Below are 72089 nucleotides of genomic sequence, written 5' to 3'. Positions count from 1 at the left end.
TTGGCGGGGCAGAGGAAGCAAAGACACAACACGAACAGAGCAAACGCCAAGACCAGAAACACAAAAAGCAGAGGGGCAAGGTGAACTCCCCCGGCAAGGCCCTTGCCGGGGCGGCCTCCACAGCCCCGGCAAGAACCTTGCCGGGGCAACTTGCCCAACACCAGCAGAGCTGCCACCCTTGAGCCTATGAGTTCCGACGCCATAACCCACATTGGAACCAAGGCTCGGGAGGCGCCTCCATGGTGGCATGCAAATCTTTGTGAAGACCAAGAACATGCAATACTAGATGAGAACCAGAAGACGGAGACCCCCGGCAAAAGCCTTGCCGGGGACGCCTACGAGACCCCGGCAAGGCCCTTGCCGGGGACATCTGCGGGGCCGTGGTCCAACCCGCTCCTACCGAGGCTCCACCGCCACTCCCACACAGCTGCCAGCCCACCAACTAGGCAGGCACCTGTGTGGCGACGTACGGCTTCTAGGCCAACTCAGCAAGCACCTGCGTGGTGGCATGCAGATCTTCGTGAAGACTCTGCCATCGCACCAACTCAGCAGCCAGCCAGCCAGCGTGGCACTACACGCCTCCTCAGCTCGGACGCGCATCGAAGCCAGGCGAGGCGGCGACAGCTGGGACGAGCTTCCTCGCCGTCCCAGATAAAGCAAGAAGGGCACGTCGTTAGCGCATTAAATGCGTTTGCCCTACGGTGCCAGGAGATAGACTCGACTACTGTATAAACTTTTCACCTCCTGTGTGCCACTGTGGCAGCCCCTTTATCTATAAAGGGAGGTCTGCGGCGTACTGGGAGGGGATTCAGACTTTTTGGACCCTACACGCTTTGTAGCCAGTCCAAGAACACCAGAGAAACATAAACCAGCAGGAGTAGGGTATTACACATCACTTGCGGCCCGAACCTGGATAATCCCCCTACGTTGATCTTCTAATCCCGCTCTTTCCACAGCTCCGCGCCCGCCAACCGTAGCAAAAGGGATTCTTCATGATCCCGTAGGTGTCGTTTCCCCCGACATGTATCCACCATCTCTTATCAATTCAATGTAAATGGTGAGATATCTGATGTGGTTATCCCTGTGAGAGGGCTAAGGCAAGGCGACCCCATTTCTCCTTACCTTTTCCTCTTATGTGCATAAGGTTTTTCAGTTATGCTCAATAAGGCGGATGAAGAAAATCAAATCAGATGGATCAAGCTAGCTCCTACTACCCCATGTGTAAATCACCTCTTGTTTGCGGACGACTCATTGCTGGTTGTTGAAGCTAGTGTACAATCCATCAATGCCATCCTTCAGACTTATGAGGAGAGCTCGGGTCAAGTGATAAATCGAGAGAAGTCTTTAGTTATGTTTAGTGCTAATGCAAGCTAGAGTTTCAAAAATCTAATCCTACAGGAACTCCAGCTTGCATCAGAGGCAAAATATGGAAAGTACACGAGGCTGCCATCTTATGTTGGAAAGCCGAAGAAAGAGTGCTTCTCATATATAAGGGACCTGATAGTTGGGTGGCTCCATGGGGGGCTGACACGTCTCGAACGTATCTATAATTTTTTATTGTTCCATGCTGTTATATTATCAATCTTGAATGTTTTATATTCATTTTATAGCAATTTTATATCATTTCTTGGGCTAACCTATTGACATAGTGGCAAGTGCCAGTTGATGTTTTTTGCTTGTTTTTACTTCGCGGAATATCCCTACCAAACCGAGTCCAAATGCAGCAAAACTTTTTGAAGATTTTTTGGACCAGAAGATAACTTGGGATCCAAGGAAGCACCTAGGGGGAGGCCCGGGGGCCCACAAGACACCAGGGAGCGCCAGAGGCCCCTAGCGCACCCTGATTGGTTGTGGGGCCCACGGGGGTCTCCTCCACTGCCTCTCAGCTCTATAAATACCGAAACATTCCAGAAACCCTAGGGGAGTAAAAAAATCAATCTAGTTGGGATTTTTTTTTGCAACTAGATCTAGAACAACCCATCACAGCCTCCACTGCCTCTCAGCAGTGTAGGGCGGTGGGTAGACAAATTACTGTTGGGAGTTTTTTTGCAACTAGATCGAACCCATCACAAGGGTTAGGCCAACATGATCATAATTATTTGTTCTTCTATCAATTTCCCAAGAGTAATTTGTCTACCCACCGTGTGCTATTTTCTCAAGAGAAGCCACTAGTGAAATCTACGGCCCGGGGTCTATCTTTTATCATATTTGCCTCCCGATCTATCTTTTGCCATATTTGTTTTTAGATCTATATATCCAAAAACCCAAAAATACCTTGCTGCACTTTTTCTTTATTTATTTCATTCCATGGTTTATCGAGATCTATTTACCCAAACTACCACAAATCAATCTATCTTTTTACCGTGGAGGGATTGACAACCCCTCTTACGCGTCGGGTTGCAAGAATTTGTTCTTTGTGTGCAGGTACTGTTTACATAGTGTTGCTTGGTTCTCCTACTGGATTGATACCTTGGTTTCACAACTGAGGGAAATACCTACCGTAGTTGTACTGCATCATCCCTTCATCTTTGGGGAAATACCGATGCAGTTTCAAGCCGCATCAGGGGCTCAATCAGTGTCTTCCCATGGCAGGCAAGGAAAACTATGTCAATGTTGTTGCTAAGGCGATCTCAACGTATGCCATGGCCTGCTTGAACCTTACCAAAACCCTGTGTAATGAGATCAGTCAGCTCATTTGTCATTATTGGTGGAACCAATAGAGCCATGGAAACAAAGTGCATTGGGTAGGATGCAAAAAAAGAAGCTTTCGATTAAGGAAGGAGGGCTGGGATTCCGTGATTTACACTCTTTAAATATGGCAATGTTGGCAAATCAAGGATGGCAGCTAATCCAAAACCCCGAGTCCTTGTGTGCGCAAGTACTTTGGACAAAATACTTCCCCGATGGCGATGTCCTTCAAGCTGACCGAAGAGTGGTATGAGCTATGTATGGAGAAGCATTTTGAAGGGGTTGGAAGTCTTGAAAGTTGGCTTAATATGGAGGATTGGGGATGACTCGAAGGTGAGAATATGGGATGACCCATGGATCCCTCGTGGCGACACTCGCATGCCATCGTCTCATCAAGGGAGAGCATCCTGACCCGCATGTTGGAGCTGATCGACCGTAGTACCGGGAGGTGGGATGATGAACTGGTGAGAAACTATTTTCAGTCGGATGATGTGCAGGTCATTTTGAGTATTCCAATATGTGAGCAGCCAATGGATTTTTTTTGTCTTGGAACTATGACACCAAAGGGGTTTTCTCAGTGAAATCTACGTGCAAGGTACACATCAATATGATAAAAAAATGAAGCCACAAAGCAGATTGGGGAGGGGTCTGAACCTAATGTGCAAGCTTTTGAACTTTTCGAATCAATCTGGAAGGTTGACTGCCCCCTAGAGTGCACGACTTCGCTTGGAGGCTTGCTCAGAATAGCCACCCAATGTACATGAACATGAGCAAACAAGGTGTTGAGCTAGATACGAGATGTGCAGTCTGCGGACGTTTGTTCAAGGATGGTGGCCACCTGTTTTCCAATTGCAAGCTCGTCATACAAAGATGGAGGGCGTTGCTTCTTGAGGAGGAGCGGAGCCAACTCTCTATGCTCAATTCGGTGAAAGAAGTTGTTCAGGCAATCGTGAAATACCCAGATGATAAGAAACTCCCAATCATCGCCTTGCTCTAGCTTTGGTGGACAGACTGAAACCGTGGTAGAGAGAGGGGGCAAAGTGTTGAAGAGTTTCAGTTCTCCGTTAGGCACCATGTCAACAGTGAAAGAATTTCTTGAGCTCAAAGGGAGTGAAGCTAGCCAGGGATCAATGCGAGTGGGTTCCATCGCCCAAGGACATAACAAAGGTCAACGTGGATGGCGCTTTCGATACGAGGACTGGGCACTGAGGATGGGGATGATCTGTAGGAATACTTCTTCAGATATTTAGCTTGACACAGCGGGGTCAGTGGATCATACGACGAGCGCGCTGCATGCCGAAACTCTGGCCCTACTAGAAGTTGTAAACTTGGCAGATCAGCTCGGAATTGGCAAGGCACACTTTGAAACAGAAAGCCTCACGCTCAAGCAGGCCATTAGGTCTAGCTCCTTTGACCTCAGCCCACTTAGTCATCTGTTCAGAGAGATCGAGTTTAAAATGCTTGCGTAGTTCATTCTAGCTGAGATTTCTCATGTTTCTCGAGATTGTAACAAGCCAGCGCGTGCTGGCGGCGTTGGATGCAGGGCTAGATCATGTTTCTTGTGGAGTTTGATATGATGACTACCTGTTTTTTCTTTCGAGAGGTGATGACTATTTTGTCGATGTAACCCGTGATGTAAGGCGCGATTCTGCTCTTTTTGTTTCGACACAGTATAAACGCGAGCGCTCATATACACGCGCATACACTCACCCCTATGAACGCACACACACATCCTACCCCTATGAGTACCTTCAAAAGACTGAGCCGGCATATCATCTTGAAATTTATGAAGTCATCGTAGGCACCTCGTCGTCGACGGGAACATCTCCTCCCACTGAATGCGCGTCACCGGAAATCCTGAAATAAATATAGGAATAAATGCGAGCACAGAATTTGAACCCTGGTGGGCTGTGGATACCACAGTCCCTCTAAGCATCCAACCACAGGTTGGTTCACTCAATCGTAAAGGGAACACAAGTGTTTCTTGTAAAATTACCAAAAAAAAAGTGTTTCATTGCTACATGTAAAGGGAACACAAGTGTTTCTTGTAAAATTACCGGAAAAAAAGTGTTTCATTGCTACATGTACGATGAAATTCATCCGAAGTTGTGTATGATAAGACTGATCTAGGCTTGTGGGCCACATCAGATAGAACCAAGCCCCTCTCTTGTCCTATAGAATCGAATGAGAAAAGATCGTATGTAAGGGACGCGGAGGAATTGATCCCGAGCTCATATGCTCCCGCATGAACAGTAAAATCGAAAAAAATCCAAAAATTTCCAAATTTTTTTGGGAGAAACATTGACAAAAGTTCTAAGTGCCTGCAAAAATTCGTCGTGAAATCACATTCCTAAAAGGCATGGCAAAAAAAACAAAAACAGTACTCTGAAAAAGCTACTTTCAAAAGCATTTTGAAGCACTGAATTTGTTTTTTTTTTGCCACGCCTTACAGGAATGTGATTTCATGATGAATTTTTGCAGGCACTTAGAACTTTTGTCAATGTTTCTCTTTAAAAAATTAGATTTTTTTGATTTTTTTAAAAAAATTTCGATTTTACTGTTCATGCAGGAGCATATGAGCTCGGGATCAAAAGATGACTTTCGGTATGTAAGGCCATTCCGTTCATGTAAAAGAAGAAGAAAGTATTCCATGGAGCCTCGAATCCTGTGATTTGTCCATCGGAGCCGCCTCCACAACCATTTTGGAAGGTAGCCGACGCACGCCCACGCCGCCGACGTTGATACGATACGATACCCCACCTCGCTTGTCGGCATCTCCCTCCTTCCCCACCTAATCTCGCGGGCGGCCACACAAGAGCTACCCCCTCCCCACCTTCCCCACCCCCATCCCCACCTGAGGCCGCCGAGCAGCCCAATTCCCCTGGAGGGAAAATTTTACCTAGGCACGCCGTGCCGATGAGCTGAGGCGTGGCCGCGCCCTCCCCCCCTGGCTACGGCGCCAATAAGCCCCCGACGCGGCGGCGGAGGCGGGGCATGCGGCGACGTGGACGCCGCGCTCTGCGACGACCTGCTGCAGGAGGTGTTCCGCCTGCTCCCGCCCGCCGCCGGGCCGGCCGTCTCCCTCGTCTCCCGCCGCTGGGTCGCGCTCCTCCGAGCCTCCACGTCCCGCCTCACCCTCCGCCTGCCGCCGGCCTTCACCGGAGCATCGGCCTCCGCGGCTGCGGGTCCTCTGGCTGACCTGCTCTCGCGCTACCCGTATCTATCCGCGCTGGCCGTCGTCTCCGCGTCCTCGGCCGCCGCTCACGACGCCGACGCGCTCCTGCTCGCGGTGTCCGCCTCGCCGTCGGCCACCAGGCTCACAGCGCTGCGGTTCTCGGTCGGTTCGCCCGTCTCGCCCGCTGCGCTGCGCGACGTCTCCGTCACCCTCTCCGGCCTCACCTCGCTCCACCTCACCGCCGTCAGCCCCCTGTCGTTCCGTTGGCTCGCGTGCTTGCCCTGCCTCAAATCCTTTGCCTTTGTCAACTCCGCCGTTGCTGCCGTTGACTCTGCCGGTTCCAGCTCCGATGAAGACTCCGGCGGCGAGGGCGACGCCGTAGGGGCGTTGCCTCTGGAGAGGCTGTCGCTGTGCGGCATCCGCTCCGGCGACCACGGGCTCAGGTGGCTATGGCAGCGCTGTGTGAGCCTACGGTGGCTGCAGCTGCGCGCTTGCGACGGCATCGGAGAAGGCACCTCCTCGGCTGCCTTCTCAGGATGCCTAGCCGGCCTGCTCGAGCTTGAGCTCCGCGCTTGCCGAACCGTCGCCGACCGCGTCCTCCTCATCGCCGCTGACCGGTGCTGTGCTCTCAAGTCTCTCCTGGTGTATGACGGCGGCAGCAGGGAGGCCCTCCTCCAGTTCATCCGTCGGCGCGGCGCCGCACTGCACACCTTGGACCTCCGCCTGCCTCTCGACCTGCACAACGACCACCTCCTTGCAATCGGCGCAGAGCAAGGCCACGACACCCGGGGCAGTCTTGCCGTGCTTCGCCTTCAAAGCTGTGTCCTCGTCACGGGGGACGGGCTTCGTTCTCTCGCGCGCACGGCCATTGGGGCGGGCATCAAAGATGTCGCCCTGGTGAGCTGCGATGTAGTTGAACGGGAGCCTGGGCTGCTCACGTTCCTCAGCCAGAGCATGCGTCACCTCCGCCGGCTTGATCTGTCTTACAACGAGACCCTGAAGGACAAGGAGATTGGAGCCATGCTATCGTCTTGCCGGAATCTGATTGACATCAGGTTTAGGGGTTGCCGCGGCATTACCGGTGAATCTTTACTCTCGCTGCTTAGGCACTGTGGGCAGACAGTGGAGGTCGTGGACATCTCCCGCTGCCCTGCCATTAAAGTGGCCAGTGTCGAACTCTTTGCACAGCGAGCCACCCGTTTGAATCATTTGGTCATCGAGGTGAGCTCGGTGTCGGAGGAACTGAAGGCGATTGCACGGACGAAAGGCATGAAGGTTGGCCCATTGCCTTGTGAAGGATCATTCTGACGTATGGTAAATCTTCTTCAGATGAAACTCATCGAAGCTGGAATTTAAGAATCTTATACTGCATGTTCAATAAGGAAAGTGCTTTCCTTGTGTATAATACCCTGGTGGGAATGTGTGTATGTATGTCTTGTTAACTGTGAACTTGTCATGAAAAAGCTCCTCTTGCTGCCTGGCATGTAAATTGAGCAGCAAGAATTGTGCTATTGTACATGTTTCAAGAAATAAAATTGGAATTATTACATGAGTTTCCCTTTATTGTTAGTGAGTAAGGTATAATGATGCAAGAGCTGCATGATTCTTTTTAGATAAAGCTGCAACCAAATAATTTGGTTCCACTACTGCTCTGCAAGTCCTTTTTAAGGTGAGAATTCTGGTATGTGAGTTCGGTGGAGTGGTAAAAACAGATCAGATGCTGAACATGTTTTCAAACTACATTCATACTCGCATTCATTCAGATATTGATGTTCTCAAAGTACATTACGTGTATGGCTTCAGAATATTGATTCAAAGATGTAGGTACTCAGGATAGGCATAAGTTCAGATATGGATGGTAAGAACCTGCTTTGCTGTTGATCAATAAATCCCTTGGAAGGACAACCTGTTAAATCTGTTAACAGTTATATTGATGATGATTTTTGGTCTTTTGCATTCTAGCCTTTTGGCATCCTCTTGTACATGTATACTGTATATGTTGGCTTTGGCCTCCTAGTAATACAAGTTGCTATTCTTCTAACGAAATCATCTAAACATCCCAGATGTATGTTGAACTCATCGCGAGATCAGCATGTCTCGGCTAAATGAGGTAAGTCAGATTTCTTGCTGCGGTCTTAACCTCTTCTGTTCTACATGATGATAACCTCCTCGGTAAAAGAACCACCCAAGAAGCATCAGTTCAGCAATGCTCAGCTAGCTTTACATTGGCTTCTGCATTAATGGGATGAAATGGTTACAGACTTACAGCTAATTGAACTAAACTGCAATCTCGCTGCTGTGTTATTGATGACATGTTCTCTAGCTACAGAGGTCAATGTTGAGTTCAGTTATTTACGTACACATCTGGCATATATTCAATTATTTGGCCTATGCTTGATGTTGAAATACTTTTGGAAATCATGCATCATTTTGCTAAAGCTTCTTTTGGTACTCTATTTGAACTGTGGGATGTCTTGCTTGAATGTCCTCAAAATAATGTTACGGTTATGGATATGCGATGATGGAACAGTTCAAAGTGTTCCCTTCTGTTGAGAAAATTATTTTGAATTAATTTCACAGATTAAGCCATTTCAGTTACTATCTTATTCTATGCAGGAACATTTATGCTGATTTATTAGATCTGGTGCTCTTTATATAAACCAAGAAGATGGCAATGGTCAAAGTGATTTATTTTCAACAATTCAATGTTCGAAGTGTTAGTGTTACTGAAGACCAAGTTGAGATAGTATAAAGGTTTGATTTTTACCACTATTTTTGGCGCTGACTCAACAGCGACAACAACTCCATTGACTTGATTAATTTGTATTGTTCTTGGTGAGTTTGATTGTCGCCATCCTATTATCCTTCCAAGAGATAGAACACCAAATGGTCCAAGCTGGGCTTGCTGAGTGTAGATGTGCTAATGTAGGACGTTTTGGCAGTTCAAACTGAACTGCCAAAACGTCCTACATTAGTGAACAGAGGGTGTACTGTCGATTTCATCAACTTTTCTTTATCATAGGTAGGAGTATAATTTATTTGAAAAGCATCTTTACAAACCGCATGTCTTGGGTTGTTTTGAGCTTAATCGTCCCAGGTGGAAGCACATGATTATCTGGATTGTGCAGATTGAGTTCTGTGTTTCTTGTGCTTGAGGCTCATAATGATTTGATTTTTGTTGTTTGCTCTGCGGGCGTAATTGAGGCCTAATTGAGCTGGACGACTGCTAAGTATGTTCTCTGTCAGATGACTTTTACTTATGTACTACCTCCGTCAAAAAATATAAGACGTTTTGTAGGCTAAACTAGCCTTAAAAAGCGTCTATATTTTGGGACGGAGGTAGTAGCTGAGTGGCCTAAAATGTTGTTTTGCACCTTGAGAGACCGGATTTTAATTTTAGGTAGCATTAACTATGATATGGAACTACTTCACGCTTCTGACTATGACCGTTTCGATGTGCCCAAAGTGGTCACCGCTAGTTGCTTCCACAACTTCCATCATCGCTCGTTGGACTTTTGGATGAGTTGGCTGGAGCATGAATTCAATAGCTTCCTTTGTTTACTTAACTTTCAGCCACCTACTCCTATATCACTTTCCAAACTGTTTGAGTGGATTTTCATGCTTCCCGCTGAAGGCTCACAGTGGAGATGATCTTGTCAGCCGTTTCATCTCCTTGAGCCAGAAATATGCGGAACAACGTGTGAGTGCGACGACGGAAAGAGATGACATCTAGCGGCCGACGTGTATCTTGCTAAGGATCCACACCATCGTCGAGGAGGCGGAGCAAGGCAGTTCATAAACCGTGGAATGATCCTCCAGCTGAAGGGGGCTCGTGGAGGGCATGTACCTACTACCTAAGTATCTTGGGCACTATGTGCTTGACACCTTCAAATTTCCAGTTCGTTGAAGATGAGGGTGCTCCTGACGATCATCAGGTAATCCACAAGTGACTTCAGCTTCGTTCCAGTGCAAGCACTGAAAGAATGCATTGTTATTAGTATTTGATACTGATAGCATAACCATGGTTAACAGTGTAATTGGATGTTTGGAGACTAAAATTTCTTAGTTTACCATGCTACTAGGAGCCATAGGCAAGGCGTCTCTGGCTACTTAATGGATGACCTTCGATCTCTTGACCCGTCCTTTTGGATTGGGTTGTCGTTGTGGGTTGGGAGGTGCCTGATGTCTTGTGTCGAGGTGTTTTTGTCAGGTATCTCTTACGTAATAGCAATGCTGGGGTTTGTGTGGATGTTAGAGCATCTCCAGCCGCGCCCCCAACAGGTCCCTCTAGGTGATTTTTCAGCGCCAGCGCCCAAATATCGGCCCAGTCGCGCCCCCAGGAGCTTGTTTTTCGCCGGTTTGGGCCGAAATTGACGCCGGCGGACCCAGGCCGAACCCGGCGCGCTGGGGGCGCCCGGAGGCGCCGGGGCAAGCGTTTTTGGCACGAAAGAACGGCGGGTCCGCCGAGTCAACGACCCCCGAGCCTCGTCGTCCTCATCGCCTCGGTTTCCCACGGGGAATCAATGTGAAGGCTGCCGCCGGTCAGCCTTCCATTGATTCCTCACGGGCGGCGCGGCGATGCCCCCCTCCCGCCATGCGTACACACGGCGCCCACCTCCCGTCCGCTATAAAGCAATGCCTCCCCCTCGCCTGTGACCACACCCCGCCCACAGCCACCAAGCTCTGCCTCTCTCTCTGTAACACCCCGAGTGTCATGCTACAGTAATCCCCTGTTAATGGTGCCATGTCATCATGTTACTGATGATATTCTTCACTTGATCCAAATCACAATTCAAATTCAAATCCAATCTAAGTCAAAATTTCATATTTGCCAGACATGAAATCTAAAATGTTCATCTTGTGCCAAATAATCCGTAACTAATACTGGTAGTGAACCAACATTTTTGCAAAGTGTTTAAGTGCACTAAACTAGCTAAAACAGTGCTTAAAACATTTGTTTAAATGCTTTTTAATTTGTAAAAATGCTAACCTGATTTATTTAAGTGCTAAACTGATTGTGGCAATAGCCTAAAACATGATGATATTTTAGGTGTAAGTTTTATAATTTATAGAACTGTTTTGGTTTTGAAAAGTTTTGGAAAACAGAAGTTTCAAAAAAGAAAGAAAATGCAGAACTTGTTAAAAGGGAAAAAGATGCCCCTGCCCCTCTGGAACTAACCCCTGGGCTTCGGCCCACCCGAGCCAGCCCATCCAGCCCACTTACCCCACCGGTCGCCTTCTCCTCCTGTTCTCCTGGCACGACCGCTACAGGGGCGCGTCCCCGTCGGACCAGCTCGCCGGTGCCGCCCCGAGGGGATAAGGGCGTCGTCCCCTCGACGCCTCGATCCCTTCCCTCCACTCATCGCTCTCCCACATGGTCCTCCCCACTCACTCTCTTCCCCTTGCTCGTGCTCCCTTCCCCCTCAGATCCACCTCGCTCGCTACTGCCGTCACCGCGTCGTCGTCGTCACCGCGCACCGGAGCCTCCCCGAGCTTCACGGCGGTGTACGGAGCCCCGGCGGGTCCTTCTTCGTCAACTACACCACCGGAGCGACGCTGGAGACCTGTGCCACCGTCGCCTACGTCGTCCGCGAGGAACGGTTCGAGCTGGAGTGCTCTACATCATCCCCTGCATCTTCGTCTTCCTCTTCGTCCGCCGACGTCGTCCCGGCCACCTCGACTCTTCCCCGGGCCTTCCCTGCAACGGCAGTGAGCCAGCTTCCCTCCTCCCCCTTAGCTCTCCCGCACGCCGTAGGTCGCTCCCGCCGTCGCGCCCGAGCTCCCGAGGAGCTCGCGGCTGTCACGCCCTGCCTTCCCCGCGCTCCTGCTGGCCCTCCGCGCGCGCCCTCGCTCGCCTAACCGCGCGCCCGGGGCCGCGCCTCACCCGCAGTCACCGTGCCCGGGCGGCACCTCGCTTGCAGCCGCCGCGCTCAGGCCTCGCCGAGCCCCTCCGCCCCGCACCGCGAACCACCGCCTGCCGTGCCTCGTACCTGGCCCACACCGGCAGCCGGCCCGTGCCGCGCCCCCCAGCGCCCGCGCGTCGCCCGTCTCTCGCCCCGCCCACCGTGGTCTTGCTGCTGCTTCGCCCGCGCACGCCCGGGGCTTGCCCGCTGGCCTCGACGCCGGCGCCGCTACGAGCCGCCTGCGCTCTTATTGTCGCCCCCATCTGAAGCGCCATGTCGCGGGCTCTCCGACGCGCCCACCCGCATCCCCAACGGTCACCGGAGCCAGCTGGCCGGAGCCTCGCCGCCGCCCCTGTATCCCATCGCCATTAGTTGTAGGCCTAAACAGCCTTTAAAACTAATCCCCCTCTAACCCACTGACATTGGGCCCCACCTGGTTAACTAATAATTGGATTAAACTATAGGTTATGACATGTGGGCCCACTCTGTCTAATTAGGTTAAATAAATTAAATAAACAGTGTTAGTTGCCCCTGCCAATGACATGAGGGTCCCAGGGCCCCCCTTTGACCAGTCAACCATGAACCAGTCAACTCCTGACTGGGCAGATGACTGACCCCACCTGTCAGCCACTCTGGGTGCATGCACCGGGTGCACCTAGCAGTTTCTGTTTATTAATATTATTGAATTAAATTAAAATCAGGAGATTAGAAAATCATTTAAACTTTGTTAATTCATAGAAAATAAACCGTAACTCAGATGAAAATGTTTTCTACATGAAAGTTGCTCAGAAAAATCCAACGAATCCGGATACGCGGTCCGTTTACCTGTCAGATGCCTCTGACTATCTGAACATGGAACATTCTCCCTCCGGTCATCTGTCTGACACAGGTCCGGAACCGGGAATACCTTCCCGGTTGAATTCCCCCTTCACCTTTATCGTGTAGCCACACGTTAGGTCACACCCGGCACAACATATTGCCACGTTATGCTGTGTGATGCTATGTTTGCTTTATATTTATTGTTTCTTCCCCCTCTTCTCTCCGGTAGACCCCGAGACCGATGCCGCCCCTGTGATTGACTACATCGACGACGACCCCTCCTTCTTGCCAGAGCAACCAGGCAAGCCCCCCCCTTTGATCATCCCGATATCGCCCATTCCATTCTCTCATGCTTGCATTAGATTTTGCTAATGTTATTGTTTGCTCCTATTCTAATGCATAGCCTGCTTTTGTAACCTGCTCATTGTACCCTACATGCTTATCCTAAACTGCTTAGTATAGGTTGGTTAGTGATCCATCAGTGACCCCCACCTTGTCCTTGTTGCCCCTGCTTCATCATTGAAGACCCGATCAACGGGATCGAAGACCAGGCTCTGGCACCGCACATCACTTTTCACTTAGTTGCTCGACACTACTGGGTTACTATCGAGTGCCGAGGGTGAGACCTCTACATCACTTCTGATGTTAACCCTGTAGTGTAGCTATTCGGTCGTGGTCATCGAGGGTGATTCCGCCTTAACCACTTCTGATACGACTCTGTCGTGCAACCCCTCAAGTGTGAACCTCGGGGGTGGTTCCTCTTATGTTCACCTTGATGATTACATCGGGTGGAATCCACCGGGGGTGATTCCTCGGGTTTTCCCCTTGATGATTGGACACACAATTACTATGGTTACTATGACTTTACACTGAACCATGTTACTAAAGACGGGTTGGCCCTGAGGGGTACCCGCGCGAGCTTAATTGCGAGTGATGTGGAGACGGGTTGACCTGGAGGGTGCCCGCGAGATAATTACGAGGCGTGGCCGGGCATTCTTAGCCCTTGCCGCAAGTCCTCGAGACAGGGCAATGGGGTCACATCTTTCGTGAGTCTCTGCTTGTTACCGCGCGTTCCTAATCCACTACGATTTGGATATTTGATCCGAGGGGCCTCTGGCCTGATAGCACTAACCATCACGTGGGCATAGTATGGGCGTTCTGCGTCGTATGCATCAGCCGAAGCTTAATAGACGTCAGCGACTGAGCGGCGCGCGCCGGGTTGGACTGGTAAGCACCTGCCTTTTTTAAGGAGGTAGCTAGGTCTGCTCATCGGCCGCCCTCGCAACGTGCAGGAGTTCCCGGGGAGATGGCCCATGACCCCTGGGGGCATAGGTTTAGTCCGGCGTGCTGACCTCTCTATTAAGCCTAGGTCGGGTTGCGGCGTATTGTTTGGCCGAGGCCGGGCATGACCCAGGAAAGTGTGTCCGGCCAGAGTTAATCAAGCGTGGTGGGTAAGTTGGTGCACCCCTGCAGGGAAGAAAACATCTATCGATAGCCTGTCCTACGGTAACGGACACTTGGAGTTGTATCCCGATCGATACAACTAGAACTAGATACTTGTGATGAGAAATGGATTGTGATGATAACTGGATAGTATGGCTCTGGGATTGCTTTCTCGCAGGGAGTCGAGAAAGAATCTCTGGCCGAGGTTGATAACACTACTACTACTTTACTTTGTGCTACTCTACTCCCTCCTGCTGCTGAAAGATGGTGGTTTCTAGAAGATGCTAGTCTTCGATAGGACTAGGCCTTCTCTCTATTCTGGCATTTCTGCAGCCCAGTCCATATATACAACCTTCGTTTGATAATGTTGCATATGTAGTGTAGATCCTTGCTTGCGAGTACTTTGGATGAGTACTCACGGTTGCTTTGCTCCCCCTTTGCCCCTTTCTTCTTCTTTCCGGTTGATGCATCCAGATATCGGAGCCCAGGAGCCAGATGCCACCGCCGATGCCTACTACTACGTGGAGACCGCCGACGACCAGGAGTAGTTAGGAGGCTCCCAGGCAGGAGGCCTTGCCTTTTCGATCAATGTTGCTTTTGTGCTGGCCTTCTTAAGGCACACTTGTCTAACTTATGTCTGTACTCAGATATTGTTTCTTCCGCTGACTCTTGTGTATTCGAACTTATGTATTCGAGCCCTCAAGGCCCCTGGCTTATAATACAAAGCTTGTATTATTTTAATTTGTGTCTAGAGTTGTGTTGTGATATCTTTCCGTGAGTCCTTGATCTTGATCGTACACATTTGCGTGTATGATTTGTGTACGATTGAATCGAGGGCGTCACAAGTTGGTATCAGAGCCGACTGCCTGTAGGTAGCCCCCTTTCCAACTCCTTGGCCAAAGTCGAGTCTAGTCACTACAGAAAACTTTTACTAACATGACTGTGTGGCTTACGGGCCACGTTGCCATTGAGTGGTATTAGGATCTTTTATTCCTCGTCTATACTCTGGGACTCTGATCTCTCGTCTATTCGGGTTAAACATTTTACTAACTCCGACATTAGGTTCTCGTACCCACTTTCTCCCGGAGAGCCCCGACATTATCGATGATCGCTTGCTTCGCCAAAAGATTCTGCGGATACTCTACGATGTTCTCTTGAGACTTTGTGCCTGTCGCTTTTGCAATTCCCTACCACCGATATATCCTTATGGATAACTACATACACTTGTCTTTCATACAATCATTCCTTGTTGCTCTTGTTATTACAAGATGCCATAAAATAATCTCCGTTGCCCCTAGAATCCTTTGAGCTTACTGCCTTGCAGTTCTTTATCACATGAATACCCCTACGGATAATTCCTCGCACTTATCGAGTAACCGTTCATCCTCAGTTGTCCGTATGCTTCATAAGATTCTCTGAAATACTATTCGATCTTCCGAGAATCCTCTTTAAACTATTGCTCGGCAATTACTTGTCTGCTTACATTATGGATGCTTCTCATATGTCTAGCAATATTCATTAGTATCATTTGACACCGTCATTTTGTTCCTATTGATTCAACATGTGAGCGAATGCGCGCAATCATCAGTTGATCTTTTTAAATGATCTTTCCGGCTCAGACGTCACTCCAGACATGAGCTGGTTCTCGGCAAACCAAACCTTAATTGATTGTCGATCTATTTCTATTCAACTTACTTGTCTTTTGATCAGAGAGTCTGCTTCTGATCTTCTAATTTGGAAATCATAATTTCTTTGCTTTAAGCATCGAATTATCCAGTTATATCTATAACCCGATGCCTTTGCATTCTTTCTTCTTCTGGGTGAGTATCGATACTCACATCAGATCTTTTATGGACCACCACATCCTTTGTTGGATCATTATCCGACAGTGCCCATCGTATGTAATCACCTTGTGGGTTCTTCCCGGTTACATAATGCCATTGTTAAATTGTATCCTCTCCTTTGGTCAACCATGCTCTACCTTTGAACTTGTGTGAACCCAGAAACTTCTACGGGTCATACTCTTCTGGTGTTTCCCCAGATAAATTCCAACACTACAACTCCATCGAAATCGAGAAGTGAATGAAAGATTGCGCATTGAAGAAGTGGGAGTCGACCTTGAACCTTTGTGTTCATGCCCATGGACCCGGTGCGGAACTTATCATGAAAGCTTCTTGCAAGGATATTTAATCATTTGAATGATTCTTCCGGTATCGTAAACTGGATCCCTTGCAGTTATCGTTCCGACCATATTTCCTCCTTGATCCCATTTACTGGGTCAGTTTAAATTACTTATCCTCTACAAATCATTTCCCCCGTCCAACCTCTACTCCGATTTACCTTCTGGCATTACACCTAGTACTTGATAATGGGAAGTTTTATACCCCATCACATCATTCCTAGCCTGATTGGCTATATTTTTATCGTGTCAACTTTTAACTGTGCTACCTGGTCCTTATGCCCGGAGCAACTTCCGACGATGAACTAAGCTTACGTCGATCTTACTCATCTTATCATTTCACCTCGAACAACAAGCTTGACTTCGAGCTTGTGTCGAATCCGTGGTTCTCATAGCCTTTCACTTCATCCTTCCTTTTCTACTCGATGGCATCTTCATAGAGTCTCTCGACAAAATTTGTCGTGATCACCTTCAACACTTTGGCTTCTTCAGAGATGTCAACTGAATTCATGGCCAGAAATCCCATCGCTGCCCCTCGATGATTTGTGATATCATCGATGACATCTTGACTTTCTGTCAACACAGACCTGGCTGTGCTTGGTTATTCCTTACGTTCTGAGATAATCTTGGAATTGTTTCTCGGTATCTCTTGAGATCTTTGAACCCAATATTTACTTGACACCATATCATTGCTGCTTCGAGCCATGACCGTGGTATTCCGAATATCAACAAGGACATCGGAAGCATAATACAAAATGTTTCTCGTTGAATTACCCTCACACCGTTGTATGGGTAATATCATGATTCTTCCCTCGCCCCATTATCTAAATGCTTTTGAACTTGTTGTCCTATCATGTGTATCCCACTCCGCTTTTCCTTGGGAAGGATATACTCCCAACTCTTATGTGTAAACACATATTCCTTTCCATTGGACTGTTTGATTTGATAATCATACTTTTCCTTTCCATTGGTTTATTTAACCTTTCTTCTAATCTATATGATATAAGCAGGAATAAATCCCTGCTTATAAAACACCCCCATGTACAACCTTGTCAGTGAGATACACATGAGGCGCGGCCTATTGGTCCGCCTTGAATTAACGAGCAGGAAAATGGTTCTCTTCGTCCCACGCCCTTGGTACCAAACTTTGTGGCCAACATAATTGACAGGCTATTCTCTGACCCGCCTTGCTATCATGATCGTGCAAAATGTTAGCACCCTTCCCGCTTTTAACCCACATGGTGGTCCCATAACCCATAGTTCCACAAGATCGAAACCTTACTCTCATGTACAACCTTGATTTCGAAACATTCTTTGCACGCTTGGTTTTGTAGGTAATTCACGAGCCACCTTCTTGTGATCTATTCTGGTATCAGACGCAATACTTATTCACATTGCTCCGAACCCCTTTCACCCCTTGTTTCAGGCAACAAACTATTGCCTACCCGATTAAAGCTTCATATTGCACCTTCTTACCTTGCTCTGGATGACTTTCTTGAAATTCAACTCGAGAGATGCCTCTTTGCCACGTTCACTGAGATAGTCCCCAGGTAACTATCTTGTGTTGAGCTCCGTCTTTCCCGAGTCTTTCCCCCTTACTCCACCCCTTAAATCCCGGGACGAGATTTCTTGTAGTGGAGGAGATTTGTAACACCCCAAGTGTCATGCTACAGTAATCCCCTGTTAATGGTGCATTGTCATCATGTTACTGATGTTATTCTTCACTTGATCCAAATCACAATTCAAATTCAAATCCAATCTAAGTCAAAATTTCATATTTGTCAAACATGAAATCTAAAATGTTCATCTTGTGCCAAATAATCCGTAACTAATATTGGTAGTGAACCAACATTTTTTGCAAAGTGTTTAAGTGCACTAAACTAGCTAAAACAGTGCTTAACACATTTGTTTAAATGCTTTTTAATTTGTAAAAATGCTAACCTGTTTTATTTAAGTGCTAAACTGATTGTGGTAGTAGCCTAAAACATGATGATATTTTAGGTGTAAGTTTTATAATTTATAGAACTGTTTTGGTTTTAAAAAGTTTTGGAAAACAGAAGTTTCAAAAAAGAAAGAAAATGCAAAACTTGTTAAAAGGGAAAAAGATGCCCCTGTCCCTCTGGAACTAACCCCCCGGGCTTCGGCCCACCCGAGCCAGCCCATCCAGCCCACTTACCCCACCGGTCGCCTTCTCCTCCTGTTCTCCTGGCACAACCGCTGCAGGGGCGCGTCCCCGTCGGACCAGCTCGCCGGTGCCGCCCCGAGGGGATAAGGGCGTCGTCCCCTCGACGCCTCGATCCCTTCCCTCCACTCATCGCTCTCCCACATGGTCCTCCCCACTCACTCTCTTCCCCTTGCTCGTGCTCCCTTCCCCCTCAGATCCACCTCGCCCGCTACTGCCGTCACCGCGTCGTCGTCGTCACCGCGCACCGGAGCCTCCCCGAGCTTCGCGGCGGTGTACAGGAGCCCCGGCGGGTCCTTCTTCGTCAACTACACCACCGGAGCGAGGCTGGAGACCTGCGCCACCGTCGCCTACGTCGTCCGTGAGGAACGGTTCGAGCTGGAGTGCTCTACATCATCCCCTGCATCTTCGTCTTCCTCTTCGTCCACCGACGCCGTCCCGGCCACCTCGACTCTTCCCCGGGCCTTCCCTGCAACGGCAGTGAGCCAGCTTCCCTCCTCCCCCTTAGCTCTCCCGCACGCCGTAGGTCGCTCCCGCCGTCGCGCCCGAGCTCCCGAGGAGCTCGCGGCTGCCGCGCCCTGCCTTCCCCGCGCTCCTGCTGGCCCTCCGCACGCACCCTCGCTCGCCTAACCGCGCGCCCGGGGCCGCGCCTCGCCCGAAGTCGCCGTGCCCGGGCGGCGCCTCGCTTGCAGCCGCCGCGCTCAGGCCTCGCCGAGCCCCTCCGCCCCGCACCGCGAACCACCGCCTGTCGTGCCTCGCACCTGGCCCACACCGGCAGCCGGCCGGTGCCGCGTCCCCCCAGCGCCCGCGCGTCGCCCGTCTCTCGCCCCGCCTGCCGTGGTATTGCTGCTGCTTCGCCCGCGCACGCCCGGGGCTTGACCGCTGGACTCGACGCTGGCGCCGCTACGAGCCGCCTCCGCTCTTATTGTCGCCCCCATCTGAAGCGCCATGTCGCGGGCTCTCCGACGCGCCCACCCGCGTCCCCAACGGTCGCCGGAGCCAGCTGGCCGGAGCCTCGACGCCGCCCCTGTATCCCATCGCCGTTAGCTGTAGGCCTAAACAGCCTTTAAAACTAATCCCCCCTCTAACCCACTGACATTGGGCCCCACCCGGTTAACTAATAATTGCATTAAACTATAGGTTATGACATGTGGGCCCACTCTTTCTAATTAGGTTAAATAAATTAAATAAACAGTGTTAGTAGCCTCTGCCAATGACATGAGGGTCCCAGGGCCCCCCTTTGACCAGTCAACCGTGAACCAGTCAACTCCTGACTAGGCAGATGACTGACCCCACCTGTCAGCCACTCTGGGTGCATGCACCGGGTGCACCTAGCAGTTTCTGTTTATTAATATTATTGAATTAAATTAAAATCAGGAGATTAGAAAATCATTTAAACTTTGTTAATTCATAGAAAATAAACAGTAACTCGGATGAAAATGTTTTCTACATGAAAGTTGCTCAGAAAAATCCAACGAATCCGGATACGCGGTCCGTTTACCTGTCAGATGCCTCTGACTATCTGAACAAGGAACATTCCCCCTCCGGTCATCTGTCTGACACAGGTCCGGAACCGGGAATACCTTCCCGGTTGAATTCCCCCTTCACCTTTATCGTGTAGCCACACGTTAGGTCACACCCGACACAACATATTGCCACGTTATGCTTTGTGATGCTATGTTTGCTTTATATTTATTGTTGCTTCCCCTCTTCTCTCCGGTAGACCCCGAGACCGATGCCGCCCCTGTGATTGACTACATCGACGACGACCCCTCCTTCTTGCCAGAGCAACCAGGCAAGCCCCCCCCTTTGATCATCCCGATATCGCCCATTCCATTCTCTCATGCTTGCATTAGATTTTGCTAATGTTATTGTTTGCTCCTATTCTGATGCATAGCCTGCTTTTGTAACCTGCTCATTGTACCCTACATGCTTATCCTAAACTGCTTAGTATAGGTTGGTTAGTGATCCATCAGTGACCCCCCACCTTGTCCTTGTTGCCCCTGCTTCATCATTGAAGACCCGATCAACGGGATCGAAGACCAGGCTCCGGCACCGCACATCACTTTTCCCTTAGTTGCTCGACACTACTGGGTTACTATCGAGTGCCGAGGGTGAGACCTCTACATCACTTCTGATGTTAACCATGTAGTGTAGCTATTCGGTCGTGGTCATCGAGGGTGATTCCGCCTTAACCACTTCCGATACGACTCTGTCGTGCAACCCCTCAAGTGTGAACCTCGGGGGTGGTTCCTCTTACGTTCACCTTGATGATTACATCGGGTGGAATCCACCGGGGGTGATTCCTCGGGTTTTCCCCTTGATGTTCGGACACACAGTTACTATGGTTACTATGACTTTACACTGAACCATGTTACTAAAGACGGGTCGGCCCTGAGAGGTACCCGCGCGAGCTTAATTGCGAGTGATGTGGAGACGGGTTGACCTGGAGGGTGCCCGCGAGATAATTACGAGGCGCGGCCGGGCATTCTTAGCCCTTGCCGCAAGTCCTCGAGACGGGGCAATGGGGTCACATATTTCGTGAGTCTCTGCTTGTTACCGCGCGTTCCTAATCCACTACGATTTGGATATTTGATCCGAGGGGCCTCTGGCCTGATAGCACTAACCATCACGTGGGCATAGTATGGGCGTTCTGCATCGTATGCATCAGCCGAAGCTTAATAGACGTTAGCGACTGAGCGGCGCGCGCCGGGTTGGACTGGTAAGCACCTCCCTTTTTTAAGGAGGTAGCTAGGTCTGCTCATCGGCCGCCCTCGCAACGTGCAGGAGTTCCCGGGGAGATGGCCCATGACCCCTGGGGGCATAGGTTTAGTCCGGCGTGCTGACCTCTCTATTAAGCCTAGGTTGGGTTGCGGCGTATTGTTTGGCCGAGGCCGGGCATGACCCAGGAAAGTGTGTCCGGCCAGAGTTAATCAAGCGTGGTGGGTAAGTTGGTGCACCCCTGCAGGGAAGAAAACATCTATCGATAGCCTGTCCTACGGTAACGGACACTTGGAGTTGTATCCCGATCGATACAACTAGAACTGGATACTTGTGATGAGAAATGGATTGTGATGATAACTGGATAGTATGGCTCTGGGATTGCTTTCTCGCAGGGAGTCGAGAAAGGATCTCTGGCCGAGGTTGATAACACTACTACTACTTTACTTTGTGCTACTCTACTCCCTCCTGTTGCTGCAAGATGGTGGTTTCTAGAAGATGCTAGTCTTCGATAGGACTAGGCCTTCTCTCTATTCTGGCATTTCTGCAGCCCAGTCCATATATACAACCTTCCTTTGATAATGTTGCATATGTAGTGTAGATCCTTGCTTGCGAGTACTTTGGATGAGTACTCACAGTTGCTTTGCTCCCCCTTTGCCCCTTTCTTCTTCTTTCCGGTTGATGCAACCAGATATCAGAGCCCAGGAGCCAGATGCCACCGCCGATGCCTACTACTATGTGTAGACCGCCGACGACCAGGAGTAGTTAGGAGGCTCCCAGGCAGGAGGCCTTGCCTTTTCGATCAATATTGCTTTTGTGCTGGCCTTCTTAAGGCAATCTTGTCTAACTTATGTCTGTACTCAGATATTGTTGCTTCCTCTGACTCTTGTGTATTCGAGCTTATGTATTCGAGCCATCGAGGCCCCTGGCTTGTAATATAAAGCTTGTATTATTTTAATTTGTGTCTAGAGTTGTGTTGTGATATCTTTCCGTGAGTCCTTGATCTTGATCATACACATTTGCGTGTATGATTGAATCGAGGGCGTCACACTCTCCCCGTGCGCAGCTGCCGCCGACGTTCCTCCCCTCTCTCCCCGTGCCCAGCCGCGACGATGGGCGAGCGTTTCCCCGGCGATGGGGCGGCGGCCAATGGCTTCGGCCGCTGCTCGTTGCACGAGTGGGAAGCCCACTTGCTGTTCGAGGCGAACATCCCGGCGCCTCCCGACATGCGCACGCCGGGGCGGTGGAAGCTCAGCGCCGGTGGCGTCCCCATCCCCCCACTGCCCGATGTCGACGTGCGCCCCGACTACTTCGCCGACGAGGTCGACCGTGGGCCCTCCTGCAGTACGCCGCCGGCAACCACGAAGCGTGGGCAGTGTACTTCCAGCACCGGCAGGCGCAGCGGCTGGCCTCCACCAACAACGCGCCGGTGGTGCGGGGGACCAAGAACAGTGAGGGCCGCGCCTGTGGTGGGGCACCCCCGGCCGCACACTCCACGCCGTTCTCCGGCACCTCGAGGGCGGCAACGACCTGCCGTTGACATACCCTGCCGCCCCGGTCCGGAGCGGCGGCCAATGGATGCCGAGGAGGACGGCGTCCTCTTCTTCCTCCTCCTCCCGCTCCTCGTCACACTCCTCCGGGTCGCCGGCGTTGTTCGGTGTCAAGGCCGAGCCCGCGGAGACGCCGCTCGGCCGGCGCACCCGCAGCGCCGGCATCGTCATCAACGAGGGCGGGCGCGCCTCCTCCTCGGCTCCTCCCCGCTTCGTCAAGCCGAAGACGGAGCCGGCCGCCGTGAAGACAGAGCCAGGGCTCGCCGCCGTGAAGACGGAGCCCGGGCTCTCCGACGCAGTGGCATTGAAGTGGGCGCGCGAAGACTAGGCGCAAACAGAGCTGTAGCGCCAGTGCCGCGCCTATGAGCAGTTCGCCGCTCGGCGCCGTGGCCGCGACGAGGGAGGCGTCGTCGTCCTCGACGACGACAGCGACGACGACGCGCCGCCACCGGTCCGCCAGGGCGACCCCGGGCAGGGGTCCAGCAGGGGCGGCCACGTGAAGGAGGAGAAGGACGACGATGACAACGGCGATGGCGTCGACGGCGGCGACTTCGCCGCGCTCAGCGCGTTCTTCGGCCTGTAGTTGCGGCCTTTGTTTTTTTAAGTATTTCAGTTTCCTATATAAAAAACTATTTAAGTCGCCTAAGTAATGTCATGTTCGCCGAATTTTAGCCAAATCTTTGTCCCGTTTGCCGAATTTTAGCCGAATTCCTTTAAAAAACTATTAAAGACGCCTTCTGGGGACGACCCTGGGGCCGGCGGCTGGGAACCCGAAAGCCTCCAGGCTGATTTTAGCGCCGGTTCGCCCCTAGGCGGCGATTTTACGAGCCGCCTGGGGAGCCAACGGCTGAAGATGCTCTTATGCATTTGCAGTCTAACAAGGTCGCATGTGTTGTTATGGGGTTTCTTTCCATATGAGTAGTTAGAGGCTTAGAGCATCTCCAACAGCCTTTGTATATTTGCACTCACTTGCTATTTTAGCAATCTTGGCCAAAAAACCTTGGCCAACAACCTTTGTATAAGTGGTCCCCCACTAGAAATCTTTACAAAGCTTGCTATACTTGCTCCTAAACCTTGTATATTTGCAAACTGGAGAGGCCACTTGCTATAATTTTACAAAGCCTCCTAAAGTGGTCCTAGCCATATTTTTGTCTCAATGACCGGTGGGCCATGTATGCCATGTGCGTGTGTGTGATGTGTACGTGTCTTGTATGTATTTTTCGCATGGATTTTTTTTGCTTGCCGCATGTGTGTTGTGTTGTATACGTTTTTTCTTGCATGAATTTTTTCGTGGAGTGTGTACGTGTACGCGTGTGTGTTGTGTGTATGGGACGTGTATGGTGGCGAGTTGTGGTAGTATATGTATTCATCTACGTAAGTTAGTGTGTAGTGTGTATAGTAAACTGTCCCCACATGTTATTGTGTTTTGTACAAATATAGCAATTCAATATACAAAGGCTGCGAAAGCAAAAAATATATTGGCTTTGTAAACCTTTCTCTCTCCTCTTGCTATAGCAAGTTTTTAGCAACCCAATATATAAAGGTTGTTGGAGATGCTCTTAGTCTGTGCTCCGTTTATATTGGTTTACCGTAAATTAACTAGACAATTCTTTTTTTTATTTTTGCCTCCGTTTCGAGAGAAAAATCAATAAGCGTATGAGAATGGGATGTCAAATGATCACTCAGATGTTAGTGCAGGGGATATCCTTCGTATATTCGGTTTTTCAGAATTAATTTCAAATAACAAATTGTGGTGCATCTAATAAAAAACACTCGAATCTTTTTAACAAATCGGGAGATGCTCTTGATAAGTGCCTATACCTGCATTTCCGGTAAAGAAAAACTTTACATTTTACCCTTCGTGCGATGCCGTGACCATTCCAACGAAGGGAGGGGGGCATCTTTCGGTCCGTGCGTAGAGAGTGGAATTTGTCAGCAGGTACGTTAAAAGCAGACCAACCAGCTGGATTCCCGCATAATTAAAGGCATCGTCAGGGATGTAAATATCATCTTTATTCTGACGCCAGATCCAGATCTGAGGCCCGTTTTCCTTTATATAAGAGTACCCTCTCGACCTCACGAGCCCTCACCAGATCTGAAGCTCGTAGGCAGCAGGCCTCTCCTAGGTAATCCCCGTCTTCCTCCCCCTCTTGGCAAAAGTTTCTTCCGATGATTTGTTCTGTGTCGCTCTTGCATATGCTCTTTCCGTATCATATATATCATCGTAGTAGCTTCTGAACTTACAAGCTGCTGGTACTGATTACACTTTTCATTGTCGTAGATCTATGTTCATAGTATTTTTTATCCATGTTGTCAAGCACGTCAGTAGGTCGAGTAGCGGTGGGCAAGATGGATTTATCAGTAGTCACACATATCCTCCCTTCGCTTGTGTCTGTGTGGACAATATTGTCGGAATTTACCGAGACTTATCGTCTCACATATTTATCCTAATGAACTGTATCTATGAAGTTTTACTTCTCAAGAAACCTATCTACCAAAGTTTTACATGTGGGCGTAAGAGTGTTTCACATCTTCACCCTAATAAAGTGTATCTGATTTTTCTTTCTTTATAGAGAAATCTATGTACCAATGTTTTTTATGTGCGCATAAGAGTCTGTAATTTTGCCATTTATGATGATTAGTTGGGATGGTAACTTCATAACTAATACTTATCATCTTGTTTAACTTTCAGAGCCATGAGAAATGAGCTGCAGTGAGTGTTAGTGGATGAAAGCTCAAAACGCTTTCGTAGATCCTGACAGTTTTGAAGTAATAGCAGGCCTGGCTTTGCTTTTCTTCAAAGCATCTTGAGAGACCAAAATCTGCAATTTTTGGCACCATGTTGTCATCAAGCAATATATTTGCAGGTTTGAGGTCTAAGTGGAGAATATGAATCTTGTGGAGATAATGCAAACCCTCACAAATTCCCTTGATTATTTCATAGCGCTTTGTCCATTGAGATTCTCTTCATTGAGGTATGATAACTTGAAACTCTCATGCTTATAACCATAGTTTATTTTAAAACTTCAGCTGGTGTTGATAAGGTTTGTGATAATTGCAGAAATTGTGCGGCATGGGACAATTGCAACGAAGCTGTCCAACATGCATGATAAAAGATAAGAGCAAAAATATAGTATGATCTATTGGATATTGTGTTGACTCACAAGGAAAGACCAAAATACAAAAAAAAGAGGCAAATGATTGCTATGCGTTGCATGTCTACCTAGGCGAATCTACATGCCTATGTAACAAGTATGTTGTCTACTATCTATCAACTTCAAAGATTGATGGACTTAACTTTCTTAAGAAATTAACGTTCTTCTCCTCTTTGTAGATTCAAGATGCATGGGTCTGCATGTAGAGAGCGCTATCAAATAATCAAGGAATTTGCGAGGGTTTACATTATCTTCACAAGAGTTATATTGTTCGCTTAGACCTTAGACCTTCAAACATATTTCTAGATGACAATATGATGCTAAAAATTGCGGATTTTTGTTTCTCATGATGCTTGGAGGAAAAACAAAGCTAAGCTATTGCTTCAAAACAGTTTGGATCTATGTAATCTAGCCAGCCAACAATCTTCGAAAGCTCGATTTCTTTGTGTATTTTATTAATTATATGCCTTCCTTGCCCTGTTCATTAACAAGTTGATATGGATTTTATGCAGGGCATCAGACTCTTAAGATGGAAAATCACATTAGAGCTACACATGTAGTTTTTGCTTATAATCGTACAATACTAGTGGGAAAAAACGGGCATTGATGAAATGGGTGGGCGCATTGTAGATTTACCTTTGTTAATGTTGTTTGCAAGTTAACATCAGATCTGTATATGTGTGTATATATTACATGTCTTGCTGTCATAATATATGAATGCAATAGGTTCTTGAAACTTGGGGGATTAGGTTGGAGAAATCACCAGGAGGATATTTGATGCGTGTAGTACGCACAGGCTGTAGTCATTGGCTTGACAAAACAGAACGAACAAATACTTCTTTTCAGACTTGCATGGGTAGGTCATAGGTTGTGCAGGTAAGCTCATTTATGGGCCACGGCATGCTCCACTAACCTCTTTTTTGTAGAACCTGTGTACATCATTCCATGCTGCTCCGAGCTGGTGGATGAGATCAAGCCTCGTTGGTTGTCCAACAGAAATGGGTTCTGGTGGGCTGCAGCGAAATGCACCTAAGGTACAGTCATGGTTGTTTAGCACCAGGCATCTTTTAATAGGACAATATCAACATTTTTAAGTCATGCAAAGAAGAATCACATATGTTCCTAAAAACAGAGAACAAATAGACTTCTGGCTGAAGCAGAAGTTGATAATCACTCCCTCTGCAAATATTTTGGAACAGAGGGAGTATTAACCAGTGTCTGGGAAATGGTGTTTGTGTTCTATGATGAAGATCGTGTAATTTTTTGCTCCATGCAAGCATACATGTGCTAGAACATTGTTCTTGATGATATCCTGAATAGATCTATGGAGATTTTCATGGGTTTCATTCAGTTATCTTACTAGTCTTATTAACCCTGATGCAGATATATTGGGAAGCCATTCCATCTAACGGCCCGTCCTTCATAGATATCATTACTGAATTAGAGGTTTCCGGCAGCAGATCAGGTACCACCATGACAATTCTTCACAGTTGTTTTCAGACGAATCCCTGTCTAGGTCTTCAGATTCTTATGTTTTCCACTCTTGTTACAGGAGCAAACATGAAGATACTGTGGAGACAAGGCAAGAAGAAGAAACAGTCCAGGCAATGAAGAGTGGCCCCTCTGCTCATACTCCATGATAGTTCTTCCCGTTAACTGATCGGCCAAGCGAGGATAGGGGCTGATGGCACTAGAAAAGTAGCGTATCGCCTGATTTTGTCATTGCTTCTTCGGACCTGATTTTTATGGTCTCATTCTCAATTTCAGTTACAGCTCTAGTCTGGATTATCTCACATAGAGCAAACCGGAGTGACCATTATATCTAGCTTTCTGGTTTCGTTAACATTTGGGTTGATGGATATGTCATCTATGGATGTATTGGTTACGACTTGCAGCTTTAAATAGCTGCTACTCACAGTGAGAATTTCATATCACATCATGTGCCTGAATAATAGGCGGCTCCCTCTTTTATTCATTTCCAAGCAAATAAGAACTGTGCTACGTGCACTCACATCCGGTTTGACAGTAATATTATTTGTAAAACTGAACATAACTAATGTTGATTCCAAGATTAATTGTGTTTAATGCATTTAATGTATTTTCAAATTATGATTAATGCAGTTAACATGTTTTGGAATTATTAATGATGTGATTGATACATCATTGAAGCAGAATGAGATGTTGGATATAGATGGTTGGATGGCACAAATCATTTGAATTCATCAAATTCGTGCTTTTATAAGTAGTTACGGGCCGAGTAGATAGGTGTAGTCGTAATCTCAAGTGAGCAGCGAAGTTAGGAGTAGGGCATTTTGGAGACTGAGCTTCATGGAGGCCTTTATTTTGAAATTTTCAAAATTCAAACTTCTCACTTTCAAAATATTCTAAAAATAAATACGCAAGGATGTAATGTGTACGTGTGAAAAAATTCAGAATGAAATACCTTGAATTGCGAGCTGCAAAAAAAACAAAATCATAGACTTTAAGGATGAACAGTACATGTGCTAAAAAGCTTGAGATTTGTCTTTTTTGTGTAGCTCTCATTTTAATGAATTTCGGCCTGAAAATTTGCACACATGTTCATTATGTATCTAGGTATGTATGTAATTTTTTTTTCAGATTCTTCTGAAATAAAAACATGTAAATTTTAAAGTTTTTAAATTAAACCCTCCATGAAGCTCGGTCTCCATTTGGCATTTTTGCGAAGTTAGCCCCTCGTCTAGCAAGGAGCAAGCTACAACCTAGCAGCTGTCTGGTGGAAGACATCCATAATAGCAGAACTGTTCATATAACTCTATGAAAAGCATGCACATTTTTTACTGTGCTAAAATTATTGGCTGCGGAGTTATATTTGTCAGTCAGGTCCCACTTGGCAGATCTGTGCCGTCAAGTAGATTGAACCCAATAAGGTACTCCCTTCAATTCATATTACCTGTCACTGATTCAACTTTAGAGAAAGTAATTTTTTATCTACCTTGTCCGGACAAAAACGGCCACCGGCCACCAATGGTCTCAAAAGAAGAGTAGCAGGGAGTCTGGACTGTTCGGAACCCCTATTGTAGTGTCAAATGAAGGGGAGTACTAGTAGGAAGTACAATAAATAAATAGAAAATATTCGTCACAGATTTGGTTTTCTATCTTTCCAAAACGAGATATTAACTCTGCCAAAACATAGGGACTTCCATTTGTACTACTTTCTCTGTTCACTTTTATAAGTCCTTGAAAACATTTTAGACAGTGTTTAAAATAGTTCATTTTCATATGTCTGAAACGACTTATAAAAGTGAACGGAGAGAGTATATATCTTCATTCAAAATAAATACGGCATATATGTTTTTATTTTTTGGTGAGATACATGTGGATATTACATATTGAAGTTGATATGCAGTTCTCCATTACAACATTTTTCCTATGCAATATGGTAGTTCAGCATTCCAAACAATTTTCGACTACAACATCAGTGTCTGCATTGCCGGAAGACAAAGACAACCCAAGACGTTGAGTTCTTTATGGCCCTGTTTGGTTCGGCTGTGGATTTCTAAAAGCAGCTGTGGAAAATCTGATGTGAAAAAGATGCAGGTCATTTGGCAAACCAGCTGATACAACTTTTTCAGATTTGGCCCGCAGCGGAATCAGATTTTGGAAAGCACGTCCTGGGTTGCTTTCGCTTTTGGTTCAGATTTTGACAGCGGATTTCTGGAATCGGATTTTGCTAGGTTCGCCCTTTGGTTCAGATTCTGCTGCGTGGCAGCGGAATCCATCAATAAAAGCTGAACCAAACATGGAACCTCTCCGATTGAAGCAGCAGGGCACCACCGATTCTACCGATGACTCAAAGCATTGCTTGTCCTACTCCGATGGTACTGCCAGGCTGCCAGCCACGCGTGTAAGAAACAAGGCAAGACAATCCAAGTTCTTACAAAACTCCTGGATAGGAGTTTCCACCGGGTCGACGTTCATTCCCGCGGAAACGGGAGACCGATAGTGATCCACCAAGGCAGACTTCGTCTTCGACATCTCAGTTGGTATTGGTCTTCAGTTGTGAATCTTTGACCGCTTGTTCTTTTCAATATGATATCCAAACGATATGTCTATGTGTACATAGATAGTAACAAAATCCATAATTAGCTTTGTTTTTGATAATTAGGCAAGGTTACCTCAGTTTGGGCATCAAGCTCCAGTATCAAACAATATGCTGCTACCATTTCCTTTGGGCGGGCGATTGAAGCCCCTCTGCAACAAAAACAACATGGATTTGTGCATTCACAAAGATTGCTTTGACGGACAGGAAGAAGCGGAAGTACCATTCTAATCTCGAGCTCAAATGCCCCTGGATGAACAATAAAATAAAATAAAATTCAAAAATTTCTGAATTTTTTTTGTCAGACTTTAAGAAATGTTTGAAGTGCCTATAAATTTTCATCACAAAATCACATTGGTGGAACTCGTGGCAAAAAAAAAGCAAAGGTCCAAAATGCGTTTGAAAGTAACATTTCAGAGCATCGATTTTGTTTTCTTACCACGCCTTCCACCAATGTGATCTCGCGATGAGAATTTACATGCACTTCGAACATTCCTTAAAGTTTGCCTAAAAAAGCAGAATTTTATGAAAAGAAAATTCTATTTTTTTCGAATTCACTATTCATCTAGGAGCATTTGAGCTCGAGATTAGAAACTCCACGCCCAGAAAGAAGGCCCTTTTCTGGCACGACAACCGGAGCGGCCGTGGATCCATTCGCCAATGGCCCCATAACTTTTTGAACCCTGCTATACACACGACACTGCACACACGATTTTTGTATGACGCTGAGATCGCGCCATCCGGTGCATAGCTGTAGCACTGCTCCACCGTTTGATATGAGTGTCGGCTGCATCTCGTGTGTGTAGTTTCGTGTGCACGATCACCGGGCTGTCTTTACACCCTCGCCAGGGCAGCCAAGAGCGAGACGGAGTATGGATTTTTCCTTGGGTAGTGCGGCGTCGGCTACCCGCGCGCCATCACGGGAGACTGCAAGGGAGGATGATCGAGGGTCACATGAAATACCAACTAGAGTTGATGCTGAGGACGGTTTTGAGGAGAAGGAGGTACAGGCACCACAGGAGGAGGATGATCAGCTGGCAAGTCATGTGGAGAAGCTGCGTTTGAGATTAGCTACGGAACGACCGGAGTGTAGCAAGGTACAACGTATGAAACAACAGTTTGAGGCACAAGAGCAAGAGTCGGGGAAGGGGCCAGTGAAACCACGGAAGAAGAAGGTTACATCACAACTTAAGAAAGTTGCTGCAACAAAAAAGGCAGGGGCGCTAGTGATTCGTGACAAGCCTACGGTGGATGACATGATTCCAGCGAAGTTGGGGCTGGGCCCGCTCCAAGTCTCTTTTGGCAGTGCTGTGGATTCGATGGACTATAATGACTCCATCCTGGGGAAGCGACATATATCCGGGAGCCTCCCGGTTGAGCTCAATGCGTTGGAGGGTAAAGGGGTTGTGCCCTACGAGGAGGGGACAGAAGGTGGCAAGCAAAAGAAAGGAAAGAAGGGTCGGTGTGTCACAGATGATGATGCGAGTAGTGCGGGTGTGGAAGCAATGACGGAGGCAACTAGCCATGGGGCCGCTAGTAAACTGACGGGGCCAAGTGTGGAGCCCCGTCAGGAGCAATGAATTGCCTAGTGTGGAACTGTCGAGGGGCGGGGAACCCTCGCACAGTTCGTGACTTACATGCTCTGTGTAGAGCCAATTCCCCGAGGATGGTGTTTTTGTGTGAGACTAGGCAACAACTACATAAGACGAAGAGGTTGCGTAATCGGTTAGGGCTCCGTGGCTTTGATGGCATAAGTAGCATTGGGAAGAGTAGTGGTTTAGCGCTGTTTTGGGATGATTCTATGTATGTCAGTGTTCAAGATATAAACGCCAGGTGGATCGATGTGTTTGTTCGAGTTGCCCTGTACGAACCACTTTGGCGCGTCACCTTTGTGTATGGTGAACCGAGGGTGGAAAACCGACACCTCATGTGGGAGAGTCTGTGCAGGCTAAGGAACACGTCCGAACTGCCATGGCTCGTTGCGGGCGATTTCAATGAGGCACTGTGGGACTATGAGCATATGTCCATGACGGCGAGACCGCAACCCCAAATGATGGCCTTTCGTGACTGTTTTGAAGTGTGCCAGTTGGTGGATCTGGGCTTTTTGGGATATCCCTTCACATACGATAATAAACGGAGTGGCCGAGCTAATGTGCAGGTGCGTTTGGACAGGGCGGCGACGGACAATGCTTGGAGGGATCTCTTCCCGGAAGCGGCGGTTACCCACCTTACGTCACCTCGGTCTGATCATCGGCCGTTACTTTTGCGGTGCATGCAGGATACAAGTGTGAAAGTGGTTAAAGCGAGGCGCTATGAGGTCATGTGGGAGAGGGAGGCTTCTCTGGCAGAGGTGGTCGAGGCAGCTTGGGCCGCTTCGGGCGCGAAGGGTGACCTGGGCGGTGTCACTGCGGCCCTGAAAGCAACCATGGCAAAGTTGCATGAATGGAGCAACAAGACAATTGGCAATGTCACGAGAGAGATTGAGAAGTCGAGGACGAGGCTGGAAGAACTCCATAATATGAATGCCGACCGCAATGAGCTGCGCAAGGAATCAGATCACATGGATGAACTCCTGTACAAGGAGGAGATGATGTGGATGCAACGTTCTAGAATGGAATGGCTAAAACATGGTGACCGAAACACCAAATTCTTTCATAGGAAAGCAAGATGGAGAGCCCCTAAAAACAGGATTAAAGGCCTTCGAGACGGCCTAGGGGTCCTGCATTCTGAGCAAGACGTCATGTCAGGTATGGCCATGAGCTACTTTCAAAACTTGTTTGAAGCTGACCCTGGTTTAGCTCCTCATACAGTGGTAAATCTCTTTGAGCCTGTCATTACGGAGGAAATGAATGCAAAGTTATGTGAAGCTTTCTCGGACAAGGAAATCAGTGATGCTCTTTTCCAGATGGGTCCTCTAAAGGCTCCAGGCCCAGACGGGTTTCCGGCGAGGTTCTTCCAACGGCATTGGGGTATGATGAAAAATGACATTATTGAGGCAGTCAGACAGTTTTTCAGCTCGGGGGTGATGCTAGAGGGCGTCAACAACACCACTATTGTGCTCATTCCAAAGGTGGATAATCCCCAACGCTTATCTGAGTTCCGGCCCATTAATCTCTGTAACGTGATATACAAGATCATATCAAAATGCTTGGTGAACCGTTTGAGACCTATACTTGGGGACATCATCTTTGAGGAGCAGAGCGCGTTTGTGCCTGGCAGACTCATAACAGACAATGCTTTCATTGCCTTTGAGTGCACTCACTATATTAAACAGGAGAAGGACCCTGATAAAGCTTTTTGTGCTTATAAGGTGGACCTCTCTAAGGCATATGATCGGGTAGATTGGACTTTCTTGGAGCAAATGATGAGGAGGCTGGGCTTTGCGGATCGGTGGGTGAAATGGATTATGACCTGTGTCACCTCGGTTCGTTACTGTTGCAACGTTAATGGAGCCCTGTCAGATTCATTTGCACCGTCGCGTGGCCTTCGGCAAGGAGATCCTCTCTCACCATTCTTATTCCTTTTTGTGGCGGATGGCTTGGCGGCGCTTCTGAAGCGGGGTGTTGCCTCCGGGCGAATTACACCTCTAAGGGTCTGCCCACGAGCCCCTGGTATTTCACACCTTATGTTTGCAGATGATACACTATTATTCTTTCGAGCAAGCGAACAGGAAGCTCGACATGTCAAGGATGTCTTGGCCACCTTTGCACAGGCCTCGGGTCAGCTAATCAACCCACAGAAGTGCTCAATTCTCTTCGGGGAGCAATGTCGGAGGGCTGACCGTGATGCGGTGGTACATGCTTTGGAGGTGCAACAGCAAAGTTTCGAGGAATGTTACCTGGGCGTGCCCACGCCAAATGGTCGCATGTCTAAGGGGAAGTTTCAGAACATCCAACAGAAATATATGAAGCGAATGATGGAGTGGGACGGATCGCAACTTGCGCAAAGTGGAAGAGAGGTTCTCATAAAATCCATTGCTCAGGCCATTCCGACGTACATCATGAGTGTTTTTAAGTTGCCGGTGGCCACATGTGAAGATCTGATGCGGATGATTCGCAATTTTTTCTGGGGAGTAGAGAAGGGGAAGAGGAAGATGCATTGGCGGGCATGGATTCATCTCATAAAACCTAAGGCGCAAGGAGGGTTGGGATTCCGCGACCTTCGACTTTTTAACCAGGCGCTTCTGGCGCGTCAAGCTTGGCGACTCCTGACGAGTCCGGACAGCTTGTGTGCCCGGTTGCTGAAAGCGCGTTACTACCCGCGGGACAATCTGGAAGACACGGTTTTCTCGAGCGCGGCCTCGGTTACTTGGCAGGCGATACAACATGGACTTGAGCTTCTGAAAAAGGGACTGATCTGGCGGGTAGGGAATGGGAGGGCCATCAGGATTTGGCGTGATAGTTGGATTCCAAGGAATGGAAGTGGAAGGCCAGTTACTCCTCAAGGACGATGCCGGATACGTCGTGTCAGCGACTTGCTGGATAACCATGGAGCATGGAATATGGATCTAGTTCGAAGCATTTTTTTGCCGGTGGATGCGGAGGTGATTGCAACAATCAAAACCTCTCCTTGGTTGGGGGAGGATTTGCTGGCATGGGAACCGGAGCGTAGCGGGAACTTCACTGTTAGGAGCACGTATCGACTTGCACTTGAGGATCTTCTTCGATTCTCTTCAGTCGCGGCGAGCAGGGCACCGGATGGGCGACGAGCCGTCTGGGCTTTTATTTGGAGGTGCCCTGCTCCTCCTAAGGTTCGAATCTTTACTTGGCGGCTACTCACGGATTGTCTGCCCACTTGGGTTAACAAGCGTCGTCGAGGTCTAGAGGTGTCTGACAAATGCCCTCTCTGCGCCTTGGAGCCGGAGGACACGTTCCATGCTTTTTGCAGGTGCCCGTTGGCGGTTGCGCTCTGGCAAACAATGGCGGACCAATGGCGGATACCGGATGTCGCATCTTTCCGCCGGACAGGAACGGAGTGGCTGGCCCAAGCCCTTTGCGATCTGCCGGATATGGAGAGGATGATGCTCATGATGACGTTGTGGCGACGTTGGTACATTCGCAACGAACTGGTGCACCACAAGAAGCCGCCGCCGATCGAAGTATCCAAACGCTTCCTCACCAGCTACGTCGACTCTTTGGTGGGGCTCCAGAACGCACCGGAGACGGACCTCGGCAAGGGGAAGCAGGTGGTGGACACGCTTGCCCCGAAATGGCTCGGGCAGCTGGAGAGCCGAGCGCCGCCTGTGTTGCTGCACTGGTCCAGGCCAGCCTCGGGGTGGACAAAGCTAAACGTCGATGGTTCCTTCAGTGCCACGAGTGGAGAGGCTGGAGCGGGCATGGTCCTTCGCAGCGACACCGGTGATATCATCTTTTCTTCCTGCAGGGAACTACGGACGTGCTCTGACCCCCTTGAGGCCGAGCTACATGCATGCATAGAGGGGCTTAACCTGGCACTGCAGTGGACTCCTTTGCCTATGGTGATGGAAACAGATTGTTCGGTGGCACTACATGCGATAGCAGCACCGGGGCCGGACAGATCTCGCTTTGCTATGCTCATCGACCAGATTAGACGCTTGATGTCAGGAGGTAGAGAAATAAAGCTAGTTCATGTACGTAGAGAGCAGAATGGTGTAAGCCACTATCTTGCGAACTATGGTAGAGTTCATAAACACATGGTTGTATGGCTGGGATCGGGACCGGAGGAGGTCCCAGACTTGTCTAAGGCCGAGGCACTTTATGTGTGAGAAATGAAATTTTCTTTCACCCGCAAAAAAATAAACTTTTAGGATTGCCTCACGCAAGAACATAGGAGTAACTATCAGTAAGGAGCTGCACAACCGCACATGGATCCGCTTTATCGCAAGACTATCCACACCCACACAGCTTGTAGAATATTTCAACTCGTCTATCCGATTTCTTCCACTTTGTTTTGAATAGTACAAGGGTCACAAAGGACCCAGACTTTGATTAGATAAGCTTGAAAATAAATTTTACATCAGGATCCCCCCCCCCCCCCCCCCCCCCCCCCCAAGAAAACAAAATTACAAACCCGTCCTGACATTTTACAAAACTAAGATCATGATGCAACATTGCAATTCAATCGACGGGGACGAAACCATTGGCGCGATGGGTTGGCCATAGCTCGAGCAGTTCCGGGTTGCCAGGCAGAAGGGTTGTAGAAGTCGAGCTGATCCCAAACTGTATCCCCTTTTGTTCGTAGGCCGAGAGGAATGAACGTAGGCGGCTTCAAAGTACACCAACGTTCCAAGTGCCCCTCTTTTGAATAGAATATGCAGCAACCGGCTTTGCCGTCCATAAGACGACGAGGTGTGTCTTCGACAGATCTTCTTGGACCGGGTCGGCTTCGGTGTCCAATGGATCCATGTCGATTCGGTCGTTTTTCATGTTATTTGGAGTATCTGCGGGCTCTTTTGGCCTCTTCTTCTCCGGGCGGCGATTTGCTATGTAGATCGCAGACGGATGTCTTCTGACCTACATCGATGGCTTCACGGCCACCACTTCTACAAGCTTATGGGTTTAAACAAGTTTGCTCCGTTGAGGCGGAGGCCCAAAGACTACATCGAGCTTTGTTCACGAGGCATCGCCGGTGGATGCCGGAGGAAGAAGACTTTAGCACTACTAAGAATTTTGATGTAATTTTCTTTTCTGTAAGGGTGTGTTTGTAAGTACTTCTGATACTTAATTTATGGCCTTAGGCCTTTCGGAAAAGAAAAAAACTGAAAGTATATGCAATACAGTAAGAACATTTAATTATCACATTTCCTATGAACACCAGCACAAATACGAAAAAATAAATGATGTCAAAGCACATAAGTTATGCATACTAGTACAATGCCCGTGCGTTGCCACGGGCTCTTGAAATAGTTTGTAAGAGTTATATAAAGATAATGCATGTTAAATTTCACACGTACAGACAATATAACACAGACACGATTATTTAATAATTAAAGTACATTTTTGCAATGTAAATTGCCAAAAAGAAAAATTAACGGCATGTCCTTGTAACAAACTTAATGGAGTTCCAACTAAACATCTATTATAAAATTATTAATATCTAGGTTCTACGCTTAAGAAATTCTTTCACAATATACGGAAAGTTGTCTTTAGCTTCATTCCCACGATGTTTTAGCAAGTATAATAAAAACTGCTTTCTCAACTCATATCCATCCTGCACAAACAATATATGTAGTTAGTATGAAAATAAGTAACGGACAATACTCACCGCGCAAACCGGCTTGACCCGTTCCAATAGAGCATAAAATGAATCATCGCTAATCATAATTCCCATTAACATCAACCAGTATTCTTGGTCTTTATTACTGTTAGTCAACTGGCATTTCAAGTTTCATTACTGCCTGAAATGAAGGTTATCACTCTAAAATAGCATGGTCATATTAGTGACCGTGCAAACTTCAAGATTTAAAACCGATAAGCAGCCCTTCAAATTGGAAAGGGTGCACGTGTAACGCACGTAAGTTTAGGAATTTCTTCATCATTTTGATTATCTAAATCAATTTTTTTCATAATAGTTGTCACAATAACATGTTATGTTTAACAAGAATTGGTCTAAACTGAAATTTTATAACAATCCGAAGTCCAATTTCGGCAAACAGCCTCCTCGCTAGCAAGATGTGTCAGCACCATCCAATCGCCATCTCGCGACTATCATCTTGGTGGTTTGGATTTCTGAATATGTTTGTCTCTTTCCTGCCGCACGCAACACTTTATCTCCATGTCACGCCGAATCTTCTTTTTGGGCTATCATCAGGGGATTTTGTCTACCTAAATATGATTACACACCATGAAGACAAGCTCGAATTGCTGGTGGCTTGGATCGTCTCAACAACACCCAACCAAGAACCAACCGACCAGGCTCGATCCTCTGCAAGGAGGGCATACCAAATCATCTCCTTTTTTATCAACACAGATAGAATGTTCAAAACAATGCCATCGTAATCAACATGGGCAAAACATAGCAAAAAATAAGGACATGCTATTGTTCTACGCGAGACAATAAGCAACTTCAGCATCCAGTGTCCCATCATCTACCATGAAGATTGGGCACTCCGTCGTTCCAAGATATGCTTCAATATTTCAATATTTCAAGATTGGGAACTCATTGCATGTAACTTTTTTCTTGCTTGTTAGCATAAACCCAGACATTGTCACCCCACAACAGAAAACATTAAGGTTTCAAAACAAAAGAAAACATTTGAACAAAAGAAAGTTAACGTATAGCAGATCTCAACCCATCTTACATCGCAAACTGTTAACCCCAATATTTCATGATCTGAATGGGGGAATTAAGGTTGGATTTTGTCTCTGACGAATCAGATTTCTGGACATTGTCAACATCAAGATTCCATCGCATGGTTTCATAACAATCAACCTGTACATGGATCTCTGATTAAATTCTAGCCACTACCATGAAGCTCCCGGTCAGCAAGAGTTGTATTTTTTCTGTTTAAGCGGGCACCTAGTTTTTCTAATACATGGATGTAACTCTCCCCATGTGGCTCAAAAGAAGCATGATGCCCCTGGGTTCCTGAACCTTGACCCAACGCCACCCATTTATTTGTGACAATTTATGCCCAAATTTATCTCAAACAAAAGGTATGCCCAGATCTGTAACACAAGCAGCTGAACAATTAAAAAATATAAATATCCTAGCCTTCTTTTTCATACGACTCATGAGATTCTATAGCAACAAAAATGATTTTACATTGTTTTTCACACACACATGAACCAGAGCTGCTAGGCGGCAATATTCCACCATTTGACAATAACTATAACGATAAAGAATGACTACCAGACCATATCCTTTACTACATAATGGAATACTAATGTGCAAACAAATGCCACTATTGCTCCTGAAGTATTCATATCATCGAGTAAGAATGGTTGCATGTTTATCACCTTTTCCAATCCAATGAAACTGATGTTATAACGCATTACACATGCTATGAAAGAAATTGATGAGAACAATATTACATTTGCTCTTACTGCAAATCAACCCAACAAATCTATAATAGGTTCATGCATAAAGCAAGTGAATTTGAAAAAGAAACCAGAACCTTATTAAGTGATCCTAATTCCATGTGAAGTTGCCTAGGAAAAATAGAAGTGGAGGATCAAGGTGGATTCCAAATAATAGTAATATAATACTCCTTCAAGGTAAAAAAATGAAATCTAGTGGGTACAAGCATTTTGAATAATAAAGAAAATTAAGATCTAACTATATACGTGCAATGCATGTTTCTAAAATTCAAAGTATGTATGAATATATGTAAATAAAAGTTTTGCTTAGGTCATAATTTTTCATACTTCACAAACATCTTATCCTGTCAAATCATTGGTGCACGTCCCCATTGTGCAGGATTTTTTTGGAACTTCCTATCTCCACTTACATCATGGATAGCATACAACAAAAGTTAATTAAAATTCAATAGACTTCTATGAGATGACATGAGTGACGATCGGTGCAGGTTTATGGCATTGAGCATCATCTACTAACCCTTCAAAACGATGATTTTCATTTGGACCAAGTACATCTCAAGCTGCAAGCACAATAAAATCACCATGGGCTTGGAGCCCACCATCTCTCCACGTTCCTGCATGTAAAGAATTAACCAGTGCCCCAAGTCAGAACTATCGCATACCTTATTCATGTAGACCTTACTAAAAATTCAGAAAATATGCAGAGTATCCATTTTGTTAACCTAGCTAAATGCAGTCCAAGACAGAGCGTGACCATAATCCACACTACAACACATGAATATAGCTACCTTATGGGGCATATATGCCTAATCCTCATATCTTCTTGTTTGGAAAAGAGTTGACCATTTGCACATAGTATAGAATGGCGAAGATTGAACATGCTCTCGTACAATTGGGGAATGGTGTGGAGCTCCATAAGCGACGGCGGCGATGCCGGCTACAGTTGTTCTGACAGGAACTAATTTACTTACTCTTCGTTTTCAGTTAACCACATAGTACTACACTGCCATATACAAAATCAGGAGAGGAAGGTACCTTCTGTACGCCCACTGCACGGGAGAGTTTTGTGGCGGACTGTATACCTGGACGCGATAATCTTGTTTCGGAGGAGCGCCCAACTGCGGCATGGAGGTCGGAGAGGGGTGAGAGCCGGACCGGCGTGATCCACACAGTGCAAACCTGATAAACAAATCGCAAAAGTCCAGCACCTGGTTTACTGCAAGGAGCTCGCTGGTGTCCAGATTCAACCCGAGGTAGACTTGCCCATTATCTCGCCCTTCCGCCATCGGATCGGCGGGATGTCCCCTGCTCAGCCGCTCCCGTCGACAGGTACGGCCGTCCGCGACTGCAGGCATTGTGGCGGCGAGGGACTCTTGGAGATGCGATCGAGCAGCCTACCCCTTGACTTGCAGAGGCAGGAGCTGATACGGACGCCGATCCCACTGAGGGGCCCGGCGGAGTGCTGGTGCGGACTTGATGAATCGACACATGAAGTCGAATAGATCATGGAGCCCGGCACCGCCGCCGGCATCAGCGGGGTCCCGTCGCATGGGTCGTGGTCTAGGCTCGGGGGTCGTGTCGACGGCGGCATGGAGGTAAGAGAGGTGAGAGCATGCTGGCCGTGCCCTTGCTCCCCTCCCTTCCTTTTGTTCTCCCTGGAACCGCAGCAGGCCATGGAGGAGCTCAGCCGCCGCCGTCGTCCCTCCGACTCTCGCCGGAGCCGTCCGTCGTCGACCCGATCCTGCTGCCATCCGCCAGATCCACAGCAGCCCCGCCGGAGCCCACAACTTGGCCATCACCGTTCCCTCGAGATGCCGCCGCCTCCCCGTGTTGACCGCGTCGCTCACCTGCATTCAGGGATCTTTCGATATCGGATTGTGTTTCCCTTTCCTTGGATTAGGAAACGATGTACCGGGGTCGACGCGGGGCCCGCGGAACGTTTGGTACGGCAGAGTTTTCGTCCGCCCAGGTAAATTGCTAAGCACGTTTTGGCTCTGGATTAGTATAATCTTAACGGTTGGATTAAATTAAGTGATTCTGATCGTGTGGTTATAATTGAGCTATGTTGTTATGTGTACGTTAGGCTGGGTACACTTAGCGATGTACATGTTTTCTTCTTTAATAAGTAGTAGAGATGGTTTACTTATGAATTTCTTTAAATCCATTATTTGTCTCCTCAAAATCTATTATTTATTTCCTAAAGCAAATTGCATTAATGAGAGAAATTCACTGATTTGGTTAAGGTAGGAAAGAATCTATTATTTGTTTCCTAAAGCAAATTGCATTAATGAAAGAGATCCGTTGATTTGGCTAAGGTAGGAAAGAATCTATTATTTGTTTCCTAAAGCAAATTGCATTTATGAAAGAGATTCGTTGATTTGGCTAAGCTAGGAAAGTTAGATCCGTGATCTTTTGTCATTAGGAAAGTGTTGAAAATAAACCGTATTAAATCCATTATTTGTTTCCTGAAAATCTATTATTTATTTCCTAAAGCAAATTGCATTAATGAGAGAAATTCACTGATTTGGTTAAGGTAGGAAAGAATCTATTATTTGTTTCCTAAAGCAAATTGCATTAATGGAAGAGATTCGTTAACTTGGCTAAGGTAGAAAAGAATCTATTATTTGTTTCATAAAGCAAATTGCATTTATGAAAGAGATTCGTTGATTTGGCTAAGCTAGGAAAGTTAGATCCGTGATCTTTTGTCATTAGGAAAGTGTTGAAAATAAACCGTACCGGACTACCAACTCCTCCATTAGGTTTTTTTTCGCTGGTTAATCTTGGTAGGTCTTTTTTCGTTGGTTAACCTTCGAGGTCTATTTTTTTGGTACGTGGATGGGTGCGGGTTGGGGCCTCAGGAGGAGGTTTTTTCGGTTTCTGGTGGATAAGTCAGAGGTGGGAGTGAGGACGAAAAAAAACCGGACGAAAATGGTGGGACGAAAATAAACCCGGAACGGAGACTACCAACTGCTCCATTAGGAGTAGAGATGACCATACCTACATAGTGAAAATGACTGTATGTATGTAAATCCTTGTTATTCCTAAGGAGACGTCACATTGTGCATCACTACAGATGTTACCTTCACATAATCGTCTCGCTGCTCTACTGCCTCGTCGCTATATATACGGGGTCTTGTGTTCGCCACACTCTCGTATGCTTTTTGTGCGTGTGGCAGTCGCACGCCTCTGCTCCCACATAAAATGGCAACCGACAATGACACCAAGCTCGCCGTAGCAGAGCTCGGTCCAACCCCCGCGCCGGAGGGCATGAAACTCTGCACCGTCTGTGTAGCCACGGCCACCCACGACGCCATGTCTCTGCCGTCACAGCAGGGGCAGTGGCTGCGCGCTGCCGTCCTCGGCGCAAGTGACGGCCTCGTCTCCACCTCGGCGCTCATGCTCGGCATCGGCGCGGCACGACCCGCCGACCCGCGGGCGGCGCTCCTGTCGGGCGTGGCGGGCCTCGTCGCCGGCGCGTGCAGCATGGCCATCGGCGAGTACGTGTCGGTCCACGCGCAGCTGGACGTGGAGCTGGCCGGGCTCCAGCGGCTCGAGGAGGCGCGCGGGTACCCGGCGGACCGGGCCGGGCTGCCGAACCCGTGCCATGCGTCGGCGGCCTCGGCGCTGTCCTTCGCGGCCGGCGCGGCGATCCCGCTGCTCGCGGCGTGGTTCGTGGCAAGCTACGCGGTGCGGGTCGCCGTGGTCGTTGCGACCGCGACTCTGGCCTTGGCGGTGTTCGGCGCCCTCGGGGCGGTGCAGGGCCGCGCTCCCGGGGGGCGGGCTGGGCTGAGGGCCGCGCTGGGAGGATTGGTGGCGATGGGGGTCACCTACGGTCTCATGAAACTGTTCCGGACTCATTCAGATTGATATATGGCTTGAACTTTTTTGTTTTATGTTTTGTGTGGGTGAAGCTTGAACACACTTGTTATGGGTGTGTTTCTCTTCTTCTTTTTTGATGAGGGAAAAAACAGTAGGTGAATTGCCTGCGTGGTTAGCAAATCCTAGCTTGTGATGTACAGTATATAGAATTAAGATTTGTTCACTAGTAGCATGCTTGTTGGCAAAAGCACTTCTAACGCTCTTGTCATGTAAAGCTGCCACGTGAGTAGCTGTACAAGGTATTCGACATGGTATAACTTATATACTCCCTCTATTTTTATATACAAGGCCACAATCAAAATTACAATTTACAACTATACAAGGCCACAAACACTAATCGAGACAAAATTGATGATATTTGCCTCGTACTAGCAAAGAAGGACATTAATTATCCTTTGCATGCATGTGAGTGTGAGAAGGTTGTCTTGCATGCGCCTCATTAATCAATCAAAAGGAGTGTGAGCATTGGATTGTTGTAGGTGGGACATAAAAATATGCATTAATTAATACGACAAACAAGGAGACAACCTAGCTTGCAATATTAACTTAAGCACACATTTACTTTTGCCTTGGTACCTGTAATATGTGTTTGTGACCTTGTATAAAAAATGGAGGGAGTATCTGTTATTACTTGATTTTTGATATTGTTATATCAAAAATAGATTATTTTTAATGATGTTTTTAATTGAAAAATAAAATATAATTCAAAGATAAAAACAAGTAATTATTTGAGTGACTAATTCAGTAAATCGTAAGAGAAACTATCATTTCATATATTTTAGAAGAAAAAAATTCAATAATTTGAGTAACATTTCAATATTTCAAAAAAAAGAAAACATTTTCAGTAACTTAATTTTTTTTAACATAAATTTAAACCATTTCATAATTTTCATAAACACACAATCATATTTTGCAATTTTCAAAAACATACATATAACCAATACTTGCTTGAGAAAGGTTATTAGTAGCAATGATAATGGAGTGATTTGAGTGTTCCAGGTTGCGAGAAAGTAAAAGATAGCAAGAATTACCCGACAGTTGCCAAGTAACAAGTATTGAAAGAGAGCAGGCCCTACAGACTCACAAAACACTTGGTGTGACACTGCTTCCTCGGCCTTAGGTGCGGAGGATTCCTCCCTCTGTGGTGGCGGTTTCATCGTGTTGGCGTGTTGCTGTTTGCAGGACCTTCAGGGGTAAAACTGTATTTTCTTTCTTCTTCTCTTTGGATCCTTTCTGCTTAAGGGAAATTCGTTTTGCACCAAAGCATTATATACAACAGTGAACATAAGTTACAAAAATGGCAATAGCAAAAACTGCAAGTCAGATTTTTTTTTGAGTCACAATTGCAAGTCAGATAAGGAAGCACCATACCGAACATTCTGAAATTTCACGCAATACTTGGCCCATCAGGACATAGCTTTCCTGAAAGGGAGATCGGTCTCCTCGATCGTTCCCTCAAGTGATCGGTCACTCCTCGTCAACCTTGTTCTGAGTTGGGCGCCTATGCCAATCCCATTTCTGAAAACTGTGATCTGAAATCCGGATCTGAAAACGCGTATCACGATCAGTGGCACAGGGCACTGGTTGGTTTGAGCTAAACTCAAGCCGCCTGAAAGGGCATGCCTGAAGGACCGTCGGCTCCATACCGGAAAGCGGAAAGGGTCTGCCAAAGTGACAATGCAACACCGCACTCGATACCCATCAAGCGCAGTGTTCAGTAAGTCACTATAGCCCATTTCACGAAAATAGTCAGCAAACATAATTCCTGGATTAGAGGGGAAGAACACATGGACATGGCATAGTTATACGACGAACTCAAAGGCTACATAATAAAAAAAATCAAAAAGTCTGATTTTTTTTTATGGCAAACTTTGACAAATGCTTTGTGTGCCTGCAAAGATTATCATGAAACGACATTCGTGAAAGCTGTGACAAGAAAAAAAATTGATGCTCCAAAAATGCTATTTCTAAATCATTTTGAACTGCTGATTTTATTTTATTTTGCCATGACTTCCATCAATGTCATTCCATGATTAAATTTGCCAAGCACTCAAACCATTGTCAAAGTTCTCCACAAAAAAAGTTCAGAATTTTCTGGAACCTTTTCGGATTTTACTGTTCATGAGCTCGGGAGCAGACTTTTGTGGACACCTGTCCTTTCCTTAATAAAACAGCTTTGCTTGGGGGGATCAGCCATGTGGGACCGGATTTAGTGATCATGGACTCGGTACAGTCAGGCTCATCGCCGAACGCCGGCCAGGGCCAGCGATGCACGGCGTGAGAGCTGCCGAATTCCAAATTCTGATTCCTAGCACTGCCAAACCCAAGCGACTTGAGGGCTTCGTCTCGAAGCTCGGCATCGGCAAGGGGAACCAGTGGTTTGCGGCGGTTGTGGCGTCCAGGCTTATGTGGCAACAATGATGGTGGGAGCGATGTCGGCGACGCGGCAATGGTTGCGGTAGTCGGCCCTTGTCCGGCGTGTCCGCGGTTTTGCCTCGGTTCGTCTGTTGATGTGGAGTCGAAGCTGCGGTGGTGGGGCCTTGTGGTATACGATGACTGGCTGCAGGTGGCCGTTCGGTGATCTTTCGTGGCGCCAGCCGTGCCTGGTTTTGTCCTTCAAAATTCTCTGTCAGATTCGGGGTTGCACTGTCTGGCCGCAGGTGGCTGAGTTTGGCGCCGATCTTCATGTAGCTTCACGCGTCTGCTACAGTTCGGGTTGAGTCGACGATCGCCTACGGCGAAGTCGGAGTCGTTTGCTCAAAGTGTAGGGATGGCGATAACGCCTCTAGGGAATGAGTGATGACGATGACGCCTGCGTGCTGTCTCGCCGAGGCCCTCTTTGGAGTGGTGCGCGTGGGCTGTTTTTATGTGTGCCGCTCAGCGGTTGTGATGGTTTTCACCCGGTTCTCTATAATTAACTGGGCAATCTGGTTTTCGCTCGGTTTTTCCTAATTAACCGAGCAACTCTCTTCTACTTAATTACTCGATGAGGCAAAACTTTTGCCTCCGTTTTGAAAGAAAAAACAAGCGATAAAAGAAGCTCGACAGGAAAACTCGATCTACATCCGACTCCAGATCCTTAAAACTTGCAGCACCAAAGATAACAGGTCAGCTTACCAGCATGGAACATCAAACTCCATACGGACAGACTAAACGTTCACCGAAAACAATCCGATCAAAGCAGCTAAACATTTCGGTTTTCAACTTTACATAAAAAACCCATAGCTGGGCCTTCATCTCAGAGCAGCTGGATGGATGGGTATTGTCATGTATCTTGTACATATAGATTTTGGCCGCACACTAGTAGCCACTAGCGACTAAGGTATGGGGGTTGGGAATCGTCAGCTACCTTATAATACATATATGTACACAAGTCTTTTCGTCGTCATACTGTATGTTTGCTAAAGATCTCCATCGGCGGGTTTCTCCCCCATCTTCCCATCATCCCGGGGCAGCGCTTTCGCGCGGTCCAGTATCGATTCTCTGATAGCCTTGTATTTCTTTAGCTCCTCCAGCGCGTCCGCTGCCGTCTTTGATTGGAGCAAAGCAGAGCTTGATGCAGCGTCACCGTGTTCCTCGGTCATGACCCTCTGAACCGAAGATTCTTGAGGAACTGGGGGAGGAGCTTCGATTGATTGGCGGCTTGCCCTGAGGCCCGGGGCCGTCTTGAGCATGCGCACAAGAGCGCCGATGGCTGCAGCCGGAGTCCTTGTCATCGAGCCTCCAGCGTCCAAGTTTGTCTCTTGGCCCTCCCTATCCGAGATACCAACCCTGGAAAATTTTGAGTTTAGCTTGCGTGAATCAAGATAGGTGGATATCTGAGGAATGAGAAGACAAGTAAATACATTGCTCCCTTCCACTGTGTCTTGTTAACTTACACTAATAATAGCATAATGTTAACTGCTAATGTCTGCATAGCTGGATAGGAGGATAAATGCATAGTGATCGACTTACCCCAACATTATCAAGTTAACAGAACATTTAGTCAGTCAATGTGGGATAGGCTTTACTTCCTAGAACCTTCTTGCTTAGCAAAATGGCGTACAAATGCTACAAATAATAACTAATTATAACAGCAAACAAAGAACAAAGAGTGGTTTATCCTGCAAGGAGTGACTTCATATGCTGGACAAATAATTCCCCAACCTGTTTGGCAAACCATATTCAATCATCAAGGGGGTGATTGGCTTCCTGAATCACCACAGGCTGGCCCATTGGGGGCTGGGATAGGCTGGTTTAGCAAGACAGGCTATGGGGTAGGTAAGGGCGTTTGTTTGGTTAGTTGCAGGACAGCATGAGTGATTACAACTTAAAACTATACTGTGGTTAGAAACACTTTGAAAACCATTAAAATGTTACGCTCCACCCCACTGATTATTATTCTACATTATACAACTTCTAATATACCCTAATCCATTTAACCTCAGTTCAAAACTGCGATACTTATTTTGGATCAGAGGTAGTAGTACACATAATCAATACATGCTAATTATAAAACTACCAACTTAATTGGCTAGAAGACATGGTTATTAAAAGTATATGCTCGATAGCAACATGTCACAGCACCCACTTGATACACATTAATTACCCTTAATTAGTCGCATTGTGTACTAATCATTTGATAAAGATTAGTACGCGCTAGCCACTGAAAAAATTGCCTGTATGCGGGGGAAGCTTGATATGAGCTTCTGACTGCTCTATTTTTGACAGGATATGAGCTTCTGCTCTAGCCTGGCTCTGGAGATGCACCTGCATCTGATAACCTGGCCAGCTGATGCAGGCCACCCGACCATTGCGAGGTTCCCAACAAGATGCCACACTACTGGACCAAACTCGTCGGGATGCACCCTAGACCCTACACCAGTCACACTCCAGCATGCATGACCACATCCTAAGAACAAGAATTACAAGAGGATTAAAAAAATACTGAATGACATTTTTAGCTCCTATGTGCCATATGAACATTTGGCGCTATATGCTTATATCGATTGAGTATAACTAATGGTCTGCAAATAGGATATGGACAGGGAACGGTCAAGTACTTTTATCCATATAAAAATTTCATGCTCAGAAGGACACCTTTCAATATTTGGGGTCAATGCTACAGAAGGATGGGGATATCGATGAAGATGTGAACCATCGAATCAAAGTAGGATGGATGAAGTGGAGCCAAGCTTCTGGCGTTCTCTATGACAAAAGAATGCCACAAAAGCTAAAAGGCAGGTTCTATAGGATGGCGATTCGACCCGCAATGTTGTATGGCACTCAGTGTTGGCCGACTAAAAGGCGACATGTTCAACAGTTAGGTGTGGCGGAGATGCGCATGTTGAGATGGATGTGTGGCCACACAAGGAAGGACCAGGTCCGGAATGATGATATACGAGATAAAGTTGGGGTAGAACCGATTGAAGAGAAGCTTGTCCAACATCGTATGAGATGGTTTGGGCATATTCAGCTCAGGCCTCCAGAAGCTCCAGTGCAAAGCTGATGGCTAAAGCATGCTGATATGTCAAGAGAGGTCGGGGTAGACCCCGAACTTGACATGGGAGGAGTCCGTAAAGGGAGATCTGAAGCATCACCAAAGAACTAGCCATGGACAGGGGTGCATGGAAGCTTGCTATCCATGTGCCAGAACCATGAGTTGGTTGCGAGATCTTACGGGTTTCAGCTCTAGCCTACCCCAACTTGTTTGGGACTAAAGGCTTTCTTGCTGTTGTTGTAAAAATCTCATGCTCATTGCCTAAAATAAACTTTTCATTTTCATAAGAGTTAAACTTAGGTTATGCATGATATTTTCACTTCGAATGTCTACCTACTTGATTGTGAAATCCTAGAAGAGTCAGAATGCAACCATTTTTTACTCCAAAAAAAGAGTATATATCCTCATTCCACACTGCCCACTCCTATATACACCGAGACTTTATCAAAATCAAGCCAGACTCGACTCAAACCGGGGGGTGGCCCAGATTGGTCCAAGGGTAGGGGATAAGCTTAAGTACCCAGCCTTTCGATGTTTAGCTCCAAGCTAAGAACAAGATGAGGTATCAGAGCTTGTTTGCAATAATATCAAATTAGTAACAATTGCTTACAGTGTCTAGCACCTTCCATATTGCCTTCTCAGGTTAACTGATTCAAGTCTACCCCCCACACAGCCTAACCCACATCTGACTGTTAGCCAAAAAAATCTCCTACTAAAGATATAGGTTACCTTTGATACTGGTCCAGAGCTTTTCATGTACACTGGAAGCTACCTCGTATGACAATCTTTATGTTTCTGTGAATGCAAAACACTTATATACGTACTACGCCTAGAAAAAAGTAGAAGCCAGGCCGAAAAAGTTGTGTGTGGCACAGTACATACTACATACTGAGCACTGAGAAACAAGGAGACAGAAACGAGCTAATGTAGGAAATAAGGAACTTGGGAAATAATGAGAACCTTGAGAAGTAGTAGGAGGAGAAAACTTGAAAAATATTAAAATTAAGTCTCTCAAAAGTGGTTTCACTGAACAAAGATGAGCAGGTGTATATTCATCCTCACGCACAAGACTGTATTTTATATTTATCCTCTAGGTGGAAGACCGAGGATGGTTTCATTTGAACAACGGACAGCCCAGATAATTAAAATGCAGTCATTTCTGAACTATAAATATTGCAAGTGACCAGCTAGCTTATCTCGATAATAGGAAGAACAAAATGTGTTCAGACCATCGAAAGAACCATGAATATATGAAAAATGAGTTATCCGCTGATATATTGCAATTAGTGTAAGGAAAAAAGCTGCCCTGAGTTCTGACTTCTATAACAGAAATACAAGCATATTATATGTAGACACTGAACATCTATACTAGCACTTCTAAGCAAACATGATGCCTTCTCATTTAGAAAATACTAACACAATAACTGGATAATTTGCAACTTCAGTTGAATATAGTAAGTGCAACAAACAAGTTGATAGACCTAAATGAGCATTGGAGAAGTATATTATTGCCCTCTTATTGTGGAACAAATAACAAAAGCATCCAGTAACCTGAACTAACTATAGTATCTTGATTTCTGATTATTATTTGTGTCTTAAACATCCATTATCCTTCATGAAGCTAACACATGGTAGCAGTTAGCTGCCATCGGTCTGTATTTACTAGAGATTTAACATCCGTAAGATACAACAGTACAATTTGTGTACATGATGTCAGAACCATGAAACATTAAACCATGCAGTTTGAAAATGAATAACTGTGCATTTATCCTAGAGTTGCTGCTTCAAGGGCCACCTGAAATATAAGATGGTCCACTGCAGAATATGGGACTAACTTAGTTTTCAGACCACTGGGCAGCTGACTGACATAGCCGTCTTAGTGAGATTCCACAACTACAGAATTGTCTTAACTAAACTAAAATAAAGGACAGCCCTGTAATTGCCAGATTTAGGTTAAAGATATATGCTATTGCACCTGAGCCACTGTGTGATACCAAAATCTATATGCAAGGAGAACCACACAAGTTTTCATGAGCATGTGCATGCAAAGGGAATCAGACACAAACAACAAGGAACAGCTTTAACACTTGGGTCCTATGGCATAATGTCATAATCATATTCTGAAAGGAGGAGACGAAAACTACCTGTTAAGTTGATCAATAATGATATCTCTATCTTCCCATGCAAATGCCAACTCCCGCTCATCCAGTTCATCCGTGATAAAAAGTTTGCTTGCAGTCCGAGTCAACTTCAATCCATGAAAATATCCCAAATCATATTTATCAAAAGATAGCACCTGATCAAAGACAAAACCAGAAAATTCAACAGTAAAAATGTGAGATGGATCCAAAAGCAGAACCTCGTAATAAAACTACTGTTGCTACAGCAAGCTACACACATTGCTTGAGAAGATAATAAAATAAACTATGTGATTACCTTTTGCATGGCCGCATTATTCTCAAATTCACCAAACCTGACCAAATCCTTCCTTACATTTGAATTTCCATCAGGCGATGGGGTTGGGTTGTAGTTTTGAGATGGGAGCTGGTGTTTACCCTTGAAAGATGGAGAAGGAGGCAGTCCACTACCTCCACCGTCCCTCCCAGTGGGAATGACCACAGGAGCACTCTCGTATCGGAACAAAGAATTTTTTGGGTAGCTAGCAGAAGGGGAACGGGATGGCGATGGTGACAACGGTGGTGACGGATAGCAGTCTTCAAATCCTGTACTTTTTTTCTTCCCAGAGGATATTGTGCTATGTGGATGCAAACGTGTTAGAGGACTATCATGCAAAAGAGGAGATGGTGATACCGATGGTCTAGCTCCAGGGTCAATACTCCAACTGTGACGCCTAGTCATTGCAGCACAATCAGGTGCAATGCCATCTGAAGGCAGGGAATTGAACGTCCTGAGGAAGTCTGTTGTGGGGCTCCCGACATAATCCAGTATAAGCTCTGTTGACATGTGTGTGGTTGGCTCTGGTGCTGCCACCACCTCCAGCACTGGCACATAAGAAACTGACAAGCTCAGGCGGCCAAACAGAGTTTCAATTGGAGCAAATGCATAGTGCTTCATCTCTGCATCCTCTGCCCTAGTAAACGGCTCGACGAATGATGATATCTTATGTGACAGGTTAAGTGGACGGATTCTCCCAGACGAATTCAACTCCCTGAAGAGATTGTAAGCTGGCAAGAGCCTGACAACCAGATGCAATGACCGAAATAACACTGTTGAGCCCTTGTATGTACTCCTGTACAAGCTATGATCCTCAGCCGGGCTGTTCCTAGACTTCCTGCTGTGGTTCTTGCTGCCATTACCACTGCCACTGCCAGGCTTGCTGGTTTCATACTGTATCACCCACCTCTCTATGATCTTGCCACCCTCAGAACAGGTGGTGTTGGGATTGTCACGCCAGAGCATCACAATATCAATAACCAGTGGCTCAAGATTGCTCTGTCTCCACAGGTCAAAGTTCTCAAGTGCAGCTGGGCAGTCCCGGAGGGCAAGGTTGAACCACCTGTCCCGTGGCTGGCTGCCAGAGAGCGGCGAAGATGGCGGTGAAGGCCGCGTGAAGCTGCGTGATGATTCGTAGGGCGAGCGGGACTCCAGGATGATGTGGAGGCTCTTGGCAAAGAACTCGGTGATCACTTGCTCCACCATGGGCGGCTCTGAGGCAGTGGCGGCCATAGTTATGCGGTTGGGGATGATGCCAAAAGCAAGAACTTGGTCAAATTTGGAGCTACTGGAGGCCAAGAAGCCGGTGGAAAGTGCCAAAAACTGAGAATTTTGTGACTCTGGAGCCTCTCCGGCAGCTAGATGGCAAACAAAATTCACAAATTCTGGTGGTCTAGAACAGCGATTTGATCTACGAGTTTGATTCCTTGGAGCAAGAGAGCGAAGCTACCAGATCAAATTCGATGAAATCGGAAGGCTCGCAGACAGAGCAAGAACCCTAAACTAAACCCATCAAGAACTGAAGAAGAAGAAGAAGAACAAAAAGTCGCCGCACCTTGAAACTGCACAAAAAACGCAGCTTTTCACCCCGATTCCCCCACGCAACAAGCAGAGAAAAACACCAATTTCGTGGGGAGCAACGCAACGAAACTAAGAATCACGCAAGAAAAAAAAAAGTTTCGAGTTGGACGGAAGAACCCTAGCAAAATCCCTAGAAAGCTAAGCGAGCGCGCTCGTGGAATCCCGATTCGAGCCCAAGAAACTGGAAGGGGAGCCGCATTGGAAGCGAGCCCCTGCTGTCTCGTGGAGGATCGGAGCGGCCGGGGCCTGGTAGTGGTTGCCGACCACGATGAGTCGCGGCGGAACTGGAGGTGAACTCATGACTCCATGGAGGGGGAGGGGATAAAAAAGGAGATCTCCGGAAGCCGTTGGCTCCATGGAACAATTTTATCTTATTTCTCCTTTCCTTTCTCTAAACGACTTTTTCTCCTCCCTTTGTTACTTTATTATTGTCTTTCTTTCTTTTGCTGCCCGTAAAAACTGTATTTTTTTCCTTTGTTTTTGTGCAAGTGTTCTCAGATCATTATCTCTTCTTTTTTTGAAAATCTGTAGGATCATTATCTGATCGAGTAATCGTTGGTTTCATAGACTTTCAGCATATTTGACTGATCGTATTTCTTATTCTCGGTTGACATGAGACATGACATTGTATAATCCGTTTTCAGAAGAAAAAAAATGATGTTTGCTTCGTTCCTATACATCAGTTGCCTATAATTTTCATGAGTTTTTTATGGGAAAAACCTCATGACAATTTATTTAATTTGGGATAAAGTAACATCATAGAGTACCAAGAGGTAAAAGAAATCATGTGTTACATCTATCCCGTCCTCACATATTTTAGAATGCATCTCCTAGCAAGAAAACGACCACGGGTTGAAATTTACAACACACGTGGACCACACTAAAGAACACTAGAGAGGACGAGAGAGGCCTTTTTGGCACATGGAAGTGCTCCTGGTTTTTAAAATGTGTTTTAAACATATTTTGAAATGTCACAAAATTCTGACGAAATGATTCTCGACTATCTACTTGCACAGAAACTCGTTTTGCGGAAAACCGATAAGTTGTGTGTCACATGTAAAAAAGACAAAATGTAGTGTTAAAAGAGGCTTTTTTGAGACATTATTTTCTCTTTTTTACATAAGGCGTATAAAATGTCGGTTTTTCACGAAACTTGGCGTGCGCACATACAATGTTGAGATGTACTCGTCAAATTTGTGTCTGGAATTTTTTTGACATTTTAAAATATATATTTTAATGGCAGGAGCATATGATCCCATGTGCCAAAGTGAATTTCTCAAAGAGGACAATTGTCTTAACACATAAGCAAAATACATCCCACATAAAAGAAATTTAAAAGCAGGCCTTTGGGGGAGTCGATTGCTAAATCGTCGTCGTCCATCATCCACCAGCCACGTCGTTGACATCGTCATGATAGGAGGAGATGGACACCACGCTCCAAAAAACCGTTGAAGCACCATCGCATCAATGCTTTGTGAGCCAAAGAAAGCATCGTTGTGGACGACAAAGCACATATCGCGGTGGCACATCGGCCGAGGTTCAACAGCATGCTCCTCGGCCTCCAATCCCATTGTCTCTGGTCGACAAACGCCACCGACCCTGCCTGCCTGCATTCCTCAACCCAATGTCAAAACAACAACCACTAAGAAGAAACCATCGCCTGCCACATGAAGCAGTAGCCGACAGCAAACTCATGTACAGGACGATTTCCATACACTCCGCAGAGCATCCCGAAGAAGAAGCCTTGCAATGGGCCCGGGATGAGGGACACCTTATTCTCCACGGCGGCGCTGCCACCATCCAGAACAAACTAGCTAGCCCTAGACTACCGATCAGTTGGACACAGAGCACCGGGATCCCCACCCACCGTCGCCAACACAGTAGGCAGGCGGGGGAGGAATCCACGGGCCTGTCCAAATGAAGACGATAGGGACTTGATCGTATCCTCTTCGCCTTGGACGAGGAACAAAAAGTGGAACCGCTCGGTTGCGGTTGTATTCCGTAATCACTCATAGTCATGACCTCTTTAGTTCACAGAATTTTTAAGATGTGTGAGTCAAAAAATGCATGATCAAACAGCTCATGGGATTTTATCCAGACACTATTTTATGACCTCTTTATGACCGTGACGCCCCGCTTATAACCTTGCACTAATCATACACACATCATGCATGATCACAAACGGTGACTAACGTTAATATTACAACACAACTCTACGACGCAAAGTTAAACATAAATCTTTATATGGGTTTAGGGGGTGTCACAAGAACCTCTTTAAAACATATGAGTTTTTCCTTAGGATTCCCGATTCATGGTATTATTCTTTCTTACGTGAGTTGTTTGATCCATATAGATTGCAAATCATAGATTTTTTTTCTTCTGATTTATTTTTCTAAGGTTCATAGAGAACATTTTCATTGACTCTAACCTCATTGGAAAGAATCCTACATATTTCTTGTGCACCATCAAACAACCGTTCACTCTTGTTGTATTGAAGATGGCATGTATATTTAGAAAACCTCTTCTTCTATACCACTATATAGTGTCCGAAAAAACTTTGAATATTGGTTGTTGGATGAAGCCAATATCCAATGGGTGAGAGGTGACAAATTTGACTTGTATTGGTTATTAAATATTCTCCTCACTACACCAGATCTTGCCACGTGTACCATCCAGAAGATTCTATACTTGAGCTTAGACACAATCATAATATGCACAAAACTCAAAACAAACACCCTTCTCCTTTGTTCTAGATTCCCCGTACTTTAATTCTCCAACCTTTTTCTATTAAGAGAATTGCTAGTCGTTTTTATTTTAACATTTACATTGCACAAAGTGCACAAAAAACAAGTTTGTCAAAAAGATTATACAAAAGAATTTACATGTATATTTTACTTTGTGTGTTTTGGGGGCTCAAAGATTTGGCATCATCTTACTAAAGTCCAGTTCTTTGTAAATGGAGCATTGAGTTGTTCTTATATATTCGCACGTGTTTTGTGTAATGTGTAGTATATACCGCACAATCATCGAATATTCAGTAGTCGTAACTTGATTTTTAATGGTATAAGCATTGAGACTTAAACCTACATCTTATAATTCATCCATATGTGGCTCCAAATTTATATGTTTGCATATCAGAACATGGTATATCGGTATACGGTCGTACTTACTCTCACGTGCAAGGCACGTGTAATTTACTCAACCGAAAGTTAATCGTGTTATCACCAATAATCAAAAATGGGAGATTGAAAGTGCATTAGCGGCCCCTTTGGTGAGTATTTGGTGATTAAGGACAAATGGCAAAGAGACTAATGTGTTACCAAGCATAAACATGTTCTAGTCCCAAAAGTGATGATTTAGTCTGAAGATCTCAACCATAAAAAGTTGTTGAAGGAGGCTTGAAGCTACAAGATTGGAGATAATTTTCTATTTCGTTTAGCTATTCAAAGAATCACACTGAGTATAGGACAAGTCGTATTATAAAGTGGGGCAAGGTATCAATATTGGCTTGATGTTGCTCAGCTAGGATGATAAGTTTTCCACAACATAACCTCTAAAATCTATGAGAGAAAAGATGTGTACTGTTTTCATATATACTGGTTTTGAAGCCGGAAGTACCAAGATTGGCCTCCGTTGCAAGGGGGGTTAGCTGAAGTAAGTTGCTACGATCTTATTGATCATCAATATTGATACAGCCAGACTTGAGCCAGTGCCACCCAGAATGCTTTGTGTCGGGAGTTAGGGAACCCTGCCATATAGGGTTTTACCTAGGTGTGGCATGTTGGAAACTAGTGACGTCGTGTTCTGCAACTAGTGCCTTTGAGATGAACTTATGTTTTGTGTCGCCAAGCCGATCTTGTTTTGTGGTACTAGGGTGATACTCTAGACTTCATGTGTTTTAAATGCCCGAGTCACCGTTTTGTATTCGGTGTGTACGGGGCGGAATAGTACTTTGTTGAGCGGTGTTTCAAATCCTAGAAGCATCGAGCCAGGTTGATTCATTATCAACGGAATATGGTTTTGGAAATGATCTTACGGAGTAAGTCATGAATTCCAGTGTGACCTTTCCCCTAGCATGAACTGTTAACTGTGGGTGAATCCTTTGTCCATCGTGCATATGAAGCCTTTGAAAGAACATGCGGTGCCCCCATGTTTGGTTTTGGTAATTGATGACAATCTCTATGGACTAATGGTTGTCTTGAGTTATATTTGAAGGATTTGTCCATCGGCATTTCTTGAAGTCCATTTGTTGGTTTCAAGAAGTTTATGTGTCGACCAAGGTGTTATTTATGTTGGGGAACGTAGTATTTCAAAATTTTCCTACGATCACGCAAGATCTATCTAGGAGAAGCATAGCAACGAGCAGGGAGACTGTGTCTACGTGCCCTCGTAGACCGAAAGCGGAAGCGTTTAGTAACGCGGTTGATGTAGTCGAACGTCTTCACGATCCAACCGATCCAAGTACCGAACGTACGGCACCTCCGTGTTCACCACACGTTCAACACGATGACGTCCCTCGAGCTCTTGATCCAGTTGAGGACGAGGGAGAGTTCCGTCAGCATGATGGCGTGGCGACGGTGATGATGAAGTTACCGGCGCAGGGCTTCGCCTAAGCACTACGACGATATGACCGAGGTGTTAACTGTGGATGGGGGCGCCGCACACGGCTAGGAACAATTGATGTGTGTTCTAGGGGTGCCCTCCCCACGTATATAAAGGAGGGAGAGGGAGGGAGGCAGCCTAGGGTGCGCCCAAGTAGGAGGAATCCTACTTGGGCCCCTAGTCCAATTCGCCCCCCTACCATATTTGGACAAGGGGGAAAGGAAGGAGGGGGGGGGAAGGAAGTAGGAGTCCTACTTCATACTTTCCTTTTCCTCCTCTCCTTTCCCTTTCTCCCCATGTGGCTGGCCCTATAGGGGGCGCACCAGCCCCTTGTGGGCTGGTGTGTTCCCTTACTTGGCCCATTAAGCTCATATCTTTGTCGGGGGTTGCCCGGAACCCCTTCCGGTGACCCGGTATCACCCAAAACACTTCCTGTGTCCAAATACCGTCGTCCTATATATGAATCTTTACCTCTCGACCATTTCAAGACTCCTTGTCATGTCCGTGATCTCATCCGGGACTCCAAACAAACTTCGGTCATCAAATCACATACCTCATAATACAAATCGTCATCGAACGTTAAGCGTGCGGACCCTACGGGTTCGAGAACTATGTAGACATGACCAAGACACATCTCCGGTCAATAACCAATAGCAGAACCTGGATGCTCATATTGGCTCCTACATATTCTACGAAGATCTTTATCGGTTAAACCACATAACAACATACGTTGTTCCCTTTGTCATTGGTATGTTACTTGCCCGAGATTCGATCGTCGGTATCATCATACCTAGTTCAATCTCGTTACCGGCAAGTCTCTTTACTCGTTCCATAATGCATCATCCCGTGACTAACTCATTAGTCACATTGCTTGCAAGGCTTATAGTGATGTGCATTACCGAGAGGGTCCAGAGATACCTCTCCGATACACGAAGTGACAAATCCTAATCTCGATCTATGACAACCCAACAAACACCTTCGGAGACATCTGTAGAGCATATTTATAATCACCCAGTTACGTTGTGACGTTTGATAGCACACAAGGTGTTCCTCCAATATTCGGGAGTTGCATAATCTCATAGTTAGAGGAACATGTATAAGTCATGATGAAAGCAATAGCAATAAAACTAAACGATCATTATGCTAAGCTAACGGATGGGTCTTGTCCATCACATCATTCTCTAATGATGTGATCCCGTTCATCAAATGACAACACATGTCTATGGTCAGGAAACATAACCATCTTTGATTAACGAGCTAGTCAAGTAGAGGCATACTAGGGATACTCTATTTTGTCTATGTATTCACACATGTACTAAGTGTCCGGTTAATACAATTCGAGCATGAATAATAAACATTTATCATGATATAAGGAAATATAAATAACAACTTTATTATTGCCTCTAGGGCATATTTCCTTCAGTCTCCCACTTGCACTAGAGTCAATAATCTAGTTCACATCGCCATGTAATTTAACACCAATAGTTCACATCACCATGTGATTAGTTCACATCTCCATGTGACTAATACCCAAAGGGTTTTACTAGAGTCAATAATCTAGTTCACATCGCTATGTCATTAACACCCAAAGAGTACTAAGGTGTGATCATGTTTTGCTTGTGAGAGAAGCTTAGTCAATGGGTCTGTCACATTCAGAGTCGTATGTATTTTGCAAATTTTCTATATCTACAATGCTCTACATGGAGCTACTCTAGCTAATTGCTCCCACTTTCAATATGTATCTAGATTGAGACTCAGAGTCATCCGGATCGGTGTAAAAGCTTGCATCGGCGTAACTCTTTACGACGAACTCTTTATCACCTCCATAACCGAGAAATATCTCCCTAGTCTTCTAAGGATAATTTTGACCGCTGTCAAGTGATCCACTCCTGGATCAATATCGTACCCCCTTGCCAAACTCATGGCAAGGTACACAATAGGTTTGGTACCAAGCATAACATACTTTATAGAACCTATGGCTGAGGCATAGGGAATGACTTTCATTCTCTTTCTATTTTCTGCCGTGGTCGTGTTTTGAGTCTTACTCAACTTTACACCGTGCAATACAGGCAAGAACACTTTCTTTGACTGTTCCATTTTGAACTACTTCAAAAATCTTGTCAAGGTATGTACTCATTCAAAAATATTATCAAGCGTCTTGATCTATCTCTATAGATCTTGATGTCCAATATGCAAGGAGCTTCACCGAGGTCTTCCTTTGAAAAAATCCTTTCAAACACCCCTTTATGCTTTCCAGGAAATTCTACATCATTTCCGATCAACAATATGTCACTCACATATACTTGTCAGAAAGGTTGTAGTGCTCCCACTCACTTTCTTGTAAATACAGGCTTCACCGCAAGTATGTATAAAACTATATGCTTTGATCAACTTATCAAAGCGTATATACCAACTCCGAGATGCTTACACCAGTCCATAGATGGATTGCTGGAGCTTGCACATTTTGTTAGCACCTTTAGGATTGACAAAACCTTCTGGTTGTATCATATACAACTCTTCTTTAATAAATCCATTAAGGAATGCAGTTTTGATATCCATTTGTCATATTTCATAAAATGTGGCAATTGCTAACATGATTCGGACAGACATTAAGCATCGATACGTGTGAGAAAATCTCATCGTAGTCAACATCTTGAATTTGTCAAAAACCCTTTTCGACAAGTCGAGCTTTGTAGATAGTAACACTACTATCAGCGTCTGTCTTCCTCTTGAAGATCCATTTATTCTCAATGGCTTGCCGATCATCGGGCAAGTCCACCAAAGTCCACACTTTGTTCTCATACATGGATTCTATCTCAGATTTCATGGCCTCAAGCCATCTGTTGGAATCTGGGCTCATCATCGCTTCCTCATAGTTCATAGGTTCATCATGGTCTAGGAACATGACTTCCAGAACAGGATTACCGTACCACTCTGGTGCGGATCGTACTCTGGTTGACCTACGAGGTTCGGTAGTAAATTGATCTGAAGTTTCATGATCATCATCATTAACTTCCTCACTAATTGGTGTAGGCATCACCGGAACTGATTTCAGTGATGAGCTACTTTCCAATTCGAGAGAAGGTACAATTACCTCATCAATTTCTACTTTCCTCCCACTCACTTCTTTCAAGAGAAACTCCTTCTCTAGGAAGGATCCACTCTTAGCAACAAAGATCTTGCCTTCGGATCTGTGATAGAAGGTGTACCCAACAATTTCTTTTGGGTATCCTATGAAGACGCACTTCTCCGATTTGGGTTTGAGCTTATCAGGCTGAAACTTTTTCATATAAGCATCGCAACCCCAAACTTTATGAAACGACAACTTAGGTTTCTTGCTAAACCACAGTTCATACGGTGTCATCTCAATAGATTTTAGACGGTGCCCTATTTAACGTGAATGTAGCTGTCTCTAATGCATAACCCCAAAACGATAGTGGTAAATCGGTAAGAGACATCATAGATCGCACCATATCTAATAAAGTATGGTTACGACGTTCGGACACACCATTACGTTGTGGTGTTCCAGGTGGCGTGAGTTGCGAAACTATTCCACATTGTTTCAAATGAAGGCCAAACTCGTAACTCAAATATTCGCCTCCGCGATCAGATCGTAGAAACTTTATTTTCTTGTTACGATGATTCTCAACTTCACTCTGAAATTCTTTGAACTTTTCAAATGTTTCAGACTTGTGTTTCATGAAGTAGATATACCCATATCTGCTCAAATCATCTGTGAAGGTCAGAAAATAACGATACCCGCCGCGAGCCTCAACACTCATCGGACCGCATACATCGGTATGTATTATTTCCAATAAGTCAGTGGCTCGCTCCATTATTCCGGAGAACGGAGTCTTAGTCATCTTGCCCATGAGGCATGGTTCGCAAGCATCAAGTGATTCATAATCAAGCGATTCCAAAAGCCCACCAGCATGGAGTTTCTTCATGCGCTTTACACCAATATGACCTAAATGGCAGTGCCACAAATAAGTTGCACTATCATTATTAACCTTGCATCTTTTGGCTTCAATATTATGAATATGTGTATCACTACAATTGAGATTCAATAAACCATTCACCTTGGGTGTATGACCACATAAGGTTTTATTCATGTAAATAGAATAACAATTATTCTTTGACTTAAATGAATAACCATATTGCAATAAACATGATCCAATCATATTATGCTCAACGCAAACACCAAATAACATTTATTTTAGGTTCAACACTAATCCCGAAGGTAAAGGGAGTGTGCGATGGTGATCTTATCAACCTTGGAATCACTTCCAACACACATCGTCACCTTGCCCTCAACTAGTCCCTGTTCATTTTATAACTCCTGTTTCAAGTTACTAATCATAGCAACTGAACCGGTATCAAATACCCTGGGGTTACTATGTAAACTAGTAAAGTACACATCAATAACATGTATATCAAATATTCTTTTGTTCACTTTGCCATCCTTCTTATCCGCCAAGTATTTGGGGTAGTTCCGCTTCTAATGACCATTTCCTTTGCAGTAGAAGCACTCAGTTTCAGGCTTGGGTCTAGCTTTGGGCTTCTTCATGGGAGTGGCAACTTGCTTGTCATTCTTCTTGAAGTTCCCTTTCTTTACCTTGCCCTTTTACTTGAAACTAGTGGTCTTGTCAACCATCAACACTTGATGCTTTTCTTGATTTCTACCTTCGCCGATTTCAACATCGCGAAGAGCTCGGGAAATCATTTTCGTCATCCCTTGCATATTATAGTTCATCACGAACTTCCAGTAACATGGTGATAGTGACTAGAGAACTCTGTCAATCACTATCTTATCTGGAAGATTAACTCCCACTTGATTCAAGCGATTGTAGTACTCAGACATTCTGAGCACATGCTCACTGGTTGAGCTATTCTCCTCCATCTTGTAGGCAAAAATACTTGTCAGAGGTCTCATACCTCTCGACTCGGGCATGAGTCTGAAATACCAATTTCAACTCTTGGAACATCTCACATGCTCCATGGCGTTTCAAAACATTTTTGAAGTCCCGGTTCTAAGCCGTAAAGCATGGTGCACTAAACTATCAAGTAGTCATCATACCGAGCTTGTCAAATGTTCATAACGTCTGCATTTGCTCCTACAATAGTTCTGTCATCTAGCGGTGCATCAAGGACATAATTCTTCTGTGCAGCAATGAGGATAATCCTCAGATCACGGACCTAGTCCGCATCATTGCTACTATCAACTTTCAACTTAGTTTTCTCTAGGAACATATCATAAATAGAATGAGGAAGCTATACGCGAGCAATTGATCTACAACATAGATATGCAAATACTATCAAGACTAAGTTCATGATAAATTTATGTTCAATTAATCATATTACTTAAGAACTCCCACTTAGATAGACATCCCTCTAGTTATCTAAATGACCACGTGATCCATATCAACTAAACCATGTCCGATCATCACGTGAGATGGAGTAGCTTTTAATGGTGAACATCACTATGTTGATCATATCTACTATATGATTCACGTTTGACCTTTCGGTCTCAGTGTTCCGAGGCCATATCTGCATATGTTTGGACAAGGGGGAAAGGAAGGAGGGGAGGGGAAGGAAGTAGGAGTCCTACTTCATACTTTCCTTTTCCTCCTCTCCTTTCCCTTTCTCCCCACGTGGCTGGCCCTATAGGGGGCGCACCAGCCCCTTGTGGGCTGGTGTGTTCCCTTACTTGGCCCATTAAGCCCATATCTTTGCCGGGGATTGCCCGGAACCCCTTCCGGTGACCCGGTATCACCCGAAACACTTCCGGTGTCCAAATACCATCGTCCTATATATGAATCTTTACCTCTCGACCATTTCGAGACTCCTTGTCATGTCCGTGATCTCATCCGGGACTCCGAACAAACTTCGGTCATCAAATCACATACCTCATAATACAAATCGTCATCGAACGTTAAGCGTGCGGACCATACGGGTTCGAGAACTATGTAGACATGACCAAGACACATCTCCGGTCAATAACCAATGGCGGAACCTGGATGCTCATATTGGCTCCTACATATTCTACGAAGATCTTTATCGGTCAAACCGCATAAAAACACACGTTGTTCCCTTTGTCATCGGTATGTTACTTGCCCGAGATTCGATCGTTGGTATCATCATACCAAGTTCAATCTCGTTACCGGCAAGTATCTTTACTCGTTCCATAATGCATCATCCCGTGACTAACTCATTAGTCACATTGCTTGCAAGGCTTATAGTGATGTGCATTACCGAGAGGGCCCAGAGATACCTCTCCGATACATGAAGTGACAAATCCTAATCTCGATCTATGCCAACCCAACAAACACCTTCAGAGACATCTGTAGAGCATATTTATAATCACCCAGTTACGTTGTGACGTTTGATAGCACACAAGGTGTTCCTCCAATATTCGGGAGTTGCATAATCTCATAGTCAGAGGAACATGTATAAGTCATGATGAAAGCAATAGCAACAAAACTAAACGATCATTATGCTAAGCTAACGGATGGGTCTTGTCCATCACTTCATTCTCTAATGATGTGATCCCGTTCATCAAATGACAACACATGTCTATGGTCAGGAAACATAACCATCTTTGATTAACGAGCTAGTCAAGTAGAGGCATACTATGGACACTCTATTTTGTCTATGTATTCACACATGTACTAAGTTTCCGGTTAATACAATTCTAGCATGAGTAATAAACATTTATCATGATATAAGGAAATATAAATAACAACTTTATTATTGCCTCTAGGGCATATTTCCTTCAATTTAAAGAATTATCCAAGGATTGGCATATAGAAGACATGATACAAGGTTGATCAAGACTAAGTCAATAACCAATCGATCCTATAACCCGGTCTCCCACAACTACCATGAGACCGGCACGATAGAAAACCTATCAAGGGCAAACCTTTGCCTTGCACATAGTCCACTTGAGCTGGATCATGACAATCTTGACTCCCTCAAGCTCGACCACCTTTCTTGATTGCGTTGGCTCGGTGAAGACTAGTAGATTGTTCCCCCATACTCCACTATGGGTGAGCCACTCTTTGACACATCTTCACAAGTCCATTGCCACCACAATGGACGGCAAGCTTCAAGCCTATGATCTCTTTGTGATGATCCTACTTGAACTTGCACACCACAACCTAACCCCACAAAGAACTCTCACGACGACCATGGGTTAGTACACAAAGCGTAATTGACAATGCTTACCATACCATGGGATCTCTTGATCCCTCTCGGTACATCTTCTATGCTTTGTGTGTTGATCAACTTGATTCACTCTTTGACTTAGTCTTGATCAACCTTGAATCTTTCCAACTCTCTTCATTTGGATGATGTCTTGAAGGTAAACATGAATGATCACACACTCTTCTTCTTCAAGACATGCTTGCAATAAGCTCAACCCTCACAAGACCAAACTTTGGATAATTCCTTAATAGCACCTTGGTCATCAGGGACTCCAAGAAAAGCCTATGGACAAACCCTTCAAATATAACTCAAGGCAACCATTAGTCCATAGAGATTGTCATTAATTACCAAAACCAAACATGGGGGCACCGCATGTTCTTTCAATCTCCCCCATTTTGGTAATTGATGACAATCACTTTCAAGAGAGTTTATATAAGGAATTATACATCACCATACCATGCAACAACCAATAATGCATGCATATGAGATGCAAATGCTAAGGAACAAAACCAAAGCAAGAGTAGAAAACACTCTAAACTACTCCTTCAAACTCTCTGAAACTTCTCCACAAAACTCTCTGAAACTTCTCCCCCATTGGCATCGATTGCCAAAATGGGCGAAAAGCTTAGAAGGCCAATATAAATTGTGGTCCTCCATAAATTGTGTAATTCTCAACAAGTGAGTGGAATGCAACACACATATCCAAAGGTAAATACTTGGAGGAACACAAACTATATTGAGGCACAAAGATAACAAAAGAATGATATGCCACAAAGACATAAAAGAGAGACCGAAGATCAAAAGATACCAATTGAAGCAAGCAAACAAAGGATATCAATTGAACCAACTAGACCGAAGATCCTATGAGCCACATGAATAAGGATATTACGATATGAGTAAAGGAGTTTTCTAAAGAAAACTAGAGGAGCTCCCCATGATTTGTGCACACATAAGAATTTTTGTATTTGGATACAAAGTGCACAAAATAGGATCATAGCTCCCCCAAAATCAATAGAAACTTACAACAAGTGCAAGTGAGCATATAGGAAACAAAGCCTAGCACTTGCAACAAGAACATGGTTGAGCAATCATGGAAAAGAGGCAACTAAGAATATGCTCAACCAAAATGATGTGTTTGAGTCATGACAAAGCACTAGAGAAGACTAATATAAGGATGAGCATAAAGCATCAACATAGTCTTGGATAAATGAGATACATGGTGCATGACATTCCTTCCCACACTCACCCACTTGCAAATGAGTTCACAAGCTCAATAAAAAGATAACAACAAAGCTTGCGACAACCCATGGCGAAGATAGAAGATGAAAGCCTCATCAAGACGAGGGATACCAATTAAGATGGCAAAAGCCTCGTAGAGATAAGCATGAGGAAAATAATCTTCACCACACAAGAGTGCATCAAGATGCAACGAGATAAGACACGCACTCAAGGAAAAAGCTTTCATGGAGCCACCAAAGAAATAACATAAGAAAGACAAGGTGGACGTGAAATAAAGGATATCATCTAGAGATGTAATTTCTCTCAAGTGTATAAGGTTCTAGGTAGACGGAATCATGATGATATATCTCTACAAAGAAGGATGTACACCCGGAATAGTTACAACACATCATGTTCGAGACGTAAAGATCGATATATTGGAAGGCTATATTCGGACATCAAAAAGGTTCTGAGTGGTTCGGGTACATACCGGAGTACCTGAGGGGTTACCGGAACCCCCCGGGGAAAGATATGGGCCATAGGAGGGAGACTAACCAGCACACAAGGGGCTGGTGCGCCCCCACAAGGGAGGAGGCCGAATTGGATTAGGGAAGGGGGCGCCACCCCCCTTTCCTTCTTCTACTCCCTCTCCTTTCCCCCTCTCCCCCTCCATGAGAAGGAAAAGAAGGGGGGGGGGCGAATCCTACTGGGACTGGGAGGCCTAGTAGGACTCCCCCCTTATGGCGCGCCCCCTAGGGCCGGCCTCCTCCCTCTCCCTCCTTTATATACGTGGGCAGGGCACCCCTTGGAGACACAACAATTGTTCCAAGCCGTGTGCGGCATCTCTCTCCATAGTTTGCTCCTCCGGTCATAGCGTCGTAGTGCTTAGGCGAAGCCCTGCGCGGATCACATCACCATCACCGTCACCACACCGTTGTGCTGAAGAAACTCTCCCTCGACCCTCTGCTGGATCAATAGTTCGAGGGATGTCATCGAGATGAACGTGTGCAGAACTCGGAGGTGCCGAATGTTCCGTACTAAGATCGGTTGGATCGTGAAGATGTTCGACTACATCAACCGCGTTAACCTAACGCTTTCGCTTTCGGTCTACGAGGGTACGTGGACACACTCTCCCCTTCTCGTTGTTATGCATCTCCTAGATGGATCTTGCGTGATCGTAGGATTTGTTTTGAAATTGCATGCTACGTTCCCCAACAGTGGCATCTGAGCCAGGTCTATGCGTAGATGATATGCATGAGTAGAACACAAATAGTTGTGGGCGATAATAGTCATACTGCTTACCACCAACGTCTTACTTTGATTCGGCGGTATTGTTGGATGAAGCGGCCCGGACCGACATTACATGACCGCGTTCATGAGACTAGTTCTACCGACGTGCTTCGCACACAGGTGGATGGCAGGTGTCTGTTTCTCCAACTTTATTTGAATTGAGTTTGACTACGGCCGGTCCTTGTTGAAGGTTTGACGAAAAATCTTTGTGGTTTTGACGCGTAGGTAAGAACGGTTCTTGTTAGAAGCCCGTAGCAGCTACGTAAAACTTGCAACAACAAAGTAGAGGACGTCTAACTTGTTTTTGCAGGGCATGTTGTGATGTGATATGGTCAAGACATGATGAGATATAAATTGTTGTCTGAGATGATCATGTTTTGTAAAAGTTATCGACAACTGGCAGGAGCCTTATGGTTGTCGTTTTATTGTATGAAATGCAATCTCCATGTAATTGCTTTACTTTATCACTAAGCGGTAGCGATAGTCGTAGAAGCAATAGTTGGTGAGACGACAACGACGCTACGACGGAGATCAAGGTGTTAAGCCGGTGACGATGGAGATCATGACGGTGCTTTGGAGATGGAGTTCAAAGGCACAAGATGAAGATGGCCATATCATGTCACATATTTTGATTGCATGTGATGTTTATCCTTTATGCCTCTTATTTTGCTTAGTACGGCGGTAGCATTATAAGATGATCCCTCACTAAATTTCAAGGTATAAGTGTTCTCCCTGAGTATGCACCGTTGCGACGGTTCGTCGTGCCGAGACACCACGTGATGATCGGGTGTGATAAGCTCTACGTTCACATACAACGGGTGTAAGACAGTTTTGCACATGCAAAATACTCGGGTTAAACTTGACGAGCCTAGCATATGCAGATATGGCCTCGGAACACTGAGACCGAAAGGTCAAACGTGAATCATATAGTAGATATGATCAACATAGAGATGTTCACCATTGAAAACTACTCCATCTCACGTGATGAACGGACATGGTTTAGTTGATATGGATCACGTGATCATTTAGATGACTAGAGGGATGTCTATCTAAGTGGGAGTTCTTAAGTAATATGATTGATTGAACTTTAATTTATCATGAACTTAGTCCTGATAGTTTTTGCATATCTATGTTGTAGATCAATAGCTCGCGTATAGCTCCCCTTTTTTATTTTTTGATATGTTCCTAGAGAAAAATAAGTTGAAAGATGATAGTAACAATAATGTGGACTGGGTCCGTGATCTGAGGATTATCCTCATTGCTACACAGAAGAATTATGTCCTTGATGCACCGCTAGGTGACGGACCTATTGCAGGAGCAGATACAGACGTTATCAACATTTGGCAATCTCGGTATGATGACTACTTGATAGTTTAGTGCTCCATGCTTTACGGCTTAGAACCGAGACTTCAAAAACGTTTTGAACGCCACAGAGCATATAAGATGTTCCAAGAGATGGAATTGGTATTTCAGACTCATGCCCGTGTTAAGAACTATGAGACTTTTGACAAGTACTTTGCCTACAAGATGGAGGAGAATAGCTCAGCTAGTGAGCATATGCTCAGAATGTCTAGGTACTACAATCGCTTGAATCAAATAGGAGTTAATCTTCCAGATAAGATAGTGATTGACAGAGTTCTCTAGTCACTATCACCAAGTTACTAGAACTTCGTGATGAACTATAATATGCAAGGAATAACGGAAATGATTCCCAAGCTCTTCGCGATGCTGAAATCGGCGAAGGTAGAAATCAAGAAAAAGCATCAAGTGTTGATGGTTGTCAAGACCACTAGTTTCAAGTAAAAGGGCGAGGGGAAGAAAGGGAACTTCAAGAAGAATGGCAAGCAAGGTGCCACTCCCGTGAAGAAGCCCAAAGCTAGACCTAAGCCTGAAACTGAGTGCTTCTACTGCAAAGGGAATGGTCACTGGAAGCGGAACTACCCCAAATACTTGGCGGATAAGAAGGATGGCAAAGTGAACAAAAGAATATTTGATATACATGCTATTGATGTGTACTTTACTAGTGTTCATAGTAACCCCAGGGTATTTGATACCGGTTCAGTTGCTAAGATTAGTAACTCGAAACAGGAGTTGCAAAATGAACAGAGACTAGTTAAGGGCAAGGTGACGATGTGTGTTGGAAGTGATTCCAAGTTTGATAAGATCACCATCGCACACTCCCTCTACCTTCGAGATTAGTCTTGGAACAAATAAATGTTATTTGGTGTTTGCGTTGAGCATGAATATGATTGGATCATGTTTATTGCAATACTGTTATTCATTTAAATCAAAGAATAATTGTTATTCTATTTACATGAATAAAACCTTATGTGGTCATACACCCAAGGTGAATGGTTTATTGAATCTCAATTGTAGTGATACACATATTAATAATATTGATGCCAAAAGATGCAAAGTTGATAATGATAGTGCAACATATTTGTGGCACTGTCATTTAGGTCATATTGGTGTAAAGTGCATGAAGAAACTCCATGTGGATGGATTTTTGGAATCACTTGATTATGAATCATTTGATGCTTGCGAACCATGCCTCATGGGCAAGATGACTAAGACTCCGTTCTCCGGAACAATGGAGCGAACCACTGACTTATTGGAAATAATACATACCGATGTATGCGGTCCGATGAGTGTTGAGGCTCGCGGCGGGTATCGTTGTTTTCTGACCTTCACAGATGATTTGAGCATATATGTGTATATCTACTTAATGAAACACAAGTCTGAAAAATTTGAAAAGTTCAAAGAATTTCAGAGTGAAGTGGAAAATCATCGTAACAAGAAAATAAAGTTTCTACGATCTGATCGCGGAGGCGAATATTTGAGTTATGAGTTTGGTCTTCATTTGAAACAATGTGGAATAGTTTCGCAAACTCACGCCACCTGGAACACCACAGCGTAATGGTGTGTCCGGACGTCGTAATCGTACTTTATTAATATATGGTGCGATCTATGATGTCTCTTACCGATTTACCACTATCGTTTTGGGGTTATGCATTAGAGACAGTTGCATTCATGTTAAATAGGGCACCATCTAAATTCGTTGAGACGACCTCGTATGAATAGTGGTTTGGCAAGAAACCTAAGCTGCCGTTTCTTAAAGTTTGGGGTTGCGATGCTTATGTGAAAAAGCTTCAGCCTGATAAGCTCGAACCCAAATCAGAGAAGTGTGTCTTCATAGGATACCCAAAAGAAACTATTGGGTACACCTTCGATCATAGATCCGAAGGCAAGATCTTTGTTGCTTGGCATGGATCCTTTCTAGGGAAGGAATTTCTCTCGAAAGAAGTGAGTGGGAGGAAGGTAGAACTTGATGAGGTAATTGTACCTTCTCTCGAATTGGAAAGTAGCTCATCACAGAAATCAATTTCAGTGATGCCTACACCAACTAGAGAGGAAGCTAATGATGATGATAATGAAACTTCATATCAAGTTACTACTGAACCTAGTAGGTCAACTAGAACACGTTCCGCACCTGAGTGGTACGGTAATCCCGTTATGGAAGTCATGTTACTAGACCATGACGAACCTACGAACTATGAGGAAGCGATGATGAGCCCAGATTCTGATAAAATGGCTTGAGGCCATGAAATCTGAGATAGGATCCATGTATGAGAACAAAGTGTGGACTTTGGTGGACTTGCCCGATGATTGGCAAGCCATTGAGAATAAATGGATCTTCAAGAGGAAGACGGACACTGATGGTAGTGTTACTATCTACAAAGCTCGACTTGTCGCAAAATGTTTTCAACAAGTTCAAGGTGTTGACTACAATGAGATTATCTCACTCGTAGCGATGCTTAAGTCTGTCCGAATCATGTTAGCAATTGCCGCATTTTATGAAATCTGGCAAATGGATGTCAAAACTGAATTCCTTAATGGATTTATTAAAGAAGAATTGTATATGATGCAACCAGAAGGTTTTTTGTCGATCCTAAAGGTGCTAACAAAATGTGCAAGCTCCAGCGATCCATCTATGGACTGGTGCAAGCATCTCGGAGTTGGAATATACGCTTTGATGAGTTGATCAAAGCATATAGTTTTATACACACTTGCGGTGAAGCCTGTATTTACAAGAAAGTGAGTGGGAGCACTACAGCCTTTCTGATAAGTATATGTAAATGACATATTGTTAATCGGAGATGATGTAGAATTTTCTGGAAAGCATAAAGGAGTGTTTGAAAGGAGTTTTTCAAAGAAAGACCTCGGTGAAGCTCCTTACATATTGGGCATCAAGATCTATAGAGATAGATCAAGACGCTTGATAATATTTTTCAATGAATACATACCTTAACAAGATTTTTGAAGTAGTTCAAAATGGAACAGTCAAAGAAAGTGTTCTTGCCTGTATTGCACGGTGTAAAGTTGAGTAAGACTCAAAACACGACCACGGCAGAAAATAGAAAGGGAATGAAAGTCATTCCCTATGCCTCAGCCATAGGTTCTATAAAGTATGCTATGTTGTGTACCAAACCTATTGTGTACCTTGCCATGAGTTTGACAAGGGGGTACGATAGTAATCCAGGAGTGGATCACTGGACAACGGTCAAAGTTATCCTTAGTTATCTAAGAGGACTAAGGAAATATTTCTCGGTTGTGGAGGTGATGAAGAGTTCGTCGTAAAGAGTTACGTCGATGCAAGCTTTTACATCAATCCAGATGACTCTAAGTCTCATTCTGGATACATATTGAAAGTGGGAGCAATTAGCTAGAGTAGCTCCATACAGAGCATTGTAGACATAGAAAATTTGCAAAATACATACGGCTATGAATGTGGTAGACCCGTTGACTAAACTTCTCTCACAAGCAAAACATGATCACACCTTAATACTCTTTGGGTGTTAATCACATGGCGATGTGAACTAGATTGCTGACTCTAGTAAACCCTTTGGGTGTTAATCACATGGTGATGTGAACTATTGGTGTTAAATCACATGGCGATGTGAACTAGATTATTGACTCTAGTGCAAGTGGGAGACTGAAGGAAATATGCCCTAGAGGCAATAATAAAGTTGTTATTTTATATTTCCTTATATCATGATAAATGTTAATTATTCATGCTAGAATTGCATTAACCGGAAACTTGATACATGTGTGAATACATAGACAAAACAAAGTGTCCCTAGTATGCCTCTACTTGACTAGCTCGTTAATCAAAGATGGTTAAGTTTCCTAACCATACACATGTGTTGTCATTTGATGAACGAGATCACATCATTAGGAGAATGATGTGATGGAAAAGACCCATCCGTTAGCTTAGCATAATGATCGTTAAGTTTTATTGTTATTGCTTTCTTCATGACTTATACATATTCCTTTGACTATGAGATTATGCAACTCCCAAATACCGGAGGAATACCTTGTGTGCTATAAAATGTCACAACGTAACTGGGTGATTATAAAAATGCTCTAGAGGTGTCTCCGAAGGTGTTTATTGGGTTGGCTTAGATCGAGA

General features: G+C 45.5%; 3 protein-coding genes and 1 long non-coding RNA gene across 5 annotated transcripts; 3 read left to right on the top strand and 1 right to left on the bottom strand.

Moving 5' to 3' along the window:
* Nucleotides 1–5608: 5608 nt before the first annotated feature.
* LOC109752647 (uncharacterized) lies at nt 5609–7410 on the top strand (the record flags this gene model as incomplete). The annotated part of the gene is made up of 1 exon (XM_040387880.2): nt 5609–7410. A coding segment is annotated over one exon (1563 nt), but the record flags the coding sequence as incomplete, so codon positions are not given.
* An 11136-nt stretch (nt 7411–18546) lies between these two features.
* On the top strand, nt 18547–27749 carry LOC120962421 (uncharacterized). 2 transcript variants are annotated; one of them, XR_012181456.1, is made up of 8 exons: nt 18548–18869; nt 20113–24599; nt 24688–24786; nt 25353–25635; nt 25722–25912; nt 25995–26849; nt 27199–27280; nt 27368–27749. It is a non-coding gene; the product is annotated as an uncharacterized lncRNA (long non-coding RNA). The 2 variants fall into 2 exon arrangements; XR_012181455.1 differs by having other exon boundaries at nt 18547–18869; nt 20113–24786.
* A 14260-nt stretch (nt 27750–42009) lies between these two features.
* LOC109752649 (vacuolar iron transporter homolog 4-like) lies at nt 42010–42982 on the top strand. The gene has a single exon (XM_020311549.4). It carries the CDS (start codon nt 42115–42117, stop codon nt 42778–42780), a length of 666 nt encoding a protein of 221 aa, XP_020167138.1. The 5' UTR covers nt 42010–42114; the 3' UTR covers nt 42781–42982.
* A 2966-nt stretch (nt 42983–45948) lies between these two features.
* Nucleotides 45949–52703, bottom strand: LOC109752650 (autophagy-related protein 13b). The gene is made up of 3 exons (XM_020311550.4): nt 50708–52703; nt 50416–50567; nt 45949–46563 (listed from the first exon to the last, which is right to left on the bottom strand). Exons 1-3 carry the CDS (start codon nt 51956–51958, stop codon nt 46194–46196), a joined length of 1773 nt encoding a protein of 590 aa, XP_020167139.1. The 5' UTR covers nt 51959–52703; the 3' UTR covers nt 45949–46193.
* Between the last annotated feature and the right edge of the window lie 19386 nt (nt 52704–72089).

Source organism: Aegilops tauschii, chromosome 4 (genome assembly GCF_002575655.3).
Source record: "Aegilops tauschii subsp. strangulata cultivar AL8/78 chromosome 4, Aet v6.0, whole genome shotgun sequence".
Lineage (NCBI taxonomy): Eukaryota > Viridiplantae > Streptophyta > Magnoliopsida > Poales > Poaceae > Aegilops > Aegilops tauschii.
Note: the sequence above shows the minus strand (reverse complement) of the source record. Positions and strands in the feature narration are given on the sequence as shown.

Bases quoted from the DNA above. Each gene is read 5' to 3' on its own strand.
- LOC109752650 (XM_020311550.4), bottom strand. From the start codon at position 51,958: ATGGCCGCCACTGCCTCAGAGCCGCCCATGGTGGAGCAAGTGATCACC. The intron at 50,568-50,707 runs GTAATCACATAG...GTCTTTGATCAG, and splicing joins ATAATGCGGCCATGCAAAAG to GTGCTATCTTTTGATAAATA. The intron at 46,564-50,415 runs GTAGTTTTCGTC...AAAATTTTCCAG, and splicing joins ATTATTGATCAACTTAACAG to GGTTGGTATCTCGGATAGGG.
- LOC109752649 (XM_020311549.4), top strand. From the start codon at position 42,115: ATGGCAACCGACAATGACACCAAGCTCGCCGTAGCAGAGCTCGGTCCA.